This window comes from Onychostruthus taczanowskii, unplaced genomic scaffold (genome assembly GCF_017590055.1).
Source record: "Onychostruthus taczanowskii isolate IOZ18803 unplaced genomic scaffold, ASM1759005v1 scaffold22, whole genome shotgun sequence".
NCBI classification, from domain to species: Eukaryota; Metazoa; Chordata; class Aves; order Passeriformes; family Passeridae; genus Onychostruthus; species Onychostruthus taczanowskii.
In genome coordinates, this window is record NW_024499462.1 from 8,326,998 (window position 1) to 8,399,086 (window position 72,089).

The window sequence follows — 72,089 nt, forward strand, 5'->3', positions numbered from 1 at the left end:
GCAAGTTGTGTTTAAATTGCTGATGTACACTCACAACATGAAGATGTTCATTATGAGTGCAGACAAATGCAAATCATAAAATTTGGCCACGTGTAGGAGGTGATAAAACATAGCTTAACTTGTGAGTGCTAAAATGCTGCTGATAATTTTATGTATGTTTTCTGCTCTCCCTGAGCTATGCTTAAATCTTGCATGACAAAGTCTTCAGTGTAGACTTGATGCCTTTCATAGCAATAAAGGTAATATGGGCTACTCATATCACTGTGTTTCAAGGTTTAATACCCTTGAATAGTGTTCTGCTATGTATTGCCTGGGAAATATATTTCTCATTTGAAATCACAACAATTAGAAGCAATCTTTAATTTAAGGTCCAGCATTTCAAAGCATGTATTTCACATTTTCTAACATGAAGAAACCATAATGCAGACTCAGTAAGCAAACAGAATTGATTCCATGAACATTATTTCTGTTTGGTTACAAAGTTGTCTCTGATGGTAACTTGTTGTAACCTAACTTGATTGCTTACTTTATTTTTGTGCATGTAAAAATGGGGATCGATATTTTGCAGTATAAATTATTCTTTGTAGTATTTCTACAAAAACTCACATAATCTGTTTTTCCTCAGTATTTAACAAACTGTCACAGTTCATTTCAACAAATGGTCCTGGAAGAACACCACTGGGTTAGACCTCAAACAGCAATGTTTTAAAATAAAAATCCCTATAGGCAGCATGAACTTTATGCCTTTCTGTTTGCTGGCTGTTCCAGGCCACTGTTCAGAAAGCCTCTGCACAGGAAAAACAGTGAAGTATGCATTGAAATGATTTCCTGACTCGATGCTGAAATCTCCCTCAATTATTTATACCCTGTACCAGAAAGAATAATTCTTGTCTTCTGCTGACACTCTTGACCACACAAAAACTATCCTGGAGAACAGTTAACCCTGTCTGTTTCTCACTGGCTGGTTCTCAAAGCTCTGTACACATTTAAAAATATATACTATGGCTCTGGTATTATCTCCTGGACATTTTCATACACCTTTCCCACATTTCAGTGTTTACAATGTTTTTCCAAGCTTTTTAATAACCTGAAGATGAATCCTTACTAACTCTCTCAAGGAATGAGATCAGCTCTCTCTCTCAGCCTCCTCATCTGTCCCATCAGCCACCCCTTACTTGGGATTCCACCCTTTTGACATGTGCTTTTCCAACAGACAAGAATTTATTCTGAAGCTCTTCCTTTTTTGTGAAATACTCTTCAATAAGGGGATTGATATCCAGATTGAGGCTGAATTGTTCAGGATTTCAAAACTATGGTAAGTACAACTGCAATGCTCTTAAACTGTTCTCACTATTTGGATTCCTCTGTAATCCATATGAAAATGTTTTCAGGTGAGATAAAGTTGCATTTTTATGAATTGTACCTTTTTAAACCAAACAAGGAGCTAATTATTTCTGATGAGCTTAAGGGAAGGTATACTCATCTATCCTCAGGCAGGCAAAATGCTTTTACTTAATTTCAGAACATTAGCTTTGATAATGGCTCAAAGAAAAAGGTTTCAGCAAGAGATTTGTTGGTTTATGATACATATAACACTTTAAAAGACCAGGTAAAGCCAAAAAACACTATAAAAAGAGAGGAACTTTTAATTTTCTCAGAATGCATTAGGAGTGCTTAACTGGAAGGCATAGGTTGCTGTCCCAAAGTTTAGAAATGAGAAATACAAAACAGAGCTTAAACTAACAACTCAGCTTTACTGGAGAACTTGATAAATACAAAAAATATTTCATTCATTATCTCTTCTAGGTATAAATTAGAAATTTATTTGTGCTTACCTGTTCTCTAGTGTCTAGTACTACCTAATTCTACAGACTGCTTCCCAACAGGCAAGTTAAAATATTGTACCAGGGATGGGTACACCAAGACTATTGCTACTTTATCCACATTGATAATACCCTTTGTACTTTTCATAGTTGACTCCTGAGATATTGGAGTTTAGACCAGACCAGTTTAGACCAGTCTATGAATAATGTACTTACGAATGATCCCACTAACTTCAGAGGGGCTACTTAAATTTTATGAAGTTCGATAGAGAGGATGTGAACAACTGAGATTTCTTATTATGATTTTAAATAGTTGCACAAATTTTTTGGGAATGATTCTGTTCTTTTTCAGCAAGTTTGCTTGGGCTGAGAAGATCAAATCATTCATCACAAAATGGCCCATCTGTACTCTGTTCCTGGGGAATACTGTCTGATGCTACTTAAGGGCTGGTGCTTCTGAATGTTATCTCCAGTATTCTGTTATAAATTTACCACTGCAGCTACAGTGAGAAACAATGCTTTCAGGTAAGCTGAGTTTTGAAACAAAGTATTTCAAAATTATAAACAATTTTTTTTGACTTTCAAAAGTTACAGAGAAGAAATATTCTTTTTATATGTATTTTGAAGCTTGTATTGTTCATATAAGACTGATTCTAAATCAATATGGAATATAAGTTTGCTTTTATGGTATGTTTTTGAGAATTGTAAAGGTCCAGTTGAGGGTATCATAGAGATTCATACATATTTTGCACGATGAGTTGTAGACAAAATCTCAATTAATTAAATATTATGTACCTCATATCCATGGGATAATATTTTAAAGAACTTCTACAATATAAAACAGGCTAATGTCTGAAAATTAAAATCTGCAACCTCACAGGAGATTTTCTGAGTACCCTACCTCTAGAAGTTTGTGGACACCAATATTGCAATGTGCTGCTCTAAGGACTGTACTGATGTGTAAGATTCATGCTCTCCCCCATCTGCCACAACTCAAAGCACAGATCAGGGAAACCATGTCATTTCTGCAGATACTTAGAAAAGGTTGGCAGAAATTTTTAGAAAGTTATTCCCTCCAACCTGTATATTTAGGTGAGTCATTTGTTCCCTCTGAATTCACTTTCCTCAGGGCAGCCAAGTGCTTAAGTATTTCTGGCACCAATGGAAATAATCATCTGCTCTATCACTTTTTTCCCATTTGGGAAGTACATTTAGTCTCCAAAGAGGAACTGAAACAAAGTTGTCACCATTTTGACTAGTGGCAACATAGAACAAACAGGAAACACTTCAAGGGAAATACTTACAAAAATAGCATACACAGAAGACATAAGCTTTTATATTATGAATGAATACTTAAAAGTAATAATCTATTTCTTGCCAACATTCATGAACAGGAAAGGAGTTGAAATTAATTGGATTAGGAAACATGTAATTTTTCATTAAACTGCACTTAATGCAGGTAATTGTGCATGGAAACTGTAATTATGGGCCGTGTATGTATTTTATATGCAGGAACTATGTCCAGTAGGATAGGTAGCAATAACTATTAGTGACATTTTCACACAAATGAATGGTTGAAACAACACTGACTTTTGCTGAACTAAAGTATACACTACTCCCTGCATCCACTGGTTGTTTCAGCGTCACTTACTGTCCCACTCACTTACCGTACAGCAATGTTGGCTGTTGGATTAGAAACTGAGTGTTTCACATCTCTCAGTTGCATACTGTTGCTGAAGATACTGGATAAAGTTACGTTTTTCATTTAAGGAAGAAAAAAACCCAAACAAAACCAAGAATCTTGATGCCTTGGTTGCTCATGGCAAGTGAGGAATTCCGATTTACAGACAGAAAATACAGGAAAAAAACTGGACAAAGCATAAAGTTACCACAAGTGTAATTTTTATCTCCTCTTTCGTAAATCTCTCAATAGAAAAAACAGCCCACATAAAGAATTTAATTTTCCAAGTATGCACTCTGACAGCTGTGTCATGCCAGTGAACATCACTGTGGTGTCACAGCAGAGCCCCTCCTGCATTCAGAGCTGTGCGTTTGCTGTGCATAAGATTACTCAACATGGCAAATGTCTGTGCAAAGGAAAATCTGCTGTGTCTACTGCTTGTTGGAAACCAGGACAGGATCAATCCAACAGGGAAGCTCTTTCAATTCCAACACAAAACTTCATATCCCACTTTTTGCAAAATGAAAATCTGTGTTCAAGTTTTGGCAGTCTGACTCAAGACCATGTTTCTGAAATCACAGACTTTAATGGAAACATAAAGTTGATACACAAAACAACATCTGAAAACAGGTCTATCTGAAACATCTAAATTGGACTGTGACAGGAGCAAGCTTTGGTAGAATTGGATTATTTAGAATAACCATCACAACGCTAACAACAAGTCACTCGGGATTTACATCCCAACATTTGTGGCAAACGAAAGGTTACCCTTAACCATGGTAGATTACAAATAAAGACAAAAGTAGTGCTGATCATTTACTCTTCCACATAGAACATGACTCACAGTCTGATTGTTCTCCCAAATATCAAGTCACTTTTGTAAGAACAACATTTTTGATATTCCACCTTAACAAATTCCAGTGACATTTGCCTTGAGTAGTTTCAACAGCAGAGTTTTAGGCCAATTTTTCCGTGCAACTGTTTTTCACTTGTTACTTTCAAGGTAATAGGTTTATTTGGAATTATGTTATGGCAGTGTCCTGTACATGGCAGTATATGCAATTTGGAGCTGAGAGGAGGTCTCCAACCCACTTAACAAGACTGCAAACAAAATCTCTGTACTTGAGTATCTGCAAAAGGTATGCTGAGGCAGAGGACGTCCTGTGGCAGAGCTGCAGGAGGGGGTGAGAAGGCTACATAACTTCAGTCTGTGAAGGAGTTGGATGGCTGGATCCAAGGGCAGCCTGCAGTAAACCCACAGCCTGAGGCAAAAACTCCCCCATCACGCACACACAGAAGGGAGGAGGGATATCAGTAAGGCAGCAGAATGGACACTTGAAATGACAAGGACCTGCTGGAGGAAGAGATTTCCCTGAAGCCTGAGGTGACCCTGCACAACCACTTCAGCACTCTGCAGGCTGGAGAGGGAGGACCCATCACATCAGCAGTGAGCCTGGAGCTGAGTATGGCAGGCCCATCTGCTCCCTGTGTAACAACCAGCAGAACTAGCAAAGGTGACAGGTGAGAGTAGCAGGGGACTCTCCTCTGAGAGGCACGGAGGGACCCACTCATCAACTTGACTGATTACCAGAGAGCTGCAGCAGGGATGTCACCCAGAGCCTCGTACAGTCTCCTGACCATTACCTGCTGCTGTTGTTTCACGTGTGCACCAGGGATACACCCAGGAGTGCTCCGAGGAGGACCAAGGACATTACAGATCCCTGGGAGTGGCGTTGAGGGACTCAAGTTCTGGCAGCTTTTTCATCAGTCCTCCCGGTCAAAGGGAAGGGCTTTGAAAGGGCCAGGTGAAGGGCAAATCAGCAAATGCTCAGGGGTCTAGTGCCACAGCCAGGGGTCTGGCTGCTCCTGGGGAGTCATGTTGAAAGCCTGGGCTGGCAGAGTCTGATGGGAATCCACCTGCCAGGATGGGCCACAGCATCTCCAGCCACAGGCTTGCCAAGCTTACCTTGAAGGCTTACACTGAAGTTGCTGAGGGAAGGAATCCTCAATCCATTCCACTTCCACTCATTTGATGCCAGCACCAGCAAGGGATGCCCAGAGCTTGGAGAAGGATTGCAAATCAGCAAGAGAGAAGCTGAAGTGCTGTGCAAGGGAATTCCAGCCATTCCTGCCAGTAAGTGTGCTCCACCAGAGGCCTAACTTAAACACCTTTTTGCAAATGCACATAGCATGGGGGGATAAACAAGAGCAGTAGGAGACTGAGCTCACCTGCAGGGCTGTGAGCTTACTGGCATCAGGTATGTGGTAGTATGGCTTCTATGACTGGAGTGTTGGAATGGAAGGATACAAGCCCTTTGGGAAGGACAGGCAGGGAACAGGAGAAAGGGGTGTTGCCCTCTATGTCCACGACCACGTGGAGTGTTTGGAGCTGTACTGGGGTTGGATGAGGAGTTTATGGTGAGGATTAAAGGGAGGGCAAGGACAAGTGACATTATAGTGGGGGTCTAAGGCCACCCAACCAGGAGATGAGTCCCAAGCAGATGAGACCCTCTACAGAGAGAGAGGCACTGCCCCATATTCACAAGCCTGCTCCTCACAGGGGAGGGACTTCAACTACCCCAGTATCCATTGGAGGGACAACACAGCAGGGCATGAGCAATCCAAGAGATTCTTGGAATACATGGATAACTTACTTCTCCAAGTGACCAAGGAGTAAACGAGGAGAGTTACTATGCTGGACCTTGTTCTTTCCAACAAGGCAGGCTGGTGGGAAATGTGAATCTCAAGGGCAGCCTTGGCTGCAGTGACCATGAAATGGTGGACTTCAAGATTCTCAGGTCAGTGAAGAGGCACACAGCAAGATCACTAACGTGGACATCAGGAAGGCACACCCTGGCCTCTTCAGGGATCTTCTGGGTAGAGTACCATGGGATAAAGCCCTGAAAGAAGAGTAACCCAAGAAAGCTGGTTAATATTCAAGGATCATCTCTTGTAAGGTCGGGACCAATGCAACAAAGAGGAAGTCAGGCAAAAATTTCAGGAGACCTGCATGGATGAACAAGGCGCTCCCGGACAAACACAAAAAGGAAGCCTATGCTTTCCCCACAGAAAAACGGTGAAAGCAAGGACAGACAGCCTGAGAGGAATACAGAGAAATTGTCCCAGCAGCCAGGGATCAGGTTAGGAAGCTAAAGCCCTGACAGAATTCTATCTGGCCAAAGACATTAAGGGCAACAAAAAAAAAAAAATAAAAAGGCTTCTTCATCGGTGAAAATGTGAGCCCTCTCCAGAAAGAACTGAGAGACCTGGTTACCTGGCACATGGATAAGGCTGAGGTACTCAATGACATTGAGTACATTTTTGCCTCGGTCTTCACCAGCCAGTTCTTCAGCCACTGAGGCCCAAGTTTGCATGAGCCCCTTTGCTGAGGTGGCAAAGGCAGGGACTGTGAGAATAAAGAACCACCCACCACAGGGGAAGATCACGTTCTAAGCCAGCTAAGGAACCTGAGGGTCTACCAGTCCATGGAATCTGACTACAAAATATGGAAAATAAGGTGATTGGTGGCAGCCCACATGGCATCACTAAGGGCAAACCCTACACAGGATTACAGTGTTGTTGGGTAAGAGAAGAGTGATTGATACCATCTACCTGGACTTGGGCAGAGTATTTGACATTGTCTTACATGACATCCTTGTCTTGAAACTGGAGAGGCATGGATTTGAAGGATGGACCATGTGGTGGATAAGGAATTGGCTGGATGGTCGCACTCAGAGTTGCTGTCAACAGTTCAATGTCCATGTGGAGACCAGTGATGAGCTCCTCAGGGGTCAGTATCGGGACTGGTACTGTCTGACACCTTCGTCAGTGACATCGACAGCAGGATCGAGGGCACCCTCAGCAAATTTTTCAATGACACCAAGCTGTGTGTGCAGCTGACACAATGGAGAGAAGGGATGACATCCACAGGGACCTTGAAAGGCTTGAGTGGTGGGCCCACACAAACCTCATCAAGTTCAACAAGGCAAGACAAGGTCCTGCACCTGCAATCCCAAGCATGAAGACAGGATGGCTGGAGAATGGACTGAGAGGAGCCCTGGGGAAAAGGACTTGGGGGTGTTGATTGATGAGATCCTCAATATGACCAGGGAATATATTTTTACAGCCCAACATGCCAACTGTATCCCAGGCTACATCAAAAGCCGTGTGGGCAGCAGGTCAAGGAGGGCTTTTCTTCTCCTCTAATCTTGTGAGACCCAACCTGGAGTGCTGCATCAGCTCTGGCATCCCCAGCACAAGGACTTCATGGACCTGGACAAGGGTCACAAACACTGCCAGAGGGCTGAGCACCTCTCCTATAAAGACAGGCTGAGAGAGTTTGGGCTGTTCAGCCTGGAGAAGAGAAGGCTCTGGGCAGACCTTAGAGCAGCCTTTCAGTACCTAAAGGGAGCTACAGGAAAGCTGGACAGGGAGTTTTTTATCGGGGCATGTAATGTTAGGATAGGGAAGTGGCTTTAAACTGAAAGAAGGCAGGTTTAGGTTAAGTATTAAAAAGAAGTTCTTTTCTACCAGTGTGAAGGTGGTGAGGTACTGGAACAGGTTGCCCAGAGAAGTTGTGGATGCCACATCCCTGGCAGTGTTCGAGTCCAGGTTGGATGGGAATCTGAGCAACCTGGTTTAGTGGAAGGTGTCCCTCCCCGCAACAGAGAAGTGGGCAGCAGGGCAGGGAGTTGGAACCAGATGACCTCCAAGTTCCCTTCCAACACAAACCATTCTGTGATGTTACTATTCTAGTTTATGAATTCAGTCTAAAAATCCTGTATAGCCTATTTTTAACTTATAAAAGAAACTATGATTGTACAAGACTGTATGTTTTAACATTACTAATATGGAAAGTAATGGAAAGCAAATGTGTCAGATGAACATTCTTGATTGCCATCAATCTATACAGCTTATCTTGTATCAAATTGTGCTAAAGGTAAGAGAAGTTAAGACTAATAAAACAAATTCTCTTCTCATTAAGACAAGACAATACATTTTACAAGACTTCAAATGTTGAATCTCAAGTCCTCTATTGAGTTACTAAATGTTTGCTTCCAAACCAAGATACTGGCTTTGTTAGTGCCAACATCATTCTAACACTTGTCATTTGATAGCAAGTTCAGTAATCTGGGAGCCTGTCACCCTCCTCCTTTCTATATATTGTGCTTCCTGCTTAGATCAAGTGGTTGTATGCTAACAGCCACTATAAAAGTAGCAGTTCAAGTACACTTTACCATCCCAGAATGCTGTAACAAAGGATGGTTAGCCTAAAAATCACTGAGGATGAAGTGCAAGGCCATTTGCACTAAGAAGTTGCCAAATGGAACCATATGCAAATTGGCAACTTGGAAAGAAGTACCAGAACTACAACTCTTATCCAGCTTGATATGTTTTCTGAAAGGGGAAAGTACCAATTATAGTCTTCAGCATAAATAACACACTTGAAAAACTACCAATAAAGGAATTTGCCAATTTTAAAGTTAGTTGTTGATTGTACAAAGAATAAGTCAGTGGACTTCCCACTCTTTGCCTCCTTGCTTTCCTCAGGAGTCCATTACCTTTCACAAAGAAAATTTTAGCTATCAAACTTGTCCATAAATTTTGCCGCTGAGTGTGAAACCATCCAGTTAGCATATACACTATCATTTGCATATCTTGAAAACACAGAGTTAGTGCCATCGAATCTTGTGAGTGGAACGGGACTCTCCTCAGGCCAGTTCGGGTATGACATGCCTAAAAATGAAAACAGATAATTTTTTCTGCACTGAAGAACCATAACTTCATGTGCAGACAGTAAGGCCCTTGGCAAAACTCCCTTCAATAATTTAAGCCAGTCCACTGGATTTTGTCCCAAATCAATTCATAGAAATGATGTTTTGAAATCCCTGAAGCAGAAATTCAGATGCAGGCAAAAAACCTGGATAAATTAAAGTGCTTACTCAATAAAAAATTGTGTGCATGCATGCACATGTGCATAATAAAAAGCTAAGAATTGTTCTTCTCATAAGCCTCCATCTTTCCATAATTTTGTATTTTAACAATCATGTAGCAATATATTGCTTTGCAAGAGAAAGTTCTTGCTGTACAGGAAATGCTCCAAGAATTAATAAACCTATTTGGGACAGGATCCAAAGTCCATTTCAATGATAGAATATTTCCATTTACTTAAATGGCTGCTTTTCCTTTGGCTTCAGTGAGGTTCTGGGGACATTTTCACACCCCCACCAGGGATTCCCTGCTTAATTTCAGGAAATCCCAGGAGTGCAACTGAGTAAAGTCCAACAAAGTGCCGAGCACTCCTGTCTTGATTCAGCATTTAAAGTTGTATATCAGGCCTGTAATTATTTGCATTGAGTGCAGTAACTGTTTCTGTGTTCAGGCACAAGTGATAACCAAAATGGATGCAGAGTGCTTAGCACCATGTTGATTCAGCTGTGCAAGCACAGAACCATAGCAGGGTTGAGACTTTCAAAAACAGAAATCTGATTCTGTTGCTTATTAAGCAATTCAGCATCTGCCACCAACCTTGTGGCAACTTCTTTTCTGCTACTTCACTAAGTGCCCCAAAATCAACATGAGTTGAGAAAACCTAATGAAGAAAATAATAGCTAAGGTATAGATCAAAAATAGACCCAAAGCCATGTATTAATGGCAACTTTTAAACTAAAAGATCCAACTTTTCAAAAGTCATACTGCTTGAAGAGTGAAAAAAGTATCTGATGTTAGTAAGTATCTAAAACCATGTAGAATATTTAATCAGAAGACAAAATGTAGGAGTTTTGGCAAGAACCATTTTTACTGTCCATCTCACCATCACAATATGAAAGCATATGTTCTTTTTAAAAACACTTGCTACATCATTGAGTCAAGGTTTAGTACTAACATGTTCATAACAAATCAAAGGACGTGAAAACAGCTGATATTTTCAAAATGCCCATTGTTAATTAAGTTTTCAAAGGATTTTACATGTCAGTTTAGTCTGTATATAATATTTATATACAGTATTTCTACCTTCTGTATATAATAATCTGTTTTCATCCTATGATACATTAAATACATTTCAGCTTATAGATCCAAAATGTACTAATAGCAGCTGAAATTTAGACATCCGTCTGAATAAATGAAAAATGTTGCAGATGAGTCTTATCACTGAGTTACGGCAAAAAACAGTATTAAAAAAAAGTCTATTGCTTAAATTAGAGGTGCAGAATCTAACCTATTTTAAATCTTGTAGTCTCCCCCAACAGGACAGTTGAATTAGATACTCATTAGCATTTTGTATTTCCCCTGAGAATACTTCCCTGATCTTTTTTTTTGCTTTTACTGTATGATATCTAGTCATTTTACTTATTTTCACATCCTTTTAAAACGTTTATTTTAGACACAGCTGCAAAATGACTAAAGGATGATCCTGATGCAAACTTTGACATTTACCAAAAGAAAAAACAAACAAACAAACAAAAAAAAAAAACAAACCCAAAAAAAGCTTCCAAGCAAATTTTGATTGGCTTCATTCAGACAAGAAACACTGTAATGGGGTTACAGAGTCTGAGAACAGTGCAGAAGAAAAATCAACTTTTTTTGTGTGTTGCTAGAATCTAGTAAATGCATGTGAAATTCTACCATAGAGTTTGTTTTCAATCCATGTGGAAGGGAGGGTTCGAGGGAGGGGAGCATTATTACAGTCCACGAGAGGAGTCTCCTCTTCTGAGAGGCCATCATCGTACAGTAAGGAATCAGAGGGCGTGGAAGCTGCAAGGTCTAAGTAGTCCTGAGAAATGAATACACAAAAAGCTGCATTAATGTACGTGGCAGTGTTGCTGTTTGGCTAAAAAGCATAATTGTGCACCTGCTTTCTTTACAACAAGGAACTACAGGCCTATTGCATTCACCTTTCTCTAGAGCCTCTGGCACCTGAGGAGGCTCTGCTTTCCAGCAGCCACAGCAGCCCTGGAAGCTGATTTGCCTGAACACTGCACCTGCTAGAGACATATGAACACTTCCCCTACTTAATTCTGCACATCAGCAAAACACCCAACAAAATGAAAAGCTGTCCTAACTGCTTTGTTTGACCTTCATCTGCTGGTACGCCTGCTCCATATGTATGCCTGAAATATATACATATATATATGGAGATACATATGCATGTTTAAAGGACAAGGTACTCAGATCTCATAATCGTTTTACAAAAGCTATTACATAACAATGCATAAAATAACTACGTAAATATTGCCAAATAAAGCTTTGGTTGCTGTTCTAAAACTAAATATTTAGGTCACCAATAAGAATTCGTTGGGTTTTAGTTGTGTTATTGAATTGCTTTGAAGCAAAAAAAAAGAATGTGAAGCATTTTCAACTAATTTAAGATTTATGAAGTATCACATTCTTCTAGTTCTGGCTCTATAAAGTTATTTATTTAGGAGCAACTTTTCACAATAGTTTTTAAAACATTACTATTATTTAAAGAAAATATGTTAAGAACAATCCATCCATATTTTGAGTTGAGGTCACCAAAGCTATTAGAAGAGGTAATACTGCTTTCAAAAAGCTACATGCATGTGGAAGAAAGCAGATATGTAAATGCTTCAAGATTTGATGAAAAGTAAGTTACACTGCTTTAAAATACAACTAAAAAGTAATTATTTCTGTATATTCAAACTCAAAAGACCACAAAAACTTTCAAAATCCATGCTTTCCACACTTACCCTACTCTTCACCATCATCTTCTCTAGTTCCTTGCTGATCTCAGTAAATGTTGGTCTTTTATCAGCTTCTTGCTTCCAACAGCGCAACATGAGGTTGTACCTGGGACAACCCATCACAGGGTGAAAAAAACCCCAAACTGTTAGAAATGGGCCATGCTTCTGCTCTAATGATTTACAGCACTGAACTTAACTGTGGCATGAAGGCCATCCACAAGTACATCAATCTCTGTTGTGAGTGCTGCTAAATGTTCCCTGGAATTAACAACTGACACTCACAACAATGGGCTTTTATGTTCAAGAGTCTCCATGAGTTTCAATGATGATGCACTTGGCTGTCCTTGAAGGACTAGAGTCTCAGGTTTCACTTTCTCAAATGTAGGGCAGCATGCCAGACTGCTAGTTCACTTTGTACATGACACTGAAGAAATTTGCGTGCCAAACTGAAAAACTCTGCTGTTATACCAAAAAGCAAAATTTTGGTTTTCATTTGTTCAAATTCTTAAGTTTCTGTAAACTTCTCTTTAAAGCAAAGCCTAGCGTAAGACTATTTGCAGTAACTAATGTTCTTTTGATTACTTCTATTATTGTTCTTTTGATTAAACCTATATTTATTCTTTCTTTAACTGCCTTCTATAACATAGAGTGTGGAAAGGAAAGGGAAAAAAATTAAAGTTTTATAGCTGAGTGACTACCAGATAGACATTGGCAAGTTCTGGGAGCCTGATTCTCCAACCTGTGCCACTCACATTGTTTTTCTAGCTCAGCTGTTCTCAGGACTGAGTGATCTGTCCACTTAAGTGCTCTAATGGTGGAAACAGTGGCCTATGAGAACTACAGGAAGCTATTGAAAAACACTGCATTTTATGCCTTCATCCATGATCCCTCTCGTACTTGACTGCATACAAGAGAGAATGCAATTTGAGAAAAATGGTCCTTAAAGTGGGTTTTCACAAGCTGTCAGAAAAATTTCTGAGTATAACAGAAGAAAATCCAAAAAAAGTCAGAAAACCATGATTCAGCTTCACTTAAAAAATCCCAGAAACTCAGATGTGGTCAGCTTGCCTAAACTAATAATTATCAATGACATAACATGTTTGTGGAATGAGTATTCCTCACTGAGATGAAACAAATAAAGAATTAGTATTATACATTTCTTAGATGATATTTGCCAATCGTTCTTGTAAACTGCTACACTGCCCTAAATTTGGAAATACTTAGTGTTTTATTCTGTATGTTAAAAAAAACTATTATTTAAACTATTATTTATTTAAACTTTTTTTTCTCAGCCCAGATGTGGTCAAAGCACCCTTCCAATTGAGAATCAGTCAAAAGAGTGGTCACAATGACTAAAAGCTTGGGAGCTTTCAAAAAACTGCAAGCACGATCAAATTTGCAGGCTGAACATAAAATCATCTCCAAATGCCATGGAAGATCACAGACAACAGATACTTCACATTGACTGTGTTTTAATAAATCAGCTAACAAATTATGAACTGTCTCCAAAGCCATGGGCTTATCAAGTCACAGGAAATTTTTGTCTTCAAGGGTGTAGATCTCTGGGCCAAGGTACCATTTTTCTTCTGGAATGCCACAACTTACAGATAATGACTGTGCGTGGAATATCTGTTTCAGCTGCAGAAAGTACTATGACATTTTCTTGAATATTTCAGCTACCACTGTGTTTTATGGAAGTTTCCCCCTTCCCCCACCCTCAGAAGTTTTGAATGTACAAACTCTAATTGTTTGCAAGCATGTTATTCAATACCCCACAAATGGTTTGGATATAGCTGTAGGCATTCTGTGAGTAATTTTTCTCCCTCACTTTACTGTTCACTAATTTCATGACATTCTTTAAAGCACTACATATTTTGACTATATCTCTATGAAATACAGAATAGTATTTAAGAGGTATTTATTTAAATATTTTTTTCAAGTATATTTACTAATGTTTTCTGAATCTAATCAGATCAAGAGTTACTCACATTTCTTCACTGCAGTTTTCTGGTCTCTCCATTCTATAGCCTGTTTTTAGGAGGTTAAAGAGTCTTTCAGGAGCAATGCCTGGGTAAGGATTGCCTCCTAAAGTAACAATCTCCCACAGCAGAACTCCAAATGACCATCTGAAAAAGACAAAATGAGCTTTTATATAGAGTGGTAGGTTTCACCAGCTTAGTGTAGCATTTACACAACAAATCTCCTCCTAGTATTTTCAGAACCCAACAAAACTCAAGACACGTCACGCCAGAGAGCAGTTGCTCAGATGCAAGCAGGGCCATCTGTGTTCCCAAATACTGTTCATTGAAAAGGTTAGCAACCAAGACAGCAGAGAAAACAGTTACCTCTTTTATCCATTGACAAAAGCTAATTATACCCTGGGAAGATCCATCTTCTCTAGACAGCAGAAAGAGGAAGTCCTTCCTCTGGTGGTCCAGCCCAAAGACTTGCTCCTCTGCTGCACAGGGCTCCTGCAGCAGTCTAACCTCCCTAATTAGCTCTTGTATTCAGAAATAACTCTAAATTCAATTTACAGAGTTACCCCAGGACTGGTTTCCTGTCTTGACTATGAGGCAACACAATGTGTTTATTTAAATCGTAAGTAACACCTTTGATTTCAGCTGGCCTCTTGGGCCATTTCAGTGATTCACGACTTAATTGTCTTCTTAGAGTTGATGAAAGAAGAGGAAAGAATTTCCTCTGGAAATACCAAATGCCTAAAACGAACTTTGACACAGAACAGAAGAAACCATTTTCTGAAATGAACAGAAGTAGTGAATTTTTAAACCTATTTTACTGCTGAGCTCAAACAAAAAGACCTTGCATAATGGGTGAGAAATATTTAGATAAATTAGTCCATTTCTGGAGAGCAAGCCAGAAGAAAAGAGGCAAAAATGTTTTTCTTTTCTTACTGAAAGGCTTTTTGAGACACAAAGAAGCTACAATTCACCCTGAATCTGCTCAACTGACAACTGACAAAATCTGGATGTTTGAAAGGAAGGAGACCAGCCAACACTGGGGCTGCTCAATGGGATGCATCTGGAAGCAAAATTGCATACAATTTATGAAAATGCTAGCTTTGGGCAATTGCTCTGTAAACTCCATTTTAAAGAAAATTTTAAGAAGTTTTAGACACCTACTGCCAAACCAAACAGCCATGTCTAATTCCCTATGAAAATTCCATCTCCAAATGTTAAACAAATACCTCACCTCCTGTCTGACTCCCTTCCACCTGCGCTTCTCACATTTTAAAGAACAAAAGTAACCCCAAAGGTACAGAAATAAAACTTCCCAAATTGTCAGAGAAGTCAAAGTGACTCTCACATGGTCCCAGGTGGTATGCTGCCATTCTTCTGCCTAATGCCATTCACTGAATTAATTTTTAATCACTTTGCACATTCTTGAAAGCTTATGAATATTTATAGCATTTTCATATACTTTATTAATATTTCTCCTCATACCCTTTTTGAAGCCAATTACACTCTGCCATCAGGTTACAATTCTGTCCATGATTAATTCAAATAAACTTTGGAGCATGGCAGATTTTATTTCTAAAATCCACTTCTGCTCAGGAGGAATTTTCCAGAATATGGAAGGAGGGATCAGATGAACAATTTCTTAACTGAAGTTGTTCAGTAAGTGAACATATTAGAATAGAATGCTGTAGAATGCTGCAGTACTTTCAGATTGTTAAGTACTACATTAAGTACTACAGGAGGAGAAATGAGAGATGGAGAATTTCCCACTGTGTAAGGTTTATTACGGAATAAAAACATGATCACAAAAAGCCAGGAAAGAAAAGTATGTGAAGAAGAAGATAGTAGGTTAGCTTTCCACTGATGTCATAGACCTCTGAAGCAAAAATGGAGTTTTTGTAAATGCTGGCAAGTGGTACTGTTATTAAACTCTGCTAACCACTAACTATACAGAACAGCTTGAGAAGGAACAGGGTGGAAAATAGAAACAGAATATCAGAAAAAAGGGAATACTGGAATGGTTGTAGAGTAATATGTTCACCTAAAATATAACTGCATCACCACAAACAACAGAGAATATCCATAAAAATAATATTTTCAGTGAGTGCAATTATGTAAAGCACCAATCAATGCAGCAAAAGGAGTACTTCATTGATCAGTCTGCTGCTCTGAAATGCCATCATGGAACCTGGTGCTGGAGAGGACTTGCTCTGCAGCTCTGGGTGTGTGGTATGTGTCTCGGTTCTGCTCTGCAGGAACCTGGCTAAATTAGGAGCTGCTGTACAGCACTCCTGGATTATTTCATGTACAATGACACAGCAAAGGTGAGCCAGCAGTGAGACAATGGCACAGTGTAAGCACAGCAGACACCTGGAGCCTTTCAGGCACTGCATGGGAGCAGAGGCGCACAGCACAACGCTGTGCTGCCGAGGCACCTCCACGAAAGCTGGGCAACCAGCACAGCTCTGCATGGAGATCCTAAGCCAGCCCTGGGAAGCAGGGAAGCGACACAGCACCAGCCCATTGTGCTGCACAGGGCTCTGATGCCAGCTGGGCAACCTCTGCATGGTGCTGGATCCCACTGACAGGAAACACGCTCCTGGGCTTAATAGCACCCATCGGGAAAACGGAATGGGAGGAATGCTATTGGATCCAGATGATCCATCAGCAATCAAAGAAGAGGCAGTTACATGACAACACAATCTGTTCTGGACCCAAACCACAGTGACAAAACTGAAGAAATTAAAAATATGCTTAGAAGTTTTTAAAGGAATTTTAACGATTCTTTGGGAAAAGTAATTTTAGAGAAGCAAGTCAGCACAACGGGTGCTCTGAGGAGGATTAAAAGAGACCCAGAAAAACCTGAACGCTGACCTAAGTAAAAGTGACATTCTCTCAAGAATTATCCCTACTTTTTCCTTTTCTTACTCCAATGGATACAAAGTAAAGGAAAATACTTTGGAAATTCACTTTGTAAGGAATTTCCAAGGCATGCAAAGTATTTTATTTCACTAAAACTGCTCTGATCTGCAGAGAGAAGAATAAAAAGTGAATGGTAATAATTTTAGAAGTACAAATCTAAAGGTGTATATTTTGACATCCTGCTATTATCAAAGTGTTTTTCCCCTCAAAGTGCAATGCCATCCAAACTGGCATGTTACTTCATTTGAGTGTAACCCAAACATTACTTTGGTCAGATGCTCTCTTTCAAGGCAAACTTAGAAAGTATCAAGATGCTACCTAGCAGAAAATCAGGCCTATGTACTGCTGCTTTTACAATCCTTAAGAGGTTTTTCTCCTAAATAAATAATCTTTAGCTTTAGAATTTGCCTGGTGACTAGTCACAAGCATCATTCGCCCCAGAGAGAAAGAAATGAAAAGCATCTGATCCTGAATTAAAAATGTCTACAAACACTCTTCTGCCTGGCCCATGCTTATCAGGCATAGGGATAATTTAGCTGTGGTTACTTTGTCTCCTCTTCATCACAGGTGGAGATTCCAGCATATCCATCTTCAGGGTCTCTGTTTCCCTAATCATGAAAATAAGCTTGTATCTTGGCACTGAAACTGGACTGAGCTGACTGGAGTTCTGTCATTGATTTCAACAGGAGAGAGCTCAGGCATTAAATTCCCCTTCCTTTCCTCCACTCCATCCCTCACCTGCCACTCAGTGTTACAAACAAGTGATGAACAGAACAGAGAGGTTCAGGTATGACCATTATCTGCAGCAAACTCTACTAACTCGTGTCTATATACAAAGTCAATCATGTCACATGAACAGCTCCAACCCTTGCTGATTTCAACAAGAATTATGTATATAAATACTTCTGATAATATTTTATTCAGATTTAATTCAACAGCAAAAATCTTGGGCATCACTGCCAGTTGATGGTGCCATCCAGACTTCCTTCATATTTCTTTGCAAGAGTAATGGATTTGGCTCCTACACATCTTGCTGTGCTCCCTCCCCAGGTCCGTAAACAAGCACACAAACCAGAAAGCACTCAAGAATTTACACTTACACATCACTTTGTGTTGTGTAGATATGGTCAAACAGTGACTCTATGGCCATCCATTTCACAGGGATCCGACCCTAGGAGGTAAAAAAAGCAGTAATGGTCAGAAAAATAAGTTTCCAAGTGAAAAAACAAGGCATTTCTTTTCAAAATAGTAAAACAGAGTCTTGTCCATACTACAGCACTTGCCAATGCACTTATGATTTGGCATTTCATAAGAAAAACAGTGAGGAGAATAATTGTAAGAGTTTTTTAAAAAACTAGTTCATGTCTTCTCACACACTTAGCAATCCAATTATGTGCAATGAACTAGTGTAGCTTTTTGCAGATGGTCACCAGTCTAATTCAGATAAACTAAACTCTTAACAAAGAGCTTTGAAAACGTGCAGATGCAAAAATGATAAGGAATGACGGTTAAAGAGGAAGAACTATCTCATTTATACCAGGGATGATGCATAAATAGAAGCACCTGAATGTTACAGATACCTTTGGTTTCAGAACTGAACCTGGACAATCATATTTGGTTACAAATTTCTAAGTGGCATCTACAAGTTGCTATTTTTCACTGGCAGAAATTCACTGGGAAAATCTGAATAATCCACCCCAAATATTCATGAAAGTCTAGGTATGCAAAATTTCCAAGATGTTTCATAACCTTCACAGTGTGATTAGCATTCATATGCTTTCTCATTCTCATGCAATCCATATATATCGATGTAAAAAGTATTTCAGCAGGATTTGAAACTTCCTCTTCCTTCTCAAATTCTTCTCTTCCCTGTCTCCTCACCCAAGCAGACAGATGCTTGTTAGGCTCAGAATAATACTACAGTGATGAGTGTCTCAGAAGTAGAGACCAAATATCCACTCTCAGTACATCATGCTCCACCAAACAAAACTGAACTGTCAAACTGCCTTTATGTAAATGCATTACTCTTAAACTATTGAGCAACAAATCAATGTAAAAACACAGCCATCACAAGACAGCTAAATGAAAGTGGCAATGCCCTTTTACATACAATCAGGCCTCCTAGAAGTTTTTTTTTCTTCACAACTCATTTTGACTTACGCAACATTCACACAAACTGGCCCTTAAAAACAGAGAAAGCTAAACTAAAAATTCACAGTATTTATGGAAATCTTCCCATAAAATTTTAACATTTTCACATGCAAAAAATTTCTGTTGGCAGCTCCTTCATATTAAGCCAGAGATGGAACTGAACCACCACTGCTCATTTGACACAGTCAGTGGGAAGCTGTGCTCACGAACATCACAGTCTAGCCCAGGACTGACTTGTGGAAGTTGTGTGGAACTTGATCTAAGTTGTCTATATATTTTTCAGCTCTTTGATATTTTTAGCTGATTTTTAAAATTATAAATAGGAAGAGAGAAAGAAAAAAGATGGGGTTTTTTTTGTTGGTGTTCTCATGCAGTTTGATAAGGAACTGGATAAATAAGGAGTGGAATGAGAGGACTGGATAAATGAGGAGTGGAAGAGGCAATAGTTACTTAAAGATGATACATATTTTACATATATGTAAGTATTTCTATCCCACTGGTTAAGCTCATGATTTTGCTCCACTGTCATTTTTATTTCCTTAAAATAATTATCTTAATAAAAATAGCCACTTTCCTTTTTATCCATGGTCAAGTGCCACAGTATAAATTAATTTCCTTGATCAGGCAATAATTTCCACTACTGCTTTTAACACACACTGTACCTTGCTCCTCTTTACATAGGAATCTTCTTCATACACATCACGTGAGAGGCCAAAATCAGAAATCTTCATTTTGCGTCCTTCTGCCACCAACACGTTCCTGGCTGCTAAATCCCGATGCACCAGCTTTTGGAAGGAAACAACAGGAGTGTTTATGCTTCTGGTGGAGGAACCAGCTGCTTGCTCCACATCTGTCACACGCTGAGATCACCCCTGCCTGCCCTACCTTCATTTCTGCAAGGTACTGCATCCCTCGGGAGATCTGCCACGCAAATGATATCAGGTCTCCCATGGTTAAGGCTCTCTCATCAGGGTTATCCAAGTAACTGGAATTTCTGTTGCCATCACTGCCCACGTAGCTCGGGCCAACTTTTCGACTTTCCCTGAGGAAACTGCGCAAGGAGCCGTATTTGGCATATTCCACAATTAAATACAGTGGGCCTGAAATAAACAAATGCACAGGTCAATAAACAATTCATTTGGGTTTTTTTTCAAACAAGTTTCTTCTAATCAGCACACTGTTTTGAACAGTCAGAGGCTCCAGACACTTCTGCCCTTAACATAAAAAGCACTGAGTCAGCCATGAAATAAAGAGTATTTTTGGCTTAGATCCTCTATGCAAAGAGAATGAGTTTCAGGCTAAATCAAAGCAGAATGCTGGCTCTTGCCTGTAATCCCTCATCTAGATAGTCTGAGATCAAAAAACCAGACAACCTTCATACAAACTGGATCTGTAAAACAGCCTAATTTAGAGAAACTTCAAAATTAAAATAATCTTCTTGAGCTTGTGATACTGATCTCAAATCACCTGCTAATTCCAGCAGTGTGTTTAAGGTGCCTTTTGATAAAACTTAGAAACATTCTGGCATTACAATCCATTAATTTCTCCTCCCCATTACCCACATGAATAATACCTACTCAATAATACCTACCTAATGATAAATACATTTGTTTGCTGTATCTAAGTGCTCCTACCTCATACACTAATGAATTAACTTTATATTCATTAAAAGCCTGTGACTCAAACATTTCACTTCCTTTGGGATGAAAAATACATTGTACTGAAAAGAAAAAAAACTAACCCGCCCCACTGTTTCATTACCTTACTAAGACTCAGAGATGACTCACTCCTGAATTACATTTCTGTCTACAACTAAAAAGTGACATTTGCTACAGAACTGGGTTGGCAAAGAAGGCAGGGCTTTGTCCAAGGTAGCAGAATCCATGCTGTGATTTTAGGCTGCACAACTGCAGATGCAAAGGAAGAGAATGTAGCCGTGCCACTTCATTTAAAATGAGCAATTCCTATGCACAACAAATTTCGCTTCACTGGCAATTTATAATACATGTGTCTGCAGATTTTACCCCTTGAAATATGCTTGTTGATGACTGTGGCTTTTAGAAACCATTTCATAGCCAGAGGGAGACAACAGTTTTGAGACAGTGGAAGAAAACTCGATATCAACCTAACTGTGCAGCTATCTTCATCTACATATGGTTGTAGTTGTCTATTTACATTGTTTTAGGATAAATAATAACAACAATAATGAAAACTCAATTAAACTTGAAATATAACTCGTATTTGATAACCCTGATTATTAACATAATATAAAAATATATATTGATTGGAAGAGAATTTGTAGGAGACTTGTTAATTTAAAATAGCTTCAGAATCAAAATGTGCATTGATGAAAATCCCAGGAAGAATGTTTAGTTACACTGAATTAGTATTTCCCTTTTCTTTCAAGTACTGTCTTTTTTAATATATCCCTCTTTTTTCATCCAACAGCAAATTTAAAGGATGCTCAGCAAATATCAAGCAGTTGCTGAAATCCAGCAACAAACTGCATTTGATTTCCTTTCTGGATGGTTTCCTCTTAGTAACAAGCTTTTAGTATTTACCATCTTGACTGCAGGCTCCATAAAGCTTGATGACATGAGGATGGTTGACTTGTTTCAGAAGGTTGAACTCTGACAGGAGATCTCGCAGCTCACTCTGGGAAGCATTTTCTGCAGAAAGTGACCAAACACAGTTTTGGTTAGGAAAGCACCACTCAAGAGTTCTCTATGTACAGTCTGAAATATGAGATCTGCCATCTCTCCCAGAGTTAGCAAGAGGTTGGAAAACTCTGTACTTCCCCACAGGAGAGAAATTTTCCCATCTCCGGTGTCCTGCAGCCATTCACATCAGAACCAAGTGAATGTGACTGCTGCTGCTCTGGCTTGGTAGCAGCCTGCTCTAGGCATTGCACTGCCCTGATACTAATGACTGCAGAACCAGGAGGTCAGGCAAGAATCAGGAGCAGACTCTGTAATGTCTTAAAGATGCCATGAAATTATTACAGACCTTTTCTGGTGTTCTAAAGCAACTTCTTAGGGTGAATCAGTGCAATAAAAGCTCCAGAAGCATATGAGAGCCAAGCTCTCACGCAGATCAAACAAAAATAGACTCACTCACTTCTGCTCTAAATACCTTTTCCAACAGAGTAAAAATCCACTAATCTACTGGCTTACTCTTGTAGCATGCATCCAGATTTAGAGTTCAGAGGTTAAATGTACAGTACAAACTGATTTTACTGGGGGACATGTATGCAGACTTCACTGATGTCAGTGAGAATCATGTGGCAACATATGGCCCCAGGAAGCTTTCTTAGCCTTTCAAGTGTTTTGCCTTTTTGCAGAATTCTTCAGACTGACAAACTTCCTCTTTGAGGGCACTGGGGCTTGAAGGAGATCCCTAGTCATAAACACACCATAGGTCAGAGACAAACCTTCTTCCTCATCCTTAATCTCTCTGACACACAGAACTGGCCTGGAGAGTTCCTCCAGTGTCATTACTGGGCATTGACAAGGATGTGTTCATCCTGATTTAAGGATAATAAAAACAAGCCTGGCTTCTGCTCTTTGGTACTGTACTGTGTGCTTTTTTCATAAAGGCTGTGATCACCAAAGGATTTATTTGCCCATTCACGTGTGACCAGTTTGCCCTCCGTATAAAAACAGTTATTCTGTTCTACTGTTATGTTTGTATCAGAGCTACATGTTTGTATCTGCCTCATATTATCCTGTTGTCTGAATCTGCACACGGAGTGCAGAATCTTCCACTGCAGGGAGAACAATATCAGCTGGTCTCTCAATACTGGTAAAGACTACAAAAAGTACCTATTTATGAAAACAAAAATCAAGAATGTCAGTTTAATGCGTGTAAGAAAAGTCTTATTTTTGTAGCTCTGGAGCTGTGTGATGTGAACAAACAGAACAGAGCAAAGTTAACCATGTACCATGCCTGTCTGTCTACCAAAAAAAACCTAACTTCAAATGGAGACATTTAGCTCTAAAGCTTTAGGCCACTCATTTTAACAAACTGTAAATAATTTGTATTTATGTGTTGGTTGGTGTTTTCGCCTTTAATTTTATTGTAATGAGGGCATTCATATCAGGCAGGAGATCAAATTTAATTCATATGAGAAAAGGGGTAATAATGGGCTGAAAAAAATTATCAATCTGTTCCTTTAAACCTCCATCCATAGCTCCAAGACTATTTTGGCTCAGCTCATTGCTCCCTGATCCCTCCACAGTACCTAGCACCGAGTTGTCACAACAGGGGGAATCCTGCCCTGGTCTGTTCTTACCCAGACTGTGCCCATCTACCCAGCTCAGGCAGGAGATCTCTTTCATGCAGTAAGAGGCAATAACATACAGGTGAGCCTAGCACTGCCCTTTAAAGATCACTCAGTGTGTAACAGTCCCCAACACTTGGACAAATGACCTGCTCTGCATCTGGTACGGGGAAAGAATGGGAGGTGCTGGCCTGATCCAAAATAACTGCCCTTTGTCCTTCCTGGCAGCATTGCAAAGGCCACTGAAGCTAATGCACTCGTCCTTATGCTTCAATTGTCATGTGTGAACAGTAAAGTTAAGCCAATAATAGCATATAAATATTTGCAGAATGACAAATGCTCTCCACAGCCAAGCTGGAAAATGGAATTTCAGGTGACTATCTGCAATTTAATTTACATTACAGAGGGATTCATTAGAGCCTAAAGTATTACTGTAAATGTCAGATCAATTTATTAAAATAAGATGTTTAACTAAAGGTTTACTCCTTCGCATTGTCAATTTGGTCAATTCTTTCCTTCATCATAGATAGGAAAAACTGCATGTCAAACCATCAGCAAGTAAAAGCAACATTTTTACCACTAAGACTTAGAGTCTAAACTCAGTCACATGTTGATGAAATGTGCTAGAAAAAGCAATGCCACTGAGCACACAAATAAACATGAGATGAACTAGTGCCTACTGTATTGACAATGTAATACAATACAGGTCATTTCTTGAGTATTACAAGTAACAGTTAATTAATCTTCACTTCCAAAAAATCTTAGTTCCTAGACTCCCTCCATGTGACCTGAACCTCTTGCAATGAAAGCATGCACTGCATAATGCATTTACTTCTTAGGTAAAGGGGTGGGATATGCAACATCTTTCCTCTCAAGGAGTAGCAAATGTGCTTTGAATATAACAGAAATGGTAATAAGAAGAATATAATTTTCCTGTAATGATATGCTTTTACTCGTAAGCAGCAGTGAATGGTTCAGTGCAAGGTCTCATATTATCATCTTAACATTATCTAGGCATACTTTGTTCCCCACAGGTTTAAAGTTTCAGGGTAAACTAAAGGCAGCAGGAGACAGCACTGGGTTATTCAAGCCATTTTGACAGAGCTCCTAGTGATTGAAAAGCAGATCAGAAAGTATAAAACTAGACAGAATTCTCAATCAGGAGAGGAAGTTAACAGGTCTGTTCTATCTCTTCATATGATTATCACATGATTTATTTAAAAGGTTTTGTCCAAGAGAACTGGATAGAGGAAAAGAATCAGAAAGCTTTAACAAACCCTTGCAATATTCCCATCAATGCCAAACAGAATTGAATACATTTGCTTTGTTAAGACAGAGGCTCCTTGCACATCATGATGTAGAATTATGTACTTGGATCAATGTGATGCTAACTGCTAAAGTCACAAATCTGCAGATTGTGATTGTTAGAAAGTATTAGAATACTGGAAGAAATAAAGGTTGTGACACTGCTGGGTTTTTAGCTTTCACTGCTGACCTTTTGCTTTCACATAAGCCCCTCTTCAAATTTATTCAGAGGTTACCACAAATAGTTTGCAAGTCATTTCAAGCCCTGATGGGAAGGTACCTTTCAACATTTTCACTGCCACTGTGGTATAGCCAGCCCTTCCCTTAAGTCGGAACGCTGTCGCCTTGACGACCTTTCCGAATTCTCCTTCTCCAAGAGTCTTGCCTAGAACTAGGTTCTTCCGAGGGAATTCCCACTTTGGATCTTCCTGCAGGAGAGAAAAGAAACCCTGTGAGATGAGGCAAGCAAAGGAGCTATTCCCAGGAACAGGTGCACTTCAGTGTACAGTGTTTGGTTGCTCTTTTTATCAGTATCAGTGAGTTCTTATAAAAGCTTCTGGGTATTGAGATATTTTGCAAATGTATTTTCCCTTACCTGAAAAAAACTCCTTCAAAACAGGCTGTACAGGAAGTCTATGGATAATGGATTATATTTACAGGTCTGGGAAATTGGGTACAAATGAAAAATGAAGTGATACAGGATAAACGCTTGCTTTCAGAATAACTATGAACATGTGACTTTCATGGAGAAGTTTTACTCACAGAATAAGGCTTTCCCTTAAGAACTGATCAGAGACAACAATCATCCTCTTAGAAAATTAGTGCTAATATGCTTTAAGGTTGCAAAATTATGACAGATGTACAAACCAGACAAGAAACTAAAGCGAACAGAGTACAAGGTCTGTGAAAACCTCACTACCTAACACTCAAATAGATCTGATGTTGCCATATAAAGCAGCAGCGTTTCTCTACCATGCTGGCTCACGAAAACACCCCATCTCACAGAAATCCTGGGTAGTGTGTAATTCAAAGCAGGAAAAAGTAGAGTAAAGGTATTACAGCATGACTGGGCAAAAGTCCTTAAATGTGGGTAAAACTCCCACATCAACTGACAGCTACAATGTGTATATCAGAAATCAGGAAGAGATCTCAGGAGGGATTTTTTGGTAATTTGTGAAACTTAGTTTTGTTGCAGTAATTTGGCACATCATAGAGAGTACAAACCTGCTGATCATTGGTGCTTTACTGGACAACGTTAAAAGTAAAACCACAGTACTGTAAGATGCTACATCAGTAAAAATCATTGGCTTAAATTAACCTAAAATGCTGCAATGTATTAAAGCATAAAAAAGGAAGAACATACTGGCCTTATACAGCAAACTAAAATGTTTACCCAATTACTCATGAAATATCTTCAGTGGATATGATTTCCAATGAAAGTGAAGGTCATGGGTGTATTGAAGGTAACGGTGTTTCCATGAATGGACTGCATTCCTGTAGCATTGTCTGCATGCATAAACGAGGCTGACACCAAAACAGAGCAAAATGGCATCAGGCTTACTGGTATTTTGAAGGTGTCCACAGACACCTGGTTCTCCATGGAGTCCAGGGAGGGCCGGCGGACGTTGCTGGAGGAGTAGCTGATGGGGTAGGACTGCGCGGGGCGCCGGAACGTCATCTCGGCGGAGGCGATGGGCGGCTTCGGGGAGTTCTTGTGGTACCGGTGGATGCAGTAGAAGGAAACCAGCACGGAGATGACGAAGCACAGCACCACTGCCCCTGTGATCACCGTCTTGCACAAGTCATCACACAGTTGCTCTGTGGACCAAGAAGAGCTCCTTAGTACCATCCTTGTGGCCTCTTACTTCTGCATGATAATTCAGTTTTAAAGATGCAAACTATTTCATGTTATGTTTATTATTAGCCAAAGTAAAAATTATTTAAAATATCCCTTTTCCATTTGAAGCAACCGCACAAAGCTTTTCTGTTTAAACAAAGGAAAAAAAAATAATGCACTCCTCCTCCTGACACCATGGGTGATGGTTATCTCTGACATTTTGAAGCTGAGATTTTTCAGAAATTATCAGGGAGCTGGAATTACTTGAAAGTAATAGAAGTCATTATTCTAATTCTCCTAGCTGCCTCTGCAAATATCAGGTAAGTCTCACTGAAATGCAAATGCTGCTGGAAATCAAAGGATGACCGACTTGTTTGTCAAGTAGTAATGAATAAAAAAATCCTTAGCCAAGGCTATAAGTAACCCATTTTGGAAATTTTCAGGCTCCATAGTGGATGTCAAGGTGCCAGTTCCCCACGAGTTTTTTATTAGCAGTCTTTGACCAAACATATGGCTTATTAACATGGCCACAAGTGTAGACAGCTCTATATGTACACATGATGCATACAGAGAAAAAAATTACTATCAGAACAGCAGATGGACTTACCTTTGATATCATCTTTCTCACAATAACAGTTCTGTCTTGGGAAGCAGTAACAAATCCCATGTCCTGACTTAATTCCAAGATTTCCAATGCCCTTCCCATGGCCACCAATAATGTTTCCACCTAATCAAATACAGACAACAGGCTAAGATTCTTACATGCAGGTAAAGGGAAAAGGCTTAGTTTTCCATGGGTTTACCCCAGTATGAATCTGAAATGTAACCAGGGAGCACAGTGCAGGGATAATGACAAGGACTCCTGAGGGAGATAGAAGACTCTAAATTCTGAAATTTCTGAGATCCAGAAATGGGAGGACCTTGCACTGTTTAAACATTAGTCCTCATTAGCTGTTCTTGAGTTCTGTTCCTGCTTCTGATGCCGATTTCCCCACATCTTGGAAAAGTCAGCATACTGTTCTAGGTATCATTGGTTCCACTGTCACATGGAGATAACAACACTTAACCACCTCTGCAAAATGTCAAAGCACTAAGAGTAAAAGCCTAGTGCAAGTGATAAAAAAATGAACTGCACTATCTAAAAATGCGTTATTTAATATGACTAAAAGAATTGCAGAAACTCATGCTCTTGATTTCAAGTGGTTCTTCATGTAGAGTAACAGCAACTGCATTTCCAAATAATTTTTTTTTCTGTGTATGTTATAAAAATGACTGTTAGCAGTGACATTTTTATCTCTAAACTGCCTTAATCACAAAGAGCATTTTACAGGCAGCTCAGGTGGTTAATTTCGGAAGAGACTCTGCTGAGTCACGGCCCTCTGAGCTGACACTTAAAAGCACTGGTATTCCCAAAAATTCCTCATTATCCTCCCTGCCTCTCTCCAGCCAACTTTCTCCATCATGAAGAGGTGATGAAATAAAGTTTCCATTTGCCACAGAAAATCGTATGCATTTATCTATATCTGCCTATGTTTGAAAACCTGGCAGCAGATGGAAGCAGGGAATGAGCCAGTCCTACCTAACCTGTTCTTGAGCAGTTGCTTACTGACAGTCTCTTCCTAAGAATGCAATTGTGTTTTCCTCTATTTGATAGGCACTGCCACAGCACCAGCTGCTTCAGCTAAGTGCCCTTGAATGTAATATTAAAAGTGTTACTGTGAGAAAGCAATTTTGGGACTCAAGGACATAGCCATCATAATGACAAATGAATTACAGAAATAAGTATTTTCACAACCTAAAGAATATCCTTGATCTTAACACATCTTGGCCTATTTATTGTTTGCCATTTCCAAAGAAATGTCCCCTGCCAGTAAAAGCTGATAAAATGGTGCTCCTGGAGCTCTGAGCTCCCAGAACACACTCATTTTTTTGTCTGCGAGTATACTGCTTTTGGGCATCAGCCCAGGTTCTCAATTGTGTCAAGTCATGTACACAATTATTCAACTTAGGCGTTAAAAGGGCTTGCGTAACATCCTGAAAACTTGTCCTACTCGCCTGCTTATTATCCAGAAAGACAATAATTCTTTGGAGCAAAACATGTGATGTTGCATATGTTGTACATATTTTAGTACTGTAGCCCCTGGCACATATATTTCCACTTTTAAAATGACAAATTATTGCAATTATTACCAATAAAGAATTCTTTTCAGATGATTAAAGAAGTTACTTGCACTTCCTTCAAGCATTTCTCCCACTTAAGGGATTGTTCCTATACACTCTGATGAAATAATTATCTTTCTGATAACACTAACTTACAATACACAATCCATTCTTGTATGTAAAATACTAAGAAGCCTCTTTAGTAATTAACTTTATAGAAGAACATTAAGTTCCAGGCTTTAAGACAATGCTAGTTCTTCTAACACTCCATTTTAAAATCTCAGCTTGAAGTATATGATGTCAGAGTCAGAAGAAACATTCAAGACATATGTGCTTTTATTCCTGAATTAGACTGTCAGATAAAAAAGATCCACTTAAAAATTATCATCTCACAGAAGATGGAAATTGCTCAAGAGAATTACACTGTTTTTTCTACCCTGTATATCTTCAGAGTGAGTTGTGAACTTGCAGGTATTCACAGGTATATGAGTGGAGTGTAGAAATATATGCTCAAGTAAAAAGATCCAACACAAATACATTTCAATTCTTCCTTCATAAATTCTCCTCGTATGAATATCTGCCTGGATCTTCAAATAGGTAAGGCACTGGATCATTCTGATGGCCACCTGTCAAAAAAGGGCAGGTACATTTCCCCAGATGATCTTTCCTAAACACATTTATTTTAAATATAAATTTGTTTCTTCTCACTTACTTACCAGGAGCTCAAATAGGCCTGGCTCCTGTCACACTATACTTGAGCTGGGAAGTGGGGCATTAACGTGCCTAGAACCTACACCTCCTTCAGCAAGTACCTCCACTGCAAATCACCACCTGTGAATGACCAGGCAGCAGAATGGGAATTGCTGAGAACACCTTATCCCTCCATCAGTCAGCTAATGGGTGTCACCTGCCTGGCTCAAAAAAGGTCAAGATTAATCCCCATAACATTAACTCAATTGTATGATTCAAATGCAAGTGTGACAATGCAGAGATGCTGAGCTTGTGAAAGTATCTGCGCTTGGGAAAGTGACATTTGAGAAGCCATCAGAGGTGTAACAGAAAAGCCCATCCTAAAACATTCCCTACTTGTGCAGTCTTGGGGACACACAGCCGGGTCTTTGCCCTCCACCACATCACAGATGCCATCTGGACAAGTCTTGATGCTCGGGGTGCATGTGGAGTAGTTTGTGGTGATCCCTGTTAACAGAGAAACAGCTGCACTAATACCACAAGGAAGGAAAGTTCATTGCATCTTCTCAGCGCACACTAACACTCCAAACCACAAGTTATGGTGCCTTTTAAAATGAACATCTATGACTACAAACACCTGCTAAAGTAACACGCAAGACAGCAAATAAAGGCAAATGGAAGAAACCATTTTTTTGCTATCTTTTCTGATTTTGACAGCCCTCTGGTCACGTCACTTGCAGTTACTGTGAATACTGCTTGAAAAAGAGCTGGCTGACCACTCTGAGACTGAAGGGCAGCTTTCCCATCTGAGGATTTCTCTACACAATTTCACCCACTTGAATCCGAGGGTTATAAGTGGTTGCAGAGAATGTATGACACTTATGCAGTTTGAAGAGATCAAGCGCCAACACAGAATCTTTGTTCTGGAAGAGACAAGTGCTGTCACCCGTCAGATCTGTGCTCCAGACCACAGAAAGAGACACTGCTTTGTGCTCACTGTCTGCTGGGTGCACCTGCTCCAGCCACACTGCTGCAAGGTCAGCTCACTTCCTGCTGGTTTATGTATCATGTTCAGCATCACCAGGGACAAGGTGAAGAATGGCCCTTCCAACTTCACTTTTCCTTTTTAGTGCATACTTCATATGAGTATTATGATTAATTTTTTAGCCCCAGCTTCTGTGTAGTTTACCATACCATGTTTTCCAGCCAGAATAAATCAATTTGTATCTATGGAACTCAAATGCACAATTACAACTAAACAGAAGTTTGACTTCACACAACATAAATGTACCTTTCCCACTCCCCTGTCTCCACTGGCATCTTCCTGTTAGCACTCCCAGGCCACCACACTCTTCACATTCAGCACGGTGCTTACTTATAGCACAAGAGTCAGGGCAGTCCTCTTCTTTTTTTAAAACTGTTGGAAAAAATTCAGGACAAGGGAAATGAACACACAAGCAGGTCAGCTCAAAACAGGAAAACATTTTAGGGATAGAGAGGAAGGAAAGACAGATGAAGAAAGCAGTGAAAGACTGAAAACTGACTGACCCAATTATCAGTAAATTTAGGGAACAATTAAAGAAAAGCCCAGGTGCTCCTTCTCTGTGAAATAAAAGATGAACAGCAAGATCATGAAGGCATGGCTATGTCTGCTTCACAGCACACTGTCATTGCCTAGAACTACAGATATGTGCAAACATACTGATAACAGAAGAATGGAGAGCACAAATACTTACATCTTCATACAGAATGTTTAATTAGGAGAAAATACTTCGTTCTTGGGCTAACACAGTAGTAACCCAAAGAGCACCAGCTGGAATTATGTGTTTTCAGACAATACAAGGTGCTTGTACAAAAAGAAAAGTCCACTGCATGCTTTTGTTTCTTTTTGTTCAACCCATTTGCTCTTGGCATAGGAGTTCTGAACTGATAAAATGTAACAGAGGTGTTAATCAGGTACAATTGTATGATTTTGCATAAAATGAAATATAGTTTGCAGAGAAATGAGTATGTTTCCAGTGAAATCCTCCTCTGTGGGCATTACAGGATACTTTTAACTTCCTTCCCAATAAGGGTGGGTCATCACACTGCCCCTTAAGAACTTGAATTCAGTGTGATTGCTACAAGAATACTAAGAAAACTATTAAAAAATTTTAGAGAGAAGGGAGGAGAAAAATCAGTGAACAAACATACTTAGGTCATATAGTTCTTTCTTCAAATAGATAGATACACACACATACACCTATAGACCCTTTTTCTTCTTCCACAGGAATATGTGAAATACAAAATAAAGGTCACACATAGAGACACATACACTAAAGATTCTTCTTAATCAAAGGTCATCATAAACATTATGAATTGCATATAATATCTCACTTTTCTGTGCATTAGTTCTTCAAACAAATAGCTACTACAGGAAGGCACAAATCAAAAATCAAAATCCAAACTCTGTGATCCATTACCTTGTAGCTCAGACTCGTTTTCATTGTTAATGCCATAATTTTACAGATCAGCCTGCTAATGCATCACCTCATACCAGTAACGCTTGCTAATAAATAAATAAATAAATCAGTTGTCTGACTGGGGTACTTACGAGTCCCTTCCAGGACAACAGTGAGGAGGGTTTTGGTGTGTTTCCTGCTCTGCTTGTCTGTAGCTTGAACAGTGTACTGTATTTCCTTGCATTCAGGCCTGCGCAGCACAGAGGAATCGTTCACATAGAGGCTCCCAAATTTGTCATCTCGGCCTTGTAGTATGTTGACAGGATAGCAGCTCGAGTTGGGGGACAGCAACTTGTAGGTGATGTTTACACCACGGAATTTCATGCAGTTTTCAATGCAGATCTTTCCTACCTAGGCTCAAACACCAACAAAGAAATCACAGACAGGAACAAAACTCTACAGAAAAAATATGTGGTGCTTCTCAAAAATATCTGAAATAAAATGGAACATACTACAACCTTGCCAAATTCAGTGTTTATTTGGGGTTTACAGATTTGTTATTTTCCTACAAATGCAGTATGTAAATCCTTTAAATGTGATTTATTCTCAGTAAAAACAAGATGTAAATCATTGACTGTTGTCTTTAGACTAGCAGTGAAAATGCAAAAAGCCTTGACACATACTCAGTGGTATTTGGTGCCTACTGCTGATGGGCAGCAGTGTTCAGTGAGAACAAGACCCTGAGATTTGGGAAATTCTGAGTTCAATCTTTGCTCTGTCCCAGGCTGGTCGTCGAAAAAAACTTTTGTCACCCTTGAGAAATCAAAGAGCTCAGCATGAACAAAGCTGAGACTCTCTCCAAATAACGTAGAAATTGCTATTACATAATATTTATAATATTACAGTCAAAAAGTTTCTGGCCAGAAGAGCTCTGTGAAGGCCTTAAAAGGAGTAAGAACCTCATTGTTTCTCATTTGTAATTTTAAAGCATTTTAATCTAAAAATGAAAATATGTTGGTTTGCCACATTTGAACTTCTTTGTGCCAGACAACCTAGGCTAGAACACTCCTCAGTCTAAAACACATCATCTAAGAAGCACAGGAATGTAAAGCTCCAGCTCCTGTCCAGCTCCTGTAGGAACTGATCCAAAGCTCACTTTGGTTTTTCCATTTACAAGAGTGGGATTTCAATCAGGCCCAGAGGCATTGGCTTTCTTTGCAGGGAAAACCACAATGTGAAGGGTGGGGTGTTATTGAAAGGAACTTGGTGATGGATTATTTTCAAATGCTGCAGTTAAGAAATGTTTTCAAGAAACACCACTGCTGGTAAAAGCATATCTGTACATCTTGGTTCCAGCATTCTTACTAAAGAATGTTATAAAACAAAGACGTTTTTGTGTACTAAGACCTCTTCCCATGAACCTGGACTACTGAAAGTCAGAGAAGAAGCCTTTGCAGTTCTAGAAGCATACTTTGTTATAGGATAATCCCACTTCATCTAATTTATTGCCATTCACACCACTGATGGGTCATTTGGCACCATTCCTGTTGGGATTTTAGGTGGCAGGATAACACAGAATGACTATGAAAGCCATCAAAAGCAAGGACATTTCTTTCTGGCCATCTCCTCTGTACAACATGCTGGGACTGGCAGGAAGAAGAAGACAAGATTTCCACTGTTCATAAACTGTGTCTAGACACAAGGTCTAGACATGTCCCTTCCAGAAGCACGTCAGCGCAGCTCTGGTGCTGCACTGCAACTGGCAGTGCTCTGCTACTGCTCAGATGGTGCTCCTTTGAGGAGGAGAACACAGCGATGATCCATGGCACTAACCTTTGCACAGACCACATTAAACTGCCCTTTCTGCCTACTCTGTCATAACTGCTCTTTCCAGACACCTTTTTGATCACAGCAATTTCCTTCACTGGGGTTGGAGAAGACCCCATAAATTCAGATGACCCCATAAAATCTGAAGAGCAGATGAGCCAGTTTATTCCTTAGAATAGCACATTAGCCAGTTTTGCTTCCCCCATATAATTAGAGAAGAAGCTATAAAGGCCTCCCTCAAGAAATTTCTATGAGGAAGATAGACTTTCTCTTTTTCCCTGATTCTGCTGAGGAAAGCCCAACCTCCTAACTTTGCTCTGCTCCACAAGTTCTGGAGCCAGCTCAACTCTCAGGTGCAGCAGAGCACAACTCCAGAAGAAAAAGATAAAAGCAGCTACTTCCCCCTTCTCATGAGGGTGAAAAAACAAGTAACCAGGGTAAAAGGTAGTCAGGTGTAACATCAGTTTACAGGGGAGGAACCTACAAATTTGCAATACTCTCAACAGTTAAAGCAGAAAATACCATTATTAGAAATAAGAACAGAAAAATCCATATTTCAAGTTCCAATGTTTAATAAAGTCTGGATAATGATACTGTTCCTCTTCACTGAATTCCAGGAACATTTGGACATATAACCTCTCTAAAAATCTCAGCCAATGTTATTCATCATTTGTCTCAGTAAATGTCAATAGAGCTTAAAATCCTTTGATAAGTTAAATGCCACTGGGCAAGCCTGCACTGTCAGGCCGTGCTTCTGTTATTCAATTCATTTAGCTGCTCAAATAGACAAATGGCATCAGCCCAGCAGTTAATAATTCCTTCACGCTCCTGTGTTTTCCTTAGGGCAAGAGACAGTTCAGCCTTCATATTGATTTGGCCCAGTACTTCCCCTGACTACTCTGGCACATCAAGGCTAATTATGCAGCCAACTTTAATAATGTGAAGTGCTGGGGACTAACCTGCTTACACTGACTTGTGCTCCAAGCTGAACACACTGTAAATTCAAACCCAGTTTCAGAAGTAAGTGGATGACACTTTAACTAACTGAGAACACCACCTCCAGAGCCAGGATGAGTTTTGCACTTCACTGCTCAAGAATCAGAACAAAATCTCTTTGTGAATTTGTGCTTAAGCAACACAAAGAAAAAGATCTCCTCCCGGAGACTTGGAGCTCTTGCCAGGAACAGTTTCCCCTGCTACTACTGCCACCCAATGAAACTGCACAATTAGTGTGAAATGCAATTGTTTTCGAAGATCCTAAAACTCCTTTTCCGATGTTTGACTCTCATGACAATGTTCCACACCAGTAGCTTTAAAATTCAACTGGCTTTTTTTGGTTTTGCACCCTAAAACTTTAAAAATCCACATACTCCCAGATTTTAAAACTGAAGTGTTTGAGCAATCCAGGGTACGCATAGATAACCGTGGTTGTCCAAATTTAATATGGAACTCATTCACTCACAGTAATATTGTATGCATACACCTATATATAAAAACATGCACACAGAAAACAACCCAACCAATTCATTAATCTAAATTCATACACACCTCACAGGTTAAGTGTCCACATTTGTTTCAATTGCAGTCATGCTGTGACACAGATACAAGAGTTCTAGATGCAAGGGTTAGGCTATGAGTATCTTACCTGTGCTATTATTTCTTCTGGGGGAAACCCAGGTTTCACCCTATCCCCAGGCAACAGGCAAGGGTAAAGCTTCCACAGCCTGGTGCTACAAAACCCTCAAACCTAACATCAGAAATAATTTGATCTGCACAAAAGGAACAGACTATCCTCTGAAGTTTCTAACCGACTGCAAATTGAAAAATTTCAGCCACAAGGCATCATGAAGTGTCATAAAGGAGTAGCTTTTGTAGTGAGACCTCTACATGAGCACATGTGTTACCTTTTTCTTATTTAGGATATTCAGTGCAGACTATGGACAAAACGTCCCTTGTCAGAGAACAGCTTGTTCTGTACTCTGAAGAGCTATCAAGCTGCAATGCACTTCATCAGATTAGATATAATAACATGCAATGTATCTAACTTCCCTTTTTATTTCTTTTTTAAAATTAGCCAGAGGCTTAAAGACTCATAAAGCTTAATTCTTCCTTAAAAATTCTTCTAATGAATTGGTTTTCTCTCCAATTGGGATGACCATATTTTAATCTCAGTTCTCCTCTCTTCTACAATACTTACAAGGCATGCTTTCCAGCAGCTCTCCCAAAAGGGTTCATCACTGATGTTTTTAATATTTACTTTCATAATATTAATTGCATTGAACTAGTTCCTTATTAATATACATGTTTCATAGGAATTACATCGTAATTTTCACCCGACTAATGTCAACCTGTTAGAAAGTGTCTCTAGAAAGCATTATTAATGGCAATGGTGGTGATTAAGCTAAAACAAGGGTTAAATTAGGAAACACATGAATTACTAACTAGCCATTACTAAAGAAAAGCCATTAATATACTGAGACTCCAATAGCTGGACAAATTCCTTTTTTGTTGCCCTTGCCACCCATGGCTGCAAGTCCTCCTGCCCACAACGTGTTATTTCTCTCATTAGTTGTTCCATGTGTGGCTCCTCCTCTGTTATTATGTGGTGGGAGAGGCAGTGCCCAGCCCATCTACTACCTCCTACAACCAGCAACAATCACAACGATAACAGATTTTTCAGTGATTCTGCTTAAAACAGTTAAAACCAATGTAACACATCTAGCCCCAGTGATCCAGCTCGTAAGCTCCATCAGAAAGGGGATGTATAATTAACATGGTTCTTACTTGTGCAAAACGTTCAGCATTTCTGTTCACTGTGAACTGGTAAGTTATGTTTGAAAACTGAATGCTGACAGGGAGGATGGAGACATTGAAATGAAGCATCACTGATCTTTCTGGGCCATGAAATTCTGTGTCATTCACCAGAACATCCAGCTGGAATGAACGATGCTCTGTGACTGAAATGCTTTTATTCAGTACCAGCTCTGTAAAGGAAAAGATTCGTCTATTAGCAACCCACATTATCTGCAAATGCATCTTTTAATACTGCAAGCCCAACAAAAATAGATGTACCAAATTTAATTATACATATCCAAGTTTCCTAATAGGAAATAGAAGGCAAGTTACATATGAAATATGTTTTTATGCTCTCTGTCATTCAAGATATTTGGGAGGCCTTCTTCCCTTCTATTTACCAAGCCAAGAATCCTACAATCGAAACCTCTTGCTTATCAGTTTAAACATCATTATCGTCCCATGCACTCCCTATTGCAAAGATGCACAAGCTCCACTTTTTCCGTACATATTTAAAACTCAGTGTTTTCTTTACATGAAATATCTCAGCTTTGTCTCAATACTTACAAAATGCTCAGAAAAATTCAAGAGCTTATTGGTCAACTACTAAAAAGCAACTTCTCCTTTATTTGAAGAAAGAGTCCTTACTGTACTCGTGCCGAGTTCCCCTCACTTGGCTGCCATTTGGGCTGAAGTGGATTTCATCAAAGATGTGCTCTACACGAAATGTTTCACTTATCCAGGGATCGTCAGTAATGATGGTTCCCGTGTATTTCTTTCTGCTGCTTTCAAGGGGATAAATAGGTGTGGTGTCTGCATCATACACAGTCAGCGTGGAAAGAACAGTGCCCTGGTAGGAAACAATAAATGGCACTGCTGAAGGACCTGAAGCTTTCTTCTGATAACTGTTTTGGAGATTGAAATACTGGTCAAACAAGACCTTACAACTTTCAATGAAACCCAGGATAATGTATTCATAAGTGTCTCGTCAAGACTTGTTCTAGTCAGGAGATGGCAGCAAACTCCTAAAATCAGTCTTTTCTCTTCCAGACACAAATACGATCAAAATGTACTTTGAAGGGAAAATTGACTACCAAGAGATCTTGTTGTTAGGAAACAGAAGTTCTCTCACGAAACACACATCATTTATGCCCCCCCCCCACAAAAAGTCTTCTCTATACCATTGACTTAAAAAGGGTCATTGTTCCTCTGAAGAGCTAAAGAGCCCACATCTGTACTTCTCTACTGAAGCAAAGGCTGTGTGTGTGCAGGGGCACCAAAGACACCAGGGATTCAGACTTCTTGACAGATCAGCTTGGCACAGCGAGGGAAAAATGGGAGGACACCATTAAACCAAGATCTTGGAGCTCACCATTAACAGCCTGGAAACTTCACAGGTACAGTGGTTTGTCTGTAGAAGTCAACCACTACTTCTACAGCATCCTAATAAATGCTCAGAACATAGTCCTGATACATTACACAGATTTGTAAGTATGAAACAGGCATGCACATACACTTGCTCTAACAACACAATTTTAATCCCCTGGGGGAAGCAACCCCATAACAAACAGAGCACAGCTCAGTACGGAGAGACCCAGACTGATCACAGACTCAACAAGTGTCCATCCTGACCTTGGAAACTGCTCAAATTTCTTCACGCTCTTTAATCACTAACCCAAACTCCTCTTTCTTTGGGATCTGAGTAAGACATAACTTGGGGCAAAGGAATCCTACAAACAGCATTTTACAATCACAGATCTGCAGAGCATGGTATGGCGATGGGCTTGTTGCCAAGCTCCATTATCCAGGCAGAACATGATGCTTCCCAGGAGTCCTGCCTCCCACTGCTGTGCTCACATTTCAGGGACTAGGTAAAGGAGAACATTACCATCATTACCTCTTTCCTGTTGAACTCCACAACAGCATCTGCAGTATCAGTGCCATTGGGAAGGAAGGGAGGAGAGTCATCTTCATCTAACACATTCACCAGGAAAGGCACCTCAACCTGCATTTCCCTGAGCCCCTCTCTGACGGTGCACTTGGCAATGAGCTCGTATCTCTCCCTCTCCTCCCGGTCCAGGCGCTGCGTCACCCGCACGCTGGTGGTGTTCTCGTTGTACCGAAAGGGAGCTCCTTCAGCTGCAAAACAGCCACAACACACACAGCCACAGTCACCTCCCAGTATAGGGCTCTGATGGCCTTAATACTTTCCTGCAGTTCAGTAAATCCATTTGGACAGCATGACTGCACAATAAAAGACAGATTCAGAAGTGAAACAAGAAGGAACTTGTGTGGTTATATTAGAGTAGGGAGAAAGCATGGAATATATGGGAAGATTCTACAGTTTAGAAGCAGCACAATTTAAAGGTCAGGATATTCTCAGTCTACTTTTAGCAGATATAAAATTCTAAAACTGATCTTTTCTTTAGGGAAGAGGACAGTCCTCCTTCCCATTTCCTCTATATACCTCAAAGGCAAAATCTTCAAGCTCAGTTTAGGTTTGTAAAGAAACTTCATTTATAGAATCAAATCTAGATGATCTACTACAGAAGAGATCTTTTAACAGTGCAGCTGTTTGAACCTACTGCTAGTACGTGAGCAGCTCAGATCTAGTTTTACCTGCAAGCAATTTGTAGGAAATGCTGAGATTCTGACAGAGATGATGAACTGAGGGTAACCGGAGCTGATGAAATGTACCAGGTGGTTTGTTCTCCTTGATTTGAAAGGAGAGATCCATTTCTGTGAAGCAAAGCTGCCTTGCTGTCAGGGAACTGCAAGCTGGTGCAGTGGCATTGATCAAAGAGAGGAGAACCGTGGCACGTGTAGCAGAGTCACATTCCTTCTCTTGGAAAGGGTGGGATGAAAGGAAGACATACAGCATCACCTTGGATAATGGCATCCAATTTCCTACAGCTTCAGGAGGAAGAAATCACCATAAGAAATATTTTACAGAAGACAAGCCAACGTTTCTTTTTCTTATAGTCTACCCTAGTCCATTATTCTATAAATGATCGTTTAATCCTATTATGTGGCAAAGCAGCTCTTCAATATGCCAGATGCTGGTGAGAAGACCTTATACCTTAATAATTCAAATAAGCCTAAAACTATAGGGCTTGGCACCAATTTTGCATTATAGACTCTCAAAACCAGTATCAGCATTCTGTCTGTAAGACACTAACATAAAAACACGTCACTGTCAGTAATCAGCTCTTTGATAGGACTGCTTTTTGAAGAGACTAGAGCAGAGCAGGGTGGAAAACAGGAAAAATAAGGCATGAGACAGCAACAGATACTCAGGACAAATCCATATCAGGACGAACATTTCAGTCACAGCATTCCAACAGTATGGACCAAATTGTCTAAGTTCAGAGAACAGATTGCTTCATCATTTTCAAATATGAAGAGGTGGACAAAAGATAAAATCAAAGTTAAAATCAACCTGTGGCATCTACTAATACATTCTCAAGCCTTGTTTTGATTCCCTTGGCTTGACTACAGACAGCACAGTAGTATCTCTGTCAGAGATCTAACTCACTTGAAAAGAAGTTCTAGGCCACTTTGATCTGTATGAACAAAACAAGGCTCTCAGGTGTTAAGTAGCTATTCCTCCTTTGTTCAGCACAAATATTTGATATACATGAATGCCAAATGATGTATAAATCATTTCATCCATACCAAAAATGGATGAAATATCAAACACTCAGCACTTGAAAAATAAAGCATTAAGTGTCTGAAGTTGAAAATTCCAACATTAAGGTACCTAAGTCTGAAGGTAGTGTTGAGATATAGATCTTACAAACTGAAGACAGTTACTACAGACTCTCTTCAACAGTAAAATTTCTGCAACTGATCACAGTGGTATGCCATTAACTCCTCATCCATTTCCTCCTTTACCATCTAATGATAACTAATTTCCTCATAGATCACAATCACCAAAACCAATTTACTGCTAGAGCACAAAAGAAGAGGAAAAAAACCCTGAGATAATGAATTTTTGTAGTTCAACAGTAAGCTTCTCTAACAAAACCAAATCTCAAGAGAGGGAGAGAGGTACAATTAACCATTTCTTCTAAGAGCTCTTTGGTGTTACATGCAAATATAATTTGTGAACCAAGTCACCAGAATTCAAGGACCTTTTACGTAAGAATCTGAACCACTGTCACAGCATTTGTTTTGGAATCCCTAACACAATGGTCTAACTTTCATCACCAGATAAACAAACTGCAAATTTCAGTGTAAAGCTGTGACCTATACAGCTGTGAAACACAGAAAAAATATTTCCAGTAATGCAACTGTCCCACCCTACTGGAGTTCCCAGTGTGAGCAACCTGTCCCAGGTCAGCATCTGCTTTGGCATACTGCTGTGGATTTCTCTGGGTCTGGTTCCTCATTTCAAAAGGTCAGATGTGTTTTTTTTCAAATTTGATGCTCATCCTCCAATGGAGAGATCTCATTGTCTAATGTATTTTTCTTTAAGAATAGATACCTCAAGAAGAAAAGCTGGCTTTCTCATACTTACACAGCATGTTAAAGTCCTCTCCATCCAGGCTTTTGCTGAGGTAGAGAAGTCCTGTTTCTTCTCTAATTTGGAACAAATTATTTTCTTGTGGTCTTGCTCGAGGAACTATGAGATTCTGGCACAGATGAAAGTGGGCCACTTCCTCACGTGAATCCCTCAAGGCATGGATGCGCAGGAGCGGCGTTCCTGCTGGCTCGTCAATATAGACATTCTCCAAGTACTCCTTCCTGGGAAAGTAGAGACCCAAGGCCACTGCAAAGGAAGGCACACGAGGGAAGAGGCAGGTCCAGTTAAATGATTTTTGCACTGGTGTTTTCTTAATAGATGTGTTTCCAAAGAAACAAAGGTTTCACTCTCTAAGAAGTAAAGAGCCGTTAAAAAAATATGTGGAAAAAGGCAGATCCTCATCTGCTGTAAATAAATACAGTTTTACTTCACTGAAGCCAAGGACATAGCCACCAAAAATATGGCCTACTGTTTATGTTCAATTACAATATTAACTGCTTTTTGAAAGCAAAACTGCTTTGCTGTAGACAAGGCCCAGTTTAAGATGAACACTTAAGGAAGCCCTGCTTGACAAATTCTATTTAAGTTCCTATCTGGTGCTTTCAGTTGTAATTCCCTCACCTCACAGATGATAGTCAAAAAAGGGAAGAAAAACCTTAGATGAAATCACACACTTTAGAAGCCTTTAAATATGTTCTCTGTTGAGAGAAACAAAAAAATTTATCAACAGCTTGCACACTTTTCCTCAGGTTACACAAAACCCCTCTTGTAGAGTCTTTCTGGCTCCCCCCTTTCTAAACAGGCATGATACTTTTGGTACAGAAAATGGTAGTCCTTTAAAAAATACTGAAAGCATTTTAAGTATTTTAAATATGACAGATGGGAAGGCTGAGAAGTGAGGGAGAATGGAAACGCACATTTCTTTTTTAGTACAATGACTGTGACTGACCCAATCATTTCCCACCCTGGCACTGAAGGCATTTACATTTAGGAGGGCTCAACTGCCCCTCGGTGCTGGTTTCTTCAGCTGATCTCACCCCACCAGGTCACCGTGTAATGGCCTGTCTACCTGTTTGCAGTGATTCCTTTCCAATTTCACTTCTTACAAATGTGGTTACAGGGGAACGCTTGATTTGCAAGGAGGGGACAAAGTGATGCTCGCACAGACTGAAATACTGGAACTGTCACTCCTGGACTTCACGTGCACTTACAGTCAGTGCTTGTTCTCCTCCAACTTGAATACTGGAATACTGCAGAATTATGCATCACTTAATCCAATTGATAAGGAGTCAGGCATATAAAAAGCTCACACATCTGCTGAACAAATGTAAACAATAACAACTTCCATATGTTACTAATACGAAGCTCTCTCAGCTTAAATCAAGCCAGATACAACTGGAAATGATGGTAAGCAGAAATAAAATCAGGGATATAAAAACATCTTCAAAATACCATCAGGCTGTAGCACATATTTATTCTGCATTAGTATGGGATCCATACACTGTTCTACTGAATGGAGTGCACCACAAACAAACTGTAAACAAGAGACCTCTAATTTCATTTAGAAATACCACAGAAACCATTGTACCTCGCAATGATTCAGACATCATCTGTATCCCTGGATGCAATTACATCCATCAGGTTTTGAGAGGCCCATTATTTTTTTCTACATATATTTTGCAACATATGAATAAAGTAATATGGTAGGTGAATTTAATCCAAAGGAATTAATTCAAAGAGAACCAAACCAAAGTATTTTTGAGAGTTTTAGAAAAGCATTAATTCTTGACATTCCCCACCCAGAAAAAAATTATTACTTTTGATTCTGGCGCTACCTCTCTTCTTTGTAAGTAAAATTAGTGAATATTTGTATTAAATTACAAATATTCAACACTGAAAATTCACTACTGAAGATTAAAAAAATTACTTTCAACTCACAAATGCATACAAATGAGGCTTACACAACAGCAGCTGTTACTTCCTTATTCCAAGACTGGGGTGAACAGTCCTGTGTGCTCGCATCATGCAGTACAAGAACCAGCACCACTGCAGAGATACGAAATCACCTCCAGCAGAAGGAGCATATACAGAGCATACATAAACAATATCAATGTGTATCATGGGAAGTGGAAAGGGAGAAAAATGGAGAATTTTGAGCTGCAATTATTTGCTTCCTTACCTTAAACAAGTGTGCTAATCTTTATATGCTTTGATCTACAAATGAGGGCTCACACTGCACGCAGGTACAGTCGTGTTCGACCAAGCACATAAGTAATTATGACAGACATGGCCACTTAAATGCCTGAAACCTGGCACACAACTACATCTCAGCAGAGTCAGCATCCCCACTGCTCTGCTTTTGAAAGAAAAGGCTAATATTGATGCTGCAGACTCTGAAGTTCTTTGGCATCAGTTCACAGGAGAAGTCTTCTCCATTGTCAGAAAGAAAGGGAAAAAATGCTGCAATATAAAAAATCTGATTTCTCTGTAAACAACCAAAATGCAAAACAACTCTTTATATTTTGAAGAGAGGAGGATTCCTTAACAAAAAATTTAGCACTTACACACTAATTAGCTGAAAATGTATTTCACAAGTTTCAAAGCCACTTCAAGAAATTAGAAAAAGCTGCTGTAACATAAATAGACACATGCTCTTTTTCCATCCAATTCAAACCTAAAACTGATTAAACTAAATTCTGTCCATTAAAAGTGTTAGTTATTAGTACAAAGCAGACTTCCATATTGAGGACAATACCCAAGGATAGTTTTAAGTGACACCAGTGTGTACGTCAAATTTTCATGTTTTACATAGAAAACAAGTATTTGAAGTAAGAGTCTTTACAACACTGTAAAATAAATAATTATAGATATAAATATATATATTTATATAAAAATTTGATGTAGCGAGATTCACACAGTGTTGTGAAATGTCTGGGATTTTGTAAAGCGTTTTCTGTCACTCTGACTCAGCTCTGAAAGAGATGAGAGAGATGCAGCAGACTGCCCAGGTCACAACTACTCTGTGCATATAAATCTTTGGAGGCTAATTTTAAAGGAGACCTTTGAAGTAGAAATGTAGCACCCACTTCTCAGAGGTGTGCTCATTGCTTTAAGCCCTAGCGAGTTAAAAGCAGATTCAATAAACTTGCCAGCTGGCAAGTGGAGGAAGAGGTTCTAATGCTGGCCACAGTTCCTTGTGTCCTGAAAAAAAAAAAAAAATCCATTTCCAAGGACTTGTGCAAACTTCCTGTGGAAGCCAGATGGAGTTTTTAATGAATCTGCCATTTAAATAAAGAGGAATTGAGATGGTTACATTCAAAACTGATGGTTAAAGTGCTTTTGCTTAGGAATTAAAAGCAGAGAAAAATTTTCAGTTATACGCCTGAAATGCACCACAAGAATGTTGTGCTCTGTAGCATCAGAGAATCATTAAAATATTGTGGCATCTCTGAACATTTTTTTAGACGACACTTCAGCTCTCCATACTACACAGGAAACATGGCAAGCTCTGATGGATGAGCAATATTATGGGATAATAATAGCATATCAGTAACACACAGAAGAGAAAAGTGATCACGTTTAAGCGGATGTAATGCTACTAACTAATAGCTCCTGCAGGAAATAGATACAGTTATGACAGCAGTTTTCTAGTTCAGGGAGAGAAAGCAGGTAAAATGAGAGTAGAGAAATGAGATTATATGTACTTTGAAGCCTTCATGATTGCCTTTTGAAATAAGGCAATTTTTCATGTGGCTTTTTTCCAGTCATGAATGGTTAGGTAAATAATGCCTTTTTTGATACAAATTGATTTTTTTCTGAACACAATTTGCCCTACAAAACTTTATATGTTTATAGTGCTTTTTATGCTTGCCACTATTGTCTTCAGTAGCATTTAGGGAACGGTTCTTGATGAAAACTGTTAAAGTTACTACAGCAACATTATATTCTTAATATCAACCTTGATTACAGAGAATACTGTTTAACATTTTAGCCATCAAATGAAGGAGCAGGAAATTTTTATTAGATGTAGAAGAAGACTTGACTGTAAGGCATTCTCCCAAACAATTTCATCTTTCAAGGTAACCATCTTTCAAGGTACAACTACAGACTTCAAACAAATAGTTTTGAACTAGCAGATGTCTTATTAAGTTCACAGTCAAACTTCAAAGTTTGAATGACCATTGCTTGGTTTAGGTTACACTATGCATTTGAACAATTAGTTTTCTCTTGACTTAAAAATTTCAAATGGCTGAAATACAACATTACTCGCTAAGTTATTTTGGGTTTCATTACTGATGCAATTGAAAACTATCTCAAGCCCGAGTGTCTGTTACCTTCAAACTTCTTGTCACTAGTGCATGTTAGTATACTTTTTTTCCAGTAAATAAAAATCTTTACGGATCTCAAGGTGTCTGCTGGATGAATACGCATTTAAAAACAATAGGAGCAGTTTGGTTTTTTTAAAAGGAAAAAAGGAAAAAAAAAATCAGCAAAATGGAAATGATGGTTGTTTTTCATTCAGCAAGTAGTACACATCTATATAACCGACATCTGACAAAATTTACTCAGAGCTTCTCAGCATTTTGGAGGACAACAAAATAATTTATTTAGAACTGAACAGCCCCGGGCAATCAAAATCTTTAATCCAGAATTGACATGCATCTCCAAGAAGAGGGAGATGCTTTTAATGCAATGATAGCCCTGCCAATGTAACATACAGGATTTAATGATACAACAGATGAACATGGGAGTCTGTTGTTAATAAACCTCCATTTGTGCACAGCATCAGATTTCAACAGGCAATTATCTGTCAAGGTTAGTTTTGTGTTCCTGAAATAATTATCTTTACTTCTGACAAGTAGCCATTATGTTCCATCACTAGTATTAATATACCTAATGTTCGATTCACCAGAGAACAAGGCCCGTAATACACTTTCATATTTTAAATTAAAGGACTTGCCTACTTAATTCCCTTCTAGTCTCTAAGCAATTAGGAAATAAACTTGCCCTCATAAACCAAAAAATCTGTAATTTAGGAAAAACACTGTCACTTGACAGAAAAGCAGTATGGAACAGCAGAGCTAGAAACACCACTTTGGATTCAATGGTCAGCTGGGGGCACTGGGATCTGGAGATGCCTGTGCCTGCCCAGCCAGGCCCCAGGGTGAGCCAGGCTCCCAGACACCACACAGGGCATGCTGCTTCTGACCCAAGTCACAGAACTTCTGGTTTTGTACAAAAACTTCAGTCAAATTCTGCCACCAGCTGTTGAGGCTGCAGCGTTCCTGCCTGGCTGTAACTCCTGATGGGTCTGAGAGTCACTGCAACAGTGACAGAGAACAAGTGGCATTCTCCCAATTGACTAGCAAGCCATTTACACAGCTCAGCAGTGTGACATCATTTACTTTCAGATGTGTCATTTTTTCTGATCGCTACAGAAATTGGAAGAGATGTGGTATGAACCCAAGAACAACAAAACTGTATTACAGTGAAAATGAATTTTTTCCTTCTTTTCACAAAGCTTCGCATCTGGAGCTTAGGTTAGAGTGGACTGGGGAAAGATCACTGTAGGGATTCATACCAGAATTTTCTTACAGTGCTTGTAGTCAAACTTAGGGAGCTGGATAATTGCTGAATGTCACCTGTTGTGTACATTTGCATGTAGCACAATAGTTGGAGAAACAGAATAAATTTCAGTACCAGCAGCCTCAGTGAAATACATGTGCTTTACAGAACACGGTACCTCCAGGGAAAATAGGTCTGTATGAAGTGATGGTAAGCAGAAACAGTCCTTAGCTGGAATATGCTCCAGATCTGTTAAACTGCTCTGCTTTAACTTAATTGACTCTCTTGTGATTTTTCTCACCAGATTCCCACACTCATACTGAAAATAACCCCGAATTTTAGACTGAAAATATAGAAATGAATTAGAAAGAAATATTATATCAAATATTATATCAAATATAGTATTATACAACATATAATTATACTAGATATAGTAGTAAATACTCCCCTAGTCAGCAAAATGACAAACATTTTCTGGTATAGGAAAATAAGACAGACATGGTGAAGCAGAAAGATGGATCTGACAAAAACAAAGTTTGTTTCCTGTATCAGGCATATTGAACAAAAATATAAAAAATGTCCAGACCAAAGACAGACCCTAAATTTATCAAAAATAAATTAATTTTGATTTGTGAGAACCGCCAAGATTTTCATTTATGTCTCAATTCAAGAGTGGAAAATCCGTGCAGCTCAGGACCTACCAGAGAACAGGACAGCACCTCTACTGAAGCTTCACTTGTGAGATCAGATTGAGGTCAAACCTGCGTCTACAGTTTCCTTTCAGAGCCTGTACCTCTATATAAGTTTGAAAAAATTCCTCTTTCAATGCCACAAAGGCTAGAAGCTTCCTTCCCCTTGCATTCTTACGAAATCTTGTTTGTTTTGAGGTATTTTATCACTTTAGCAAAAAGACAAATTTTTGATGCTTCATTGTTCTAAATACCAGTGGTTAGTAGAACTTAAAATATCCCCTGTAGAAATTAATATTCATGGAAAACTTCTTGTGAGAGATTGCAGGGGTTTCTGAAAATTCTTTGGATCCTGATTCTGCCACTTCTCCTCATTTGTGTGATTAAATACTACTTCTTTAAAGTATGGCTTAATTGTTAGAGACTATCTGGATGTAATTTTGCTCTGTAGGAGTACAGAGCTGAAATGTAAGACAAGGAAATAACTGTATTGCAGCACAAATTATATGAATGAATACTTAATAGAATTTATTTACTCTGTGTATGATCTCATGTGCTTTCTAGAGCGTGTTTATGTACTATGTGTATGTAAACATTGATATAATGAGAAGCCAGAGAAGATCGGTGGCATGTGTCTCATTGTTCTGTGCTAAAACTGACACACTACTTGTATCAAAACCATAAAATCCTCATTTAATAATGTAGTGACACATAAATGCTCTAAATCCTTGTTATACTTTAATTAGCTTTCACATGTATTTACTCTAACAATGCTGAGCTCACACAGAAGGTAAACATTATAGTAGCAATTTGGAGAACAAAGTACTGACAACCAAATAGATTTGTTTCATAAAACATAAAAATAAATCACAGGACACTTATCTGCAAAAATTGTTCAGCATACTTGATAAGATGAAAAGATCCTTAAAGGCAAAGACAAATAAGTTTAAATTAATTATCTTAGTTAAAAGGATATCAGCATCACAATACACTTCCTACATTAAGATAAAGATCTAGATCATTGTGCTGATTCCTTAATAAATACAGAGTACTACATTTTCACAATCTCAGGTCATGAAAATGAAGGAAAACCAATTAACTGTTGATTTATGACAAAGATTTGTATATGCACAAACTCCTGCATTCCATTACTACTTAAGCTCAAATTTCCCCATTTCTCTTCTTCCAGCTGCACTTGATTCTGCATCACCAAAATGAACACAAGTCTTCCTGTCAATTATAAATAGATGAAGTCAGACATAAGGGATCACTTTCTGACAGCTCAGTGCAGTTCACAAACACCTCCATCCATTTCCTCTCCCTAAGCCACCTTCAGAGAGAAAACATGCTCAGGTGAAATAAGTACCAATATTTCTCACAAATAGCTTCTTTCCCCTCAGCATCACTGGACTGCAACAATTAGAAGAACCTTGGCCAAATGTAACAGGACCAATCTGGGATAATTGCACAACGTTTAATTGTTCTTGATCAACACCAGTGACCCTGGGTTGTGGCCAGAGGAGTCTGATTTTCAGAGAAAAGTTGTATGCAATACCTTCTCATTTTTTAGGGAGTGGATGACTTTACAGCATCTGGATCGAATTTTTACTTTGGATTCTCCACTGTTGCACTGGAAAACCTATTTTCTGTATTTAGTGCAGATGTGTAAAAATTAGCCTGCTTGACCCCATGCAGTAAAATAGGAAATAGCTCACCCTGAATTGCGTTTTATCCATAGCTAATATCTCTAGCTTCCCTTATTTTCTCCAATTCCTGCAGCTCATGAAAGAGACAGAGCAGTATAATTACTGCCTTACAGCAGGAGGCAATCAATGAAAACTTTTGCTGCTGGTGGTTGAAAAGTTGCCAGAAAAATGGTAACGACAAGAACGTCCACCCCTCACAGCAAAGTGCTCTGTTATTAAGAGCTGCTATTCTCTTTCCAAACACTCAAGGGAGCTATGAGCCTACAGTTCAATTTTTCAGTCCAGGAAGTGAAATCTCACTGCAATTGCAAGCTTATTTGTTTATTGATTTATTTAGTTTTGTCTTGAATTAACAGAGCATTTTGGTTTAATCACTGTATTTTAGGTTAAGATGACTATATTTTAGGCGATCTGTGAAATCAAATGCAGAACATAAGCTCTTATGCTATGGTTGTTGTTTTTTTTATACTTTATTATCTCATTCTAATGCATATACATATAAGAACTAAAATACTGTTAAGACACACCTTCACTTGAATCTCTTAATTCCTTGAGACACTCTGGCAAATACATTCCCAACTGTGAACATCCCTGTTTAATAAAACAGAACTTCTCCTTTGGGGACTTTCAGTCATTACCACACAGTAGCTACTCATTATGCTGTTGTCTTAAAGCATAAATGTTGTCAGTAGAAGGGCAGAATTGTATTGACAAGGCTTGGAAAGGGGCCGACAGACCACTAATGATATGTGCTGGGCACTGCTGCCTGTTCTAGACAGCTCTTCTCTACTGCCTTTGAGACAGTCACAAACTACATCACAGCACTGACAAGGACAGGAATCAACTAGAGAAGTCTAAAAGAAACAATAGTAAAAGCAGCAGTAAAATCTGGAATAGAAGGGGCCTTTACAGGATTTTACAAGAGCTTTATTTTCCTTTAAGTGAACTTCTGGGTTCCAGCCCAGTCCCTTGCTAGAGGACTGCCAAGCGAGCACACACACAAAACAATCCTCATCTGATTATTAAAGACTGAATTTGCTTAATATATTTCATAACTATTTCAATGCCTTTTTTACTTTACAAACATTTTTACTGTAACAGCTAAAACTCTGCCCCATGTTTAACACTCTCCACTGCCAACAGTTCTTTTTCTCTCTGATACATACAGTCAACTTTTGATAATAATTTTGCCAATGCTGCTAGGCTGCAGTTTCTCTGTCAGGTAACTTCTTACTGTTTTTAATTATTAGCTATTTCTTCTACATCAAGGTCTGCACCAAGTCCTGGTTTGCACTGATGCACACAGATAGTCCTTGATGCTGACATTTTTCTGAACTCAGACTACCAGAGCAGTCATTCTGATTACATGTTTTTGATGTACAAACAAACTGTAAGTGACAGACCCAGAGTCATAGAAGGGCTATCATCCTTCAGCAATTAGCTCCAAGGCAGCCCGACCCAAAAAGAATATTGAAACACAAAGTTTATACATTTACATTTTTCTCAGATGGTGAAACTGATGCTTTCTGCTCTGTCCATGAGCTGAAAATACCTCCAGGGGCATCTGCCGTCACAAAGAAGTAATCAGGTTTCGGTACAGCACAGTATCTCCACACACACTTTATCAAGGCATTTTGATTTTACAAGTCTTCTGCAAAGGTGCTTGTTGCACTATTTCATCAAGAGCTCATGTTTTAAATTTAAGTGTCAGTAAAAAAACCTCATTTCCTCTGCTTCCCCTCTTTCCTGATCAAGGCAGCAATATTCACAGGCTAGTGGACTGTAACATATAATGAAAACACAAGTTCAGATTTCAACTGAATACCACAGAAATGCAAATTAAAAACTTGGGTGACTCCATTAAGATGTGCCTTTCTTCACCTGTGCCTTAAAACCCCCCCACACACACTACAAACGTTGTCATCAACAAACTAAGCTGGGTTTTAAAGTCATGGTACGTGACTCAGATGCGCTGACTTCTCTGTGAATGCTTCTCATGAAACAGTTTCCCCGCATGAGGAATAAAAAGCTGCCTGGCTTGATGCTTTTTATTAGAAAAACTTAACAAGGCTTAAGTTTACAGCGTACACTTACCTATTCCCATTTTATCGTTAATGACACCTGTTAAGTTTCATGCCAAAAGGAGATGACAATATACAAATCTTCACAACTTCCAGATTTCTTTCTATGCCACAGCTACCATGAATATTCTCACAGAAAAGTGGACTTTTCCTTTCATAAATCTCCTCTGACAACAGGTTCAGGACTCAAGGCTGAAGCTAAATGTTCCTAGAATTGGTGAAGTCAGTGTGACAAAAAGACAAGAAATGGGAAAAAAAACCCCCAATCTATCGGACTACTAAACTGGGATTCTCACACTGCATGGGATTAAAAAGAACTGGTTTAGGAAATTTCAGATCAAGTTCCAACCTGCTGGTGCAATTAGAAAAATTGAGAAAGAGAAGAAGGAAATGCAGCATGATCTCTATAATATAATTAAATGTCCGTAACAAAACATTATCTGTATAAATCTTTATATTCAAGAACTGTTTCAGTTTTAATGCTGATCCACATTGATTGTAGATTCTACCACTATGTGGTAGATATACACACCACAACCAAGCCAGATACCTAGGAAACTTTGGGAATAGTTTCAGGATACAGAATAAAAGGTCCAGGGTATAAACCAACCTTCAGGTCACAGAAGTCCCCTGATGACCATTAAAGCCGCTTCCAAGAGCATTACCCAACCACAGGTGTATGTTTGTATATTTTTGGCACACATTTCTCTTGCTGATGTGCTAATATTTTTCTGAGCACAGCAAAATCCATTGGGCAACTGCTCACTTTGCTAACCAGACTTCATTCTGAGAAAAGCGAGGACAGGGTTGCTTAGAAGTATTTTGTGGCTTTCCAACTGCTCTGCTCTGGAATGAACATTGACAAGTTCTGCTGGCCCTCCCTGGGAGTTCCCACACACTGGCTGGCAGAGATGAAAGCAGTTGGAAGGAAAATAAATGTCATTCCTTTCCATATTTCTCCAATTTAAAGCAATTATCAATTTAATAAACACTTGTTTCAGGGAAAGAGAAGATTCTCGCTTTGGGCTTACATTAATCATTCTGAAGGCAAGGCTGGTCCCAGTGACTATTCCCTAGTTTTTATATGTTATTAGAAAGGGCCTGACCTCCCATACTTTTCCATGCACTGGAGAAGACTTTGCCCAGCTAACACAACTGCTTGTGCATTTGGAGCACACTGTAGAATTAAAAACAAAACCCCTAAAAATCAAAATAAACAAACAAGCAAAAACAAAACTCCAGCTGTGTTTCTGGTACAAAGGACTTCCAGTGAAGCCTGGCCGCCTCATGCCACTTTGAACATTCCTTGGGAGGTTCTCTGCATAGATCTGCCTCCAAGTACCTCAACATATCAATTAGAAACAGACCTACTTCTTGCCAACGCTTCTGACCAACGTTCAAACTCACCAACTGACTGGTCCTTCTGAAACAGAAGGATCTTAAAAACCACAGATTGACAACTATGTCTCACTTAACAATGGACAGTGGGCTCAAAAGTTTCCTTAAATGCTTCAAAGTTTTGAGGGCCAGGTATTTTTCATCAGCAGTCTTGTGTCTTAGACTGAAAAGAAGTTGGGAAGAGCTGGGCAGGAGATACAGGTAAAATGGCTGGAAGTTTCGCCTCAACACGAGGAAGAGATTCTTTCCATTGAGCACTGCAACAGGTAACCCAGGGGCATCATGGAGCCTCCCTCTCTAGAGATATTCCAAACCCACCTGGACATGTCTCTGTGTCACCTGCTCCATTGACCCTTCCTTGGCAGGAGAGCGGGACTGGATGAGGTCCCTTCCAGCCCCACCAGCTCTGTGATAGCCCAGCTGGCACCACTGTGCCAAGCCTGCCCACACTCACAGAGGAGAACCTGGCCGTGCAGAGCTCCAGCTCTCCCCAGAGAGCACACATACCACGTGCTTTAATGTGGTTCCTGCTCCTGAACAGCAGCTCACGCTACTGCCTAAGCAGTGCTGAGCCTGCACCAGGCTACTGGCTCAGAACAACTGACAGCTGCAGGTACATCTCATGAAAATACCTATTTTTAATACAATCACTGCCTCACACAAACTTACTGAGGTCAAGAACCCTGTAAGACTTCACCAGCTTTGAGACTACAGGCAACATTTTGCAAATGCTTGCTGACAGGGTAAGAAGACAAATTTTATAATACCCACAGCGACATAAATGTGTGAGAGGTATGGGTTACACCTAAGGAGAGAAAGATGCATGCTTAGGGACTACTGAATAAAAATGTTTTGTCAAAAAGAATGAGAAAATGCTACATTTTAAGAACTTATGCTAAGGAAAACATATTTAAAAGTCTCAGCTACAATTCCCTGGGTAATGGCATATGTTGTTTTAAACTTCTTTGTCCAGAATTTTAAGTTCAAAACAGTATTTGGACAATTAGCACTATTCTAAGAGTTTAATGTGGTTTTCTGTAGCTTTAATTCAGCAATATTTTGTTTTTAAGGTTGGACAACATTTCCTTTCAAACCAAAATTAATGCAGCACATAAATTGTAATTTTACAATGATCCCCATCCATTTGAATGAATGCTACTTTACCAAAAAGCCCAGTGGAGTCAGTCAGTCTATATATCATTAAGCCCACTATTTTTTATTGGATGCCATATGGACCTGGTGGACCTACTCAAAGCTTTTTGGCTGACCCAATTTTTGCTAAAATACGACTTTTTACAAAGATCACATTGCTCTGACTCTGCAAATGGGAATGCCTAGCTGCAGATATATTATTTTGTTTTGTCTTTGCACATTTGATTGGCAAACCTCAGAAAGGATCTCACATGTTGCTGCAGTGAAGATCAACAATGTAATTTTAAAATTAGATTTATTCATTACGGGTTTAATCCACTTTTCTCTGAAAAAAAGGCAGAGCAAATCCACTTATACAGCTGTATGAGCAAAATATAACTCTCTTCTGGAGCAGAAGACAGAGAGTAGAGTTATCAGGCCTCTGGGGTTGTAAGGCTGAAGTCCAGAATGGACTGGGCAGCCTCCATGGCCTTATGTCCTGGATCCATTGTAAATTGGATTCACCTGCTCACCTGCAGACAGCATTTCCATTTCCTCAGCACTACCCTAATCATGGGAGGTTAGTTCATTTTTGAGACACCCTGGCCATCTCTCAAGCATATACAGTGACCAGCACCTTTTCCACTTCTAAAGAAAAATTGAGAAGGCACAAACAGATGGTATTTGATTAGAAACAGTGGTCTTGTGCTATAGATTTCTTAAAAACAAGGTATCACACAGTCACAGAGTGCTTGAGGTTGGCAGGGACCTCTGGTGATCATCTGGTCCAACGCTCCTACTCAAGCAACACCACCTAAAGCCACTTTTCCTATTACTCAAGATAACCTTTTTTATGCCAAGCCCAGAAGTACGCTAGCCAGAAGACATTTTGATCACACTGAGGCATTTACAGTCACAATAGAACTTCATACACTTCACCTTTGATTCAAGAAAATTAAGCTGTACACAAGCGAAAGATGACCTTCCTAGAAACCTTTCCTTTTACAAAGTAAGAGCCATCTGCCAAGGATTTAGCACAATGATAAAAGATTGAAAGCAGTTGCATTAAAAAGTTGTTATGGATTTGATATTTATAAAAGCAAACAAAATCAATACACATACAATCCACACTTAATAAATATATATGCTAATAAAAATTGCACTGCCTAGACCTTAATTATAATCATGAAAAAGAATTCAAATAGCTTCTTTAACCAGTAATCAAGGTTTTCTTCTGGTGCAATTTGGATTAAATCTGTCTCTTTTTAAGTATGGAGAAAACCCTCTTTTAGTTCTAAAACAATTAATTTACCCTAGAAAGCTCATAAATGAAGCTGTTAGCTAACATTCAGCACATCATTATTACTAAGTTCAATGTTTCAAATACAGAAACAAAGCAAGATCAAGATTAATACTGCTCATATTTCTCTTCTGATTTAAACAAGTTATGTATCAACACTTGAGTTTCATATTGGTTATGCACAAACTACACTATGCACTAGTATATGCTCATTCATAAGCTAAATACATATCTGTGAAAATCTAATGAAAGCAGTAATACAGATGCACACACACACACATTGAACCCTAATCTTTTAGACAATCAAGAACTGTTCAGCATAAATGCTCATATGCTCTTCTTCTAGATAGGATATTGTGTACAAATTTTATATCTGAATACATTACTACTTCCAGTAAACCTTACAGAATTGTAATGAGTTTTTCCACTGTTAACTTACAGAAGCCTGTTTGTCATTATAGTTTCATACCCCTCCTAACCTCCTGCACAGCTCTGTTTCCCAAGTTTTCCTTCAGTCATCGCACGATTGGCACCCACAGCCCTCCAGAGCTCTGGCAAATCCAAAGCCTTCTATTTATCAGCTTCTACCTATAGACAGAGACAAGGGAGTGAAACTGGACTGTCTCCTAAAATAGTGCATGACAATGAAGTTTCCAGTCCTGGAAGTTCAGTTCATGTGGCTGTGTGAGCACACAAGTGGTTCCTGTGAAGCAAAGGTACCCATGCAGTCTGTGTTGAGCCTGTGCCTGGAGACTCTGGGACCTCCGTGCCACAACCTTTGCTGTCACTAGCAAGGCCAGCAGAAGCTGTTCTCAGCCACGTTTTGTCTCTTCCTCTCCAACCCCATTGCCTCAGATGCGACTCCCACTGTGGAACTGTGTGTGACTAAAGGAGCAAGCTGGGCTTAAACCAACAGTGCCCAGAAGGAAGGATGTACAGACAAGGATGCGCATGGGGCCTCGCCCATCCAAAAGCTCTCCAGAACAAAGGAGAAGCGTGGTTCCCATTCCTTCTCCCTTCCCTTCTGACAGAGGTTGTCAGCCAAAGCAAGGAAGACTTAACTGTTCTTTAAAAGCTGCTGTTTACAATCCAGTCAATTACAATTATTCAAAATATCCTTACTTGAGGATGAAAATGCTTCAAAGGGATTTTCCAGAATTTTTTCACTTGCCCTCAAGGTCCCACATGTTCCCCAGGGGAGGAAGGGCTGGCAGCCAGGGGACACAGGGAGAACACTATGAAGCATTGTCAACTGAGAGTTAAAGCTTTAGGCTTTCACTAGATCAAGCTCTGTGGGTAGTGCCTCTCCGAGACTGCAACCAGGAGACTCCACTTCACTGGCACAACTGACAGGATTTGTGAGATAGTGGCACCGAGTTATTTGTTTGGGAGACACGTGTGACTTGTCCATCTGCATGAAAAACGTATGCTAAGGTCTTTTAATGAGGACTACATGCAATTTCTGATAAGAGAACAGATTGCTGCTTTACCTCTTCCACCATAATCCAGACAGATTGCCAAGCAGACTGGGTCAATCACCATGTGTTTTTATTTATTCTTTTTTTTTTTTTTTTTTGCAATTCCTCTGAAAACTGACAAAAGAAACACAGCAAAGCCCCAATGAACGAGTTGATGGCTTTTGTATTTTGGCACTACTTTACTCTCCCTTTGGGATGATGAACTTTCTCACACATTTGATTGATATAACTAGCTTAACTGATTAATCACTTTGCCTCCTAGCAGTTCCTTCCTGCTTATATCCAAGGAAACAGTCAATTAGGAGTATAATTAATTCTTCCTTTCATGATGGGGTAAATTTGGAAGGTTGTGACCACATGAATGCAGGCAGTGCAGCTGGTTAATCTGCAACCCTGAACCTCATGCTCCTAACGAACAAACTACAGCTCTTATACTTCAAACAACAGAAAAAATACCCAAATCCTCTACAGTGCATTTGGGTAACTACAAAATCGCACATGGAGGAAACCATGTGCGATTTAACCAGGCAGTTGCACTGAAAAAATTTATGAATGTGCTTTTATGTCAAACACATAAAGAAAACCATGCAAAACAAAATATTGAAAACTAGTAAACCAAGTTAAGCACATTCAACAATTGGGTGGGCACAACTAGTAAAACAGATTTTTAGCACAAACAATCGAAAACATCATCTGGATAGAATGCATAAAGACTTCTCCATCATGTTTTAACAACTAAAGTAGTTGCTCTTCGAAAATGAACTCCACCACGGCAACAGACCTTGAGAGGCAGAAACCGAATCAGGGAAAGTGCATCTACAGGCTGTTCAAATTTCAGTCTACACAGCTACCTCACACCTTTCTCACCTTAAGGTAGCAGTTTTCAGCAAATATCTAAGGATGAATTCACAGAGCATTTCAGTAGCTGACTGCACTCCTACAAGTTTCATCCCTTTATCTGCATTACATTTTAGTAACACTGACTCCAGAAAACACAGAGATCTCCTTCTCCAAGGTAGCATGAGTTTGGAGATTGTTAGATTATTTTTATGAAGTACTTTTGGAAAACACATTCTAAGTATCTAAAAAACATTCTGGCTGGTCAGACCATGTGAATTCTATAGTAATTTAAATGATTTAATGTATCTTTATATTGAGCATAATTGGCTACATAGATCTGGTAAAAGATACACAGGCAGATGAGCAAACTAGTGGGAATAAGCTTCTGAAATTACAAGTGAGCGAAAAAAGATGTCTTAATTAAAATTTTTTTGAATGAGCGAAGAGGTGATACTGAGTTCCATGTTCATAAATTTGCTCTCAGAGTTACAGATCTGAATCAGACTTCGGACTGAGAAGTTTGGTTTCCTGCCCAGATCAGCTGCAGAGTAATTTCATGAAATTACCGCAATTCAATAGAGAGACACAAAAAAACCCCCAACTTAACTTCTGTTTTGCTTCAGCCTTGAAAACTGTTGAATTCACATACAGTTTAATTTGGGTTTGTATTTTGCTCCTCTGAACATTCCAAATGGAAATACCATTATTAACTTAATCCAAATCAGCATTACCTTCAGACTCAGCTCCCACCTCTCCCTCTTTCTTTTTTGTAAGCCCCTTCAAAAGGAAAAATTGCTAATGAACATGCTAAGCAATGCAGCAGCTCCCTACTAGTCATCATAATTTAGATGGAAACAGAAAACGGGTACTTAAAATAATAATAGCTGGTAATTTGATCACAGATTCCAGATGATTTCCAATCTTTAAGGCATTAACCACAATAAAGTTTATTATTACATTTTCTCTACTTGTTCTTCCATGAATGGAAGAAAACTGTGTCAGAAAGGAGCAGCTAAATAAGACACTGATTGTTATTTCTCTGCATGTATATAAACATGTGCACCCAGAAAAGCACTGGATATACCTTTAACTAAAATCCAAAATATTCACTTCCAACCAAATAATATTTGAAGTAACCACTCTGAAAAAAGTCAAGCTAACATCACGCCAATTTTTTTTTTTCAAATAACCAAATAGATGTCCCAGTGAAATTTGCCATTATTCTTTCCAGGAGGAGAGCCTCCATGACTTTTCCAGTAACTTTAACAGAATTCACTCCAATTCTGTTTTCCTGGATAACATACTAGGAAAAAATGGGAAACTGGTGTTCTGAACTCTTCTTATGAGGAAAATACCATTAAATCAATCTTCATTGACACTAAAAACACCAGTTAGAGCAGGAAAATGCTGTATTCTCCACACTATTCTACTCAACTGGGTTTTATTTTTCTTAAAACTTGTGGGTAATTGCAAGGAGTACAGTGTGCCATCCAAAAGATACTGATGTATAGTCAGGTGGCCACATACACAAATTATCGATGAGTATGCCTGCATAGAAAAGTGCCTCTGTCTTAGCAGCATACACTACTTGGGTACAACTTGTCCCTGAGTCTTCTGTCTGTATTTTTCTACACATTCTTAAAACATGAGAAGCATACTGCTGAAATCCGCCCTTTTATTAGGGTCTGCTCTCTGAGCTGTTTGTAATGACTACAGATTTGTCTGTTTTCCATGTAAAGACAACTACTACAACTGTTCAAAGAACCAGAGGGAAAACCTTCTTAACAAGAGCAACCAACCAACCATGAAACTGAAGTATTCAGACAATGTGTTGGTATTGGCTTGGTATTACTCATGAGAAAAAAAAAAAGTCAAAGTAAATGAGCAGTTCATTAGAACTGTTGTCAGTACAATATGTGAGGTGCACTGGGGATGTCTAGGATCAATCTACACACCTTAGAAAACAAAGGTATCCTGCTAATACACAGCTGACACGGATGTAGACTGGGAGCCTTCCAACAGAGTTCTGATTTTATCAACTCTTGCAAATAAAAGAAGTCTACCTCCTGTCAGGAAACCATGCAAAATGAGAAACCTGCTGCACTGATCACTGTTCCAAGTCACTGATCTGACAGAGAAGGCTTCAATGGCTCAGGAAGCAAAGCCTAGACTGAGAGCTCTAACAAGTGGTTGAAAAGCAGCCACTTGGAGTGGCATCCTGGATCACACCACTGTCAGCTACATCAGCTCTGTGTACACTGTCAAGGGGTTGGAAAAAAGGCAAACCCGATCTTAAATGTCATTCCATCCCCTGTAAGTACTCAGTGTGTTAGTTCTGCTCTCAAAGTAACATCCATTGAAAGATGATTAAGGTTACTGAAAAACTAAGGCTGTTGAGAAGTGTACTGATGGGGACTGCTACTCTGAGGGACAAAATATCCACAAAGAATCCCAAAGTCTCGCAGTCCACACCTCCTCCTGCCCAAACCGCAACAGCACAAAATCATGGAATACTTTTTGTACTGAATGGGTTAAGTATTCATTTGGTTTAAAATCAGACCAACAGGAAGAAAAAAAGAAGTTGTGTTTGTTTACACACTCCTGGTTGTTTGCTGGTAGAAACTAAATTTTTGTGTCACCAGCACATTTCTTTTATCCTTTCCACAGACCTTACCCTCTTTTCACAGTATCTGACTTAGGACAAGAAAAAGAAGTTCCAGCACTAGGGTGAGAAATATTTACTGGCCCAAACAGAAAAGCACAGGACAGCTTGAATGTGCAGGTCTACAACAGCTCTAAGCTATTCTAAGATGCAAAAGATTATCTCTTTGCAGCAGCTTTTCACAGAATAATGGACACAAATTTGCGGTGTAGTTGCTATGTGGATAAGTATTGCCAAGCCCTTAAAAAACATAAATGTGAAATTGTATCTCCTCATTAGAGAATTCTTCCCCATCACTGTAGTACTAAGTGGTCTCATAATGTTTAATGTATTTCCACTTCTCTGAGTTGTCAAGAATCTTATCCCTGTTTTACACCTGGGGAACTGGGGCATAGAAAGGTTAAGGATATATCTAAATGGCAAAACTATGTCCATCAGGTAAAGTCTCTAACACAGATGTGTCTCCAGTACAGACCTAATCCACCTACAATCTGCTTTTAAGGACACAATTTCCTTTGCAAGGAGAAGCTGAAAGTAGTAAGGGGGTTACGTCCAAATAGAAAGTTCCTCTCCAAGAGTGCTTTGCACTGACAGTTCTGATGCAGTGCATACCAAGGGACCCAGGGGACTTAACCAAAACCATGCACCCTGCTTTGTCACAGGCACCTCATTTAATTGAAGTCTAATAAATAACAGATTAAAGCCCTGGCCATGATAGAATCTCTTTTCTTACTGTGATTCTTGGTAAAATTGTACAAAAAGAACTTTTAAAAACAACTTTAAAAGGGCCAGAATGTCTCTTTATGAACAAGAGACAGCTACAAAGATTTTAAAATGACAAGAAGAAATCAAAGTGTTAGACTAGGACTTTGCTCAGATAGTATCTGCTGATGGCCAAGGCATGCTCCGCATCCAGCGCCGCAGGCATGTCCTGAGCAGCTGGAGATGTGAGCACGACACCCACACAGCACATGGAGCTAACCCGGTCTGAGGGTGCTGTGGGACTCCAGAGGCTCCTCTGGGCTGAAGGCATGAGACCAGGGCTGCAGCGGGGATACTCAAGGACAAGGACTGCAGGGAATACTGCCACAAACTCCCCGAGAGAACATCTTTCAACGTCGGCTTAAATTTACCGGATTAAGGCAATGCAACAGTAGTGTTACTGAAACGGCTTTGATTTTGGCTCTTAGGTGTCCTTGAGTTCCAAGATTTTAACTGATTATTTTGAGGCTTATCCACCAAAATAAGAAGGGCCTGATAGGAAATGATCACAAACATCAGCAGCTGCTATGCATAGATGCTACTGATACAGAGACAGCTGGGTACACATTTCTGCGGTCATTTCCTTGATGAATAGAGAGTGCACTGTTGCACATAAAAATGGCATTGTCAGCCTCTCTCAAAACACTATAGGTTCAATCCTGAGCTGAATGACTAAGACTTGTCTTTAAGCGACAGCAAGACTCCAAAATCTGTCAGTTCATGTCCTGCTGGCGTTCCATGCCTAGGAAGATAATAGCTTTCACCAGCAACTCTCAAACCTGCAAGGCAAGCATCTGATTCTGCAAAAGGTTAAAACAGACATGTCCCTTAAGTGCACAGAGAACAGAGGTTTTAAAAAGGATACTCATTCAGCCAGCTAGGTTCATGCTCCAGCAGGAAAACATGTCACAAGGCCTCTGGGGAAAAAGAACTCAATGCTCCAGGCGGGCAACCCAGGACACTTGGCAAAACAATGTACGAAAGAAGGAGGAAATCGCCTCTTCAAAGGCTAACAGGGGAAGGGGCAAAACATGGGCATGTTGAAGCCTGCTCCTAAATGTCATTATTCAAGGGGAAGCTAATGACTCTTCCCCTCATACACAGGATGTGCTCTTCCCCCATAAGCTATCATTCAAAGAATCAACTAGTACTAACTAAGCATGCTATTAGCTGTTGATATTTAATAATACAAGAACAGAAGCCACGGCTCTGGCCTTGCCAGGCCTCTTGATTAAGGGCAGCATTGTAACTAACAGTGCCTTTGGCACTTTGACAGGTTCAGGAGGTTAGTGCAAATTTCTGACAGGATTTGCACATCAGTGCTTTACTGAATCACACTGACAAACCTTTCTGGACCCAAAAAAAAAAAAAAAATAAAAGAGAGAGAGAGAGAGAGAAAAACAACTTGTGGCCTTAGGAAAAAAGCCAGAAAATTATGACATTTTCTCACAGGGTATTGTTCCAGATGTGATAAAGAGCTGAGCAGCATCTGCAAACCTTGGACTGAATTTCTCCATTGTATCAGCAAAATGATTACTCAGTAAGTGATGTACTTGTGCCCCAGTAAACAAAACTGCCCAAGAGTTACTGATACGCCAGTACCTCAGGGCATGAAGAAGGAAATTGTCAGTAATACAGAGAGCTGATGAAGAAAAACTCTGAGGTGCTCCTACATAAAACCAAGCTAGATCAGTAAATAGAAAAATCTCAGAGCAGGAACACAGCACTTTATTTCTGCAGCGTCTACATTTGCACCCCGAACACTTGAATCAGTCATGGATGTCTTGGCCCCCAGAGAACCAAAACACAAAATACCCAAACAGCCGACCAAAAAAATTACACCAAAATCCCTCAAAAAACCCAAATACAAAGAAAAACAAACAAATAAAGAAACAAATAAAGAAACAGACAATAAAAGAGATAATAAAAGGAAAAAAATAAACACACTAAAAAACCCCATGCTACTTAACCACTTCCACAAAAGTAATAATCCAAGCTAAACAAATTTTGGAAGATTATCTGCATTAACTAGCTACAAAGCTTTAAAAGGCTATAAAAATACAAGAGCCAACATACAAGGAAATGTATAAGCAAATGCAAAAACAAGACCAAAACCTTGGAAAATCATTTTCCAAGCTTCCTTCTCATGAGATGAATTAGGCCATGGAACAGTCTCCATTGCTCGGGCAGGCTGAAGTTGGACAGAACACTGGAAATGCATACTGCAGGGAAACTTGAAAGCCAGACATTTCCAAAGTCCTTTCCACCTTTAGCCTCTGTTAATTCTACAACTACCAGGCCTAAACTGCTACAGAGTTTCCAGGTTTTCACTAAAACAAGGACGAGACATTTGTCAATGCAAAGCTGGCTCTAGGAGGCAAGCCAGAGTGGCTCAAAGGAAGGAGATAAAACAGAGATGTCAGAGCTCTCCCGCTCAGTGCTTTAGTCCGAGTGCTCAGTTTAGCAACATGAAGATGTTTATGCTGCCTGCAAGAGGACTTCAAATGGCTTGTCTACAGAAATTACTTTAGAGGAATATTTTACATGACATCATCCAACTACATTAAGTCAGTTCAATTACTGGTAATCAACTTAGAACATATCTGTGTAGTTATTTTTAGAGGTTTTACTGAAGTTTATTAGGAGGACATATTCTAGCACTCCCTTTATCAAGATGCCATAATGCTCAGCTATTTTGGAAAAGGACAATTTTATTTTTATGCCCTTTGTGTGACATTTGGGGTTTTGAACAGTTTTTTTCTTTCTTACACTCCCCAGAGTTAGTTACTTTTGAGGACAAATGTCCATTGATTAACAATGAAAACACACAGGTTGCAGAGAATTTAATTAAGGGATAGACTGCAGAGCAGTGGGTCTAACTATCCAGGAATTTGCTTCTCCCTTCTCAATGAAGCACAAGGAAAACACTCAAAGTCCTGACAGCCTCCAAGAATTTACGTTTCTCATTTCCAGAGTTCCAAATAACACAGAGCATGCAAAGGGCAGCAGAGTTGCCAATGAACACACTGGGACAGCCAGTGTGGCTATGCCAGTGTGTTTAGTGGGATGCTGCTGGGGTGTGCTCACTCAGTGGTGGGGGGCTCTGCAGCCCTGCCCTCGCTGCGGGGGCACCGCTACAATTTCCTGCATAAGAAAGAAGAGTTTCAGCAGCACACAGGTAGGGCAGGCTCTTCTGTGGTACCACCACTACACAGGGAAACTTCTCACTCCTATGGATAGGAGTTGGGAAAGGGAGTAAAGGTTTTTTAAAATCTTCTGCTTACCTATTTCACCTATGGATGTTGTCTTACCCCTCATGCCATATTAGATCAGGATGGAATCCATAAAAATAATATTAAGCTAACATGAGTGAGGTGAGGCTAAGTTAAAGACAAAGCAAGTTGAAAAAAGAAAAAGTCTCCCTCCCACTCTATACTTCCAGCCTTTCTTTAGACTAGTTTTTATTACTTGACCAACATTTTTAAGGGGTCTGTTTTGTTTTCTATACACATGTAACTCCCATTACTGTCAGTAGAAATTATGCATGCACATCAGTAGCAAACCAGACTGCAGGATATTTAGCTCTCTAAGGTATCCATGTCCCTGTTACAGTCATGATTCAGGAGAAAAGCCAACAAATATATTTGGAATCCTGCCTTTAAACAAACACCATATTACAACAAAAAAAAAGTACTGCCTAATTCTTCCAAATGGAGGCAATACACACGAGAGAATCCTACTTAAACCAACAAAAGACTGGATTAACAGCAGTTATCCTTTTCCACCATTCCCTCAGTGTTGCAGTGCCTCACATGATGAAACTGATCAGCAGTATCTCTTTGAAAAAACAAAGATAGCATTTTTCACTAACCTTTATACTGAGATAGTTAAAAAATTACAGCGATACTTGAGAATAGCAAACAAGAAGACTGTAATATTTAGTCACTAGAACTAAGAGTACTTTTCCATTCACAGACCACAAAGAGCTTTTACAATATTGGATCTCCATCGCCATAAATCGGGGGAGGAAATAACGGGTAAAGTGGAAGAAATTTGGCCAAGAACTGAAATGAAAAGGAAACCAGTTTTCCTAACTCCCCATCTGACATTTTGTCTTCTGCAGCCTGTCAAGCTCTTCTTGACAAGCCAGTGTATTGCCCTCTCAGAAGCCAAAATCCCATGAGATCATGGAAGTTATTCTTTTCCACATAAAGAACCCTCAAATGCAGAAGCTCTGACAATAGCCTGTTCATTCAACTTGCCAATATTCCCCCAAGAATGAACAAACCTCCCTTCAGGTATCTACACCAGTTTAGTTCCTCAGGCTTTTATATTCACCTCTCTTCAGTGTTCCTCGACTTCTAAGGCTAAGAGTGAAAACACACATTAGCAGGATCATATTCATCCCTTTGTGCCTTAAAATCAGAGGAAGGCACTTGAATTCCAGTAAGAGCATGTCTTTTCCTTCCACCACTAATCATGTCACTGCAATGTTTTCCCTAAACCACAGTTAATGTTTTTATTAAGAAATTAAATCTAATCATCAATACAGGGACATGAACTACAGAGTGTCTGGGCACAGACACTTGTCCTGCCAGGCTACACACCATGAGACTGTAAAAGCAATCATGCTTTTTAAAACTGTATTTCTACAATGAACTCACTGCTCTCTCTGTGCCAAATGCAATTCTGACAGGGTCTCAAAACCAACACAAAAGGTGAAATGAAACTTAATGAGAGTTTTGCAGCTGAAATTCACAAAGCTTGATCCTACCCAAAGTTATTTCACTTCTATCACAGGAGGAAAACCCATAATGGACCTTAAGCTCCCTCTGAACACCTCTGTTTGAAAAAACAGACCCATATTAGCAGTGTATTAGCAGTCAGAAATGCTAGTCTAGACATTACAGCCACAGCCTCCTTCTTTAATCCTCTCTGGCTCACATATATCTGCATGCACTAGGCTGTGATCATCCACATGGCTTTCTTGGCAATTTGGATCCCTCAAGGAACCTGGCCTGAATATTGCTCTAGCAATACCCAGTGCAGTTTTACTTATAAAAGTGATTAATTGAAGACTCTAAGCTGTTACTACCTTGAATAGGAAATAAAATGTCACTCAGCAAGCCATAAATCATGAAAGCTGCCAATAAAAGCACCTGAACCATACAAGTCAGAATCATGCAAGCCTACTATCTGTAAAAAAAAAAAAAAAGTGCATCCTTGCAACAAAATAATACCAATTACTTGTTTTATTAAACAGCTATAAACCTTTCAGACAATAGCTGATTTTGTGCAAAATATCCTTCCCTGATTTATCATGAATAATCAGCTCGTGAGTTAAAACATTCAGATATTTTAAATTTTATTCTTTTTTCTTAAGGGTGTGAATGATAAGGATTGATCCAAGCCCTCTGAACGCAGCAGTGCTTGTCAATGTTTGGACAAAATTTAAACTTTTTGGTGGATGCTTATCTTATCTCCTACTAGTTCATTTATTTATTTACTTCCCCTCCCCTTAAGAATTTAACACATTGACAGCAAAGAACTGCTCAATTCTCCAGTAACATATTGACTTTTTAAGGAGTAAACGAAACTAATTAATTCATTTAGTAAAACTTACTTGTAATGACAATACATCTAGCATAACAAGATTAATTTTATCAAGCACACTATTACCTTGTAAAGAAATACTGTAAAATAAAAGCAGTCTTGCTGGCACATGGTATTGTCTTCCATAAGGTGTTTGCTAAACAGTGCAGCTATATTGTGATAGTGGATTTCACTGTAAATCTGTTTCTCTCATCAGTGTTTTTTTCTCTATTTTCCATAAATCTCTTTTGCATGTGGCAGCGTAGGAAGAAAAAGCTCTTCAGTAAGGCAACTCCTACTCTCCTTTACAATGACTGTGGAGGGATAGCACTGAATATTTGTTTCCTTTATGTCTGACAGACCTTATATAGAAATAGATAATGTATGTAGCATGTATAAGATATACTGTATGCAGCATGTTAAAACATGCATCAATTTTTCAGATGCAAGCTACCATGCTTCCACTTTTTCACAGTGGGAATGGTACACAACAATCACTACCAGAGCCTGCACTACATGGATCTCGCAGTTTTCTAATAAATCAAATGGCCCGGTGAAGAAAGATATCTTAAGTTACATTGTTCTCAGGAAATTAAAAATGCCTCACAGTACATGACACCTATCAAGAGCTGTGAATAAGTATAATCACAGTCTAACAAAACCAATCTACTTCATAATTTTTTACAGTGCTTTTGACTGCCATACCTAAATGCTGCCTAAGTAAATTATTTCTACACTCAAGGATTAAGAGTGGCTGTAACAGAAGAATCTGGTTTTTTCCCTTCATCTCCAAAGCTCCCAGAACACAGGGTTGTCTTTAAATCTGTCTCAGGCACAGTGTTTCTCCTAAGGTTTTTTAGAACATTTAAAAAGTGGGTTGCTCCTGTTTCCACCCAATCTTTTCACTGTCCATGTTTCCTCATGAGCAAACAGTCTGATCCAGAATTTTCATGTGTTTTGCTCAAGGTCTTACAAGATGCCTTGTTCCAGGAGAACACAGTAAATTAAAAGGTAATGCTCTTGACTTAGCAGGAATGTTTTCTCAATCCCACTCCTCCATCTGCAGAAAATAATGTAATTTCTTTGAAACAGCTAATAACAGGAACAACAATCTGTCTGTCAACCACAACAGCAAGATTTTACTTAGCAGAAACAACCCCAGGTAACGAACAGGAAGCATGAATGGAACTGCCATGTGAAGAGAGCCAGACAGATGCAGTTTGTTTCTGAAAAAAAAAGTAACTCTCTGAAATATCCTTCCATGGCTTGTTATTACATTAGATTTTTCTTGTTCCCTTGCTGCAGCTGTCTTTAACGAGAAAACTTAAAAAAAGCAAACACAGGTGTTTACCCAAGGATCAATTCACCTGCTGTTGCTCTGCTCCACCTGGCCCTGTTGCTCACTACCTGGCCCAGCCGTGCAGCTGGGCTGACTCATCTCTGCACGAGAACGTTTCTAAATGATCTATTTTCAGGGCTTTGGTGCTGCAAAAGGAGAAGGAAGGATAAAGACCTTTCTTTAATACTATATAATTCATCTACTTTGCATCACACTTTTACCTTTTTTGAAACAGCAAAAGCACAGTGGCTGAAACCTCCAGGTTTCTGAATGCCAGGCTAATGTGCAATTCACCCCCCTGTAATGAAAGGCATCATAATTCAAAGGCATCTGCATCATCCTCCCCCAAATAACAATTTACTGGAGCAGCAAAAAGAAAAGAGATTTCCAAGTTTGTTGCAAAATTTCAGATCTGTGTTTGAATGGAGTTGATGGATTTCCAGAAGCAGAGTGGAGTGCTCTGCTTTGAATTAGCCATTATCTTTTACATCCCTCCATGTTTCCTGTCATCACAAAAGAAGATGAGTTACCCTTTAACTTACTGCAGAATAAGCTCTGACTACCAGCAAAGGGGTAGTTAATGCTATTGGCAAGGATGATTTAGGAGACAATTTCAAAGTTCAGCTAACTATAAAAACAGAAGTCATACTAAAACAGCCTCATTCATTCTGCATACCGAGCGTGAGGGAAGCAGGGCTTAATACCACAAGTGCTGGGAGATGTGACAGTGTGATGCAAAACGGCAGTTTCTCACTTTCTCCCTTGACAAATGCATCCAGCTCTGCTGACAGGAATTGGTGTTCATCAACCACTGCTAAAATATAATATATTAAGTATGACATCAGTGCCCAGACCAGATCTGACAGGCCTAAGTGTATGAAGAGGAAATCCTTACCTTACAGATCCAGCAGAATAATCCTGACTTTACAACTTTCCTATTTAAACAAACCAAGTAACCTAACAGCTGCAGACAGGATATATTCTGACAAAAGCTTGATTCTAAGCTTATTTTTGAACATATTTTTTAGCCTCCTATAATGAAAATGTCCATTGTTTCAGAAAGTTACAAGTCCTTTTCTGTGCTTAAAGAAATGACCTCCAGCTACTTGACAGTCAGAAGTTTTTTGCTTTTACTTTTTTCTTCAACTTGTTATTTTTACACATGCACATATACATATAAATATGTACGTATAATTGAGTTTTTTCCACAAAAAAATGAAAACCCTCTGAAAAAAAAAAAAAACCAAAAAAGGAAGGAACAGTTGTGTTTTCAAAATTCAAAACTGTTTAACAAAAATTTTGTTATGGAAGATTGTCACAAGAGGGGTTCCCAGCATTTCATATCACTGTATGTCTCTCAATCCTCATTCCCTTCTTATGACCAAACACATGTTTATCATCAAGGCTTTAATTGCAAGCACTACTGAAACAGCTGTTTAATAAGGCATCTTAGATCTCTACTATGGCTGTCCATCAGAAACCTACAGCTCAAAACCCAGTGATCAAAAGGTAAGACATTTTCCCATGGATATTCAGCTGCCAGAGGCACAACACAGAAACAATGACATTGAGACAAAGACCACCACCATATGTCAGCCATGTACTGAAGGAAACCATAGTCTGAGAAGAACCACTCTAGAAAGAGTAAACCCACATAAACTTGTGTATATTTATCTGTGTACTTGATGGTAAGTAGGCTCTTAATTTCATAATGAGAAACACATACTCCTGAAAATGCAAAGTGCCTTAAATGCACCTGATTCTTGACCAGCATTTGCAAAATAACAGGAACATTATTTAGGGAGATAAAAATCAGCAAAACAGTCCATGTGGGTTATTTAATTTCCAGGGTACTCACTTTATGTCACTCTGCAATGTCACACTTCATATATCACCATATCAACATCTTGTTATAAAAAAAATATGCATAGATATTTAAAACAAGGAGCCCATGCAATATTTCTGTGTGATACTCCATTGGTAGGATTGCTAGGTGATTTTTAACTAGGGCTTGAAGACCTTGTTAAATATTGACCTAACTCTGGCAGAGATCACTATGGCCCATCACTGGTCATTTGTTCCCACAACAATCCAAAATCGTTTACCCAGACAGCTCTACAAAAACATGAGCAGTGAGAAAGCTGCCAATGATCACACTTAAATGACCTTAAGATTTCAGTGTTAATGTCTCATTGAGATAAATGCAACAATCCCTCACTCCTACAGTGTTTCTTCCAAAGTGAGTTGCAAACTCTGGAAGTTGTCGCCAAGCGTGTTTTTCGTAACTTCATGTTGGGAAAAGTCACCATGGCAAAAGGAATAGAAACCAAGACCCACTGTGCTCTCCAGAAGCAAGTATAGCATCTTTAAATGAAAAAAAACCCACTATTAATAATAGTGACAATTGTTATAGCATCTTTAAATGAAAAAAACCCCACTATTAATAATAGTGACAATTGTATTCTTGTTTTAATTATTTTACAGTCCCCAGGTTACCTGAAATCTAGGTGAGAAATCCATCTTCATTAAGTAATGCTAGAAAAAACTATGACCCCATTAAACATAGAAGCCAACCATTATCAGAAAATCTTGCCCATTCTGCTTTTGACACTACTTTTGCATTAACAGTTTCCTGGTTTTTCGTAAGCTTCAGTCTGTTTCCCCTCATCCAGTAAAACTGGTATAAGGACAGAAAATAAACAAGCATTTTAACACTCACTTTGCTGAAATTTCCCCAGGCAAACAAAACAGGTACGGAACTGGAATGTAGCAGCTGAATTAATTTCATTGTGTTTTTTTATTATTTTAATTTCTTATCTCATTGACAAATTTAAAGCTCATTCTTTCTAAATAGGGTTACATTTTGGAATTCTGGTCAATCCTAAATCCATGTGGACATTTAACAAAAAAAGATGCAGGCAGGTCTTTGCACAAAAGGCTTCAGTGCTGTTACCATTTTGTCAATATACTCCCTGATCCAGGGGTATATCTACACCCACTATCTGGCAGTATCTAGGGGCAGTCATAATTAAAGCTGTTAGAAAGAGGTGTCTAGTGTGAAAAGGCAAAAATGAGGTTCTGCAGTTTCTCTGAATCACCTCTGCCATGATAATGCTCCTTCCTATCATCTTAATGAACGCAGAAAGAGCTAAGGTTTAATGTTTTCATTCTGTGGCGAGACAGATTGGACTCACAAGCTATTCAAAACTTAAAAGTGGAAAAAAAATCCAAATAAAACATTCCTCCCAGACAAAATCACATGTCTAAACAATTGCAGATGCTGTGACAGCGTCTGCACTCTCTATCAGGACATTTGGAAAGGTAATCACGCATCCAGTGCAATTTCTTTTTCAACGGCAGTTCCACACATTTGTAGCTCACTGTCCAAATGCCAGAAAAGGTGACAAGGTAACAATTCTGCTTCAAATCAAGACTAACTAGGATTGAGTTTAGTCCTTGGAAAGGAGGAACAATAGTCTTTTTCTTCTTCATAGTGACTTCCTCTCTTTCTTGCATTCAAAGCAGCATAATGTCATGCTGGCAGGTATAGTGTAAACAAAAATCTTCTAGGAATGGGAAGTAGGGTAATATTATAGGATTGTACCATATTCCCCTGGAGTTTTGTAAAACACCTTATCACCAGCTCCTTCCATGAGACCAGTGCTGCCAGCCAACAGTAGTAAAGTAGCTCATGTCCCAAACCCCATTTTAAATGAAGCATATTTAAACAAACATTTAAATTGAAAATGTGAAACTATAATGGATGCAGTGGAAGATGCTAACTATGAAGCAGAACCAACAGTAGAAAAATACAAGCTGCAGTTCTTCAAAGATCAAAATCTAACAAAGCATTGCAATGATAAAAGAGAGAGTTCTAAGCAGCTGATGTCAAGGACAGGTAAATGGTCCAGGCAATGGCAATTTAGGATTCAGGGTGGAAAATATTGACAGTACACTTATAATCCCAGTGTTAATTTTTCTCATGGTCTCTCTGCTCTCACTAAATTCTCGTTTAACAAGAACTGCCTACCAAATCATAAATCCAGTTTAACTCTTGAGAAAATGGATCCTCAAATCCTGTGTCTACTTCAACAAACATCATCACTCCAATGCATTTCATTTTTTATCAGAAGAGAACAGCACTCTTTTCTCAGTGACAAGGTTAGGCCATATGTATACAGCCTTTTTCAAGGTCTTCAGTGGAAATGCTCAGTGGCAGTGTGAGGTCCCCAACTCACTGCCTGGGATTTAAGAATGCTGAGCATGGAATTAGAAATTGATTTTTGAGAAGACAAAGACCACCATATATCAAATACATCCCTGGGGATATTCTGAAAACCAGAAACTTCAGAAACTCATCTTGACATCAAAGGCATCTAATTCCTGTCTATTCAGCTGTTGATGATTAACAATATAAGTATTTTGATATTAACT

The 72,089-nt window shown here is 39.2% G+C and overlaps 1 protein-coding gene across 1 annotated transcript; it reads right to left on the minus strand.

Moving 5' to 3' along the window:
• Window positions 1-11,098: 11,098 nt before the first annotated feature.
• Window positions 11,099-41,355, minus strand: RET (ret proto-oncogene). Its single transcript, XM_041404963.1, has 18 exons — window positions 41,107-41,355; window positions 39,207-39,500; window positions 38,485-38,726; window positions 37,236-37,437; window positions 36,579-36,778; window positions 32,120-32,378; window positions 30,818-30,943; window positions 29,923-30,033; window positions 27,284-27,403; window positions 26,401-26,657; window positions 25,120-25,267; window positions 21,817-21,924; window positions 20,141-20,355; window positions 19,918-20,040; window positions 18,205-18,275; window positions 14,195-14,332; window positions 12,213-12,312; window positions 11,099-11,278 (listed from the first exon to the last, which is right to left on the minus strand). Exons 1-18 carry the CDS (start codon window positions 41,111-41,113, stop codon window positions 11,099-11,101), a joined length of 2,901 nt encoding a protein of 966 aa, XP_041260897.1. The 5' UTR covers window positions 41,114-41,355.
• Window positions 41,356-72,089: the final 30,734 nt, after the last annotated feature.

Coding starts and splice junctions, on each gene's coding strand:
- RET (XM_041404963.1), bottom strand. Junction 38,727..39,206: donor TTCCTACAAATTGCTTGCAG/GTAAAACTAGAT, acceptor GCTGTTTTGCAG/CTGAAGGAGCTCCCTTTCGG. Junction 20,356..21,816: donor TGGAGCCTGCAGTCAAGATG/GTAAATACTAAA, acceptor TGTTTATTTCAG/GCCCACTGTATTTAATTGTG.